Source organism: Aethalodelphis obliquidens, unplaced genomic scaffold (genome assembly GCF_003676395.1).
Source record: "Aethalodelphis obliquidens isolate GAN/ISIS:26980383/991018 unplaced genomic scaffold, ASM367639v1 scaffold111, whole genome shotgun sequence".
Lineage (NCBI taxonomy): Eukaryota > Metazoa > Chordata > Mammalia > Artiodactyla > Delphinidae > Aethalodelphis > Aethalodelphis obliquidens.
Genome location: NW_020838055.1, coordinates 1343277 through 1414365, shown reverse-complemented (window position 1 = coordinate 1414365; position 71089 = coordinate 1343277). Strand labels below are relative to the sequence as shown.

The 71089-nt window shown below is 44.8% G+C and overlaps 3 protein-coding genes across 4 annotated transcripts; 1 reads left to right on the top strand and 2 right to left on the bottom strand.

The window, feature by feature from the left end:
- Positions 1-12457: 12457 nt before the first annotated feature.
- CRIPTO (cripto, EGF-CFC family member) lies at positions 12458-14866 on the bottom strand (the record flags this gene model as incomplete). The annotated part of the gene is made up of 4 exons (XM_027096995.1): positions 12458-12753; positions 13952-14061; positions 14146-14260; positions 14719-14866. Coding segments are annotated over 4 exons (486 nt in total), but the record flags the coding sequence as incomplete, so codon positions are not given.
- A 3999-nt stretch (positions 14867-18865) lies between these two features.
- On the top strand, positions 18866-62338 carry LRRC2 (leucine rich repeat containing 2). Of its 2 annotated transcripts, XM_027096928.1 has the most exons (12): positions 18866-19166; positions 20876-21024; positions 21641-21704; positions 22590-22775; positions 36090-36233; positions 42138-42345; positions 47311-47467; positions 51995-52131; positions 53717-53862; positions 55434-55589; positions 57237-57367; positions 60152-62338. In XM_027096928.1, exons 5-12 carry the CDS (start codon positions 36109-36111, stop codon positions 60199-60201), a joined length of 1110 nt encoding a protein of 369 aa, XP_026952729.1. In that variant the 5' UTR covers positions 18866-19166; positions 20876-21024; positions 21641-21704; positions 22590-22775; positions 36090-36108; the 3' UTR covers positions 60202-62338. The 2 variants fall into 2 exon arrangements, with proteins under 2 accessions (XP_026952729.1, XP_026952730.1); XM_027096929.1 differs by lacking the exons at positions 21641-21704; positions 22590-22775 and having other exon boundaries at positions 18866-21024.
- A 3938-nt stretch (positions 62339-66276) lies between these two features.
- RTP3 (receptor transporter protein 3) lies at positions 66277-70383 on the bottom strand. Its single transcript, XM_027096930.1, has 2 exons — positions 69119-70383; positions 66277-67668 (listed from the first exon to the last, which is right to left on the bottom strand). Exons 1-2 carry the CDS (start codon positions 69406-69408, stop codon positions 66957-66959), a joined length of 1002 nt encoding a protein of 333 aa, XP_026952731.1. The 5' UTR covers positions 69409-70383; the 3' UTR covers positions 66277-66956.
- Between the last annotated feature and the right edge of the window lie 706 nt (positions 70384-71089).

Below are 71089 nucleotides of genomic sequence, written 5' to 3'. Positions count from 1 at the left end.
TAAAGATTATGGTCTGTCTTTTTTCGCTTTGTGAAATATGGTCACCATAAGCAAAGAGGTCTCTGTATGGCTGGGCCAAATCCAAGAGAAGTCTGGAGGTTGTGTTAGGAGTCTACTGCAGGGCTCTGTCCCTGACTCTGCCATCTCTGGGTGGCTTTAACCTTAAACCTGTGCTCCTTCACCAGGACCCATGGGTTGTTAAATAGGAAGCAGCTGAACATCTTTCATCTCCCTCTATCTTCTCTCAGCAATTCCTTTCTCAGGCCTGATTCCTTACTTCCAGGCTCCACTTGACTTCGTGGAGCGGTCAGGAGCCCTGAGTCATGATTGTGATCCTGCATAGCTAAGCATTTAATACTGGTTTTGTAGGACATTTTTTAATTCACAAAATGCTTTCAATCACATTGTCTAATGAGCTATCAACAAGGGTGAGAAGAAGTGATAAGAAGTGTGGCAAAGATGACAAAAGGCGTAAGATGAGCTTGGGAAGGGACCTAAATGATGCCGCTCCTCTGGTGAAGGAGGATAATGTTTGTGAGCCGGCCCCTGAGTGCCAGACAGCCTGGGCAGAAGCAGAACAGGACTTGACAATCACTGACCCATAGGTCAGTGATTTTCCAAGACCCTTGCCCACAGCAGACCCCAACTGATACAGAGCCGGGAACTGGAATTTCTCTAAGAGACATCCACGGCAAATGCTGACAGAAGCTTCCCTCTGAGGCCTCAAATGCCTTCACGTGGTCAGGACCACAGGCCCGCTTTGTGATGCATTTATCTGTCCTCCTGGAGGTTTACCTTTAAGAACCTCATTTAGAAACATGCCTTGCAGAAGGTAAGAGTTGTGAAATTGACAGGGCCTGGGCTTGTGTCTCTCTTGGCCTGACCTTTTCCACCCCTTTATGAATCTGATCCGTATTCCATTACCTTTGGAGAAGCTGTTCTTACTTGGCAGGTAGGGGGTGCCAGTGAGTGAGCTGCCTGGATTACACCAGCATTTTCGCCGGTCTTCCCTGTCGTCCTCTAAAGAAAAATGAGAGTAGGGGAAGATTTTCTGGCAGTGGCATGGGGAAGATTATTTTGGGCAAGGACTTTCTGAGGTCTTTCCAGACACTAAAAATTAGGCTGCTGAGTCCAGGCACCTCTGGCCAAGCACGTCCTTACTGTTTCAAGGGTACAGCTCGGGAAAGGGAGGCGGCCCGCAGAGCAGCAGCTCTCTGGCCAGCCCCTAGGCTGGCTTCATGGAGAGGGGGTCGGGCTGGTAACAGTGTGATGGAACTCCTCCTCCGATCCCCGCCCAGGATGTGGGTGAGTGAGAACATGTGTGCGGGGAGCGGCGTGCTGATGCCCTCTGTCAGGAGTGCAGCTGGTGATCCGTGAGCCAGCACCCAGCCAGGGCTGCCTCTGCACAGTGGTGATGCTAGCAGTTGGACCTGAGGACCTCTCTCCACCCACAGTCAGGACCCTGTGCTCTCCAGGATTTCCTGTCAATGGTCTGCTCACTGTATTGATGAGATGTGACCTGCTGCATAAAATGGGGCTTTATACCCCACAGAGCAATAATACTATTGTTTCAGATTTGAATGGTGAACTTGACTATTTCCAGTTGCTCCATACTCAGCACCACCTGCTCTGTGCTTTTTCCCTTTGTGTAGTTGTCTCTTCACACCCCAGGCTACGGGCACCATGGTCTGTGGGGGTTATGTCCTGTGTGTCCTGATGTGTTTGCCCCAGGCACCTAGGACAAAGCTTTGCATATAGTGAGCGTGTTTTTTTTCCCCCCTACTAAATGTTTTTAGCTTAAAGAAAATCAGTAACAGTAGATTTACTTTGATCCAAGCCCACATGTTTGGGATGAGAATGGGGCTGGGGATGAAGAGTTATAATGTAGTATGGGATTTAAGGACCTAGAATGTGGAATCAGTGTTGGAATCTATCTTCACCTACCAGCTGTGTGGTCTTGGGCAGGTTAGTCACCCTCTCTGAGTTTCAGTTTCTTTTTCTGTGAAATAGTTACCCAACACTATCGTTGAAAGCATCAAATGGGATCATATGTGTACAAGTTTTCTAGCAAAGTTCCTGGCAGAGTAAGCCCACAATAGATGGATGAGTATTAGAAGCAATTATGAGAACATTAAGAACCAGAGGGGTTAAATGAATTGCCCCAATGAGTAGTATTTGTTCTATTACACTACATTGTGGGGATAAAAAGCCAATAGAAAAGCAGCACAGGCCTGGAGGCTACATATACACAGACAGAAGGTTAATGTAAATCCTTAAGAGATAATCTAATACAAAATTAGGCAAAGGACATGAAGGAGAAATACGGGTAGTCAATAAACACACAAAAAGACGTTCAGCCTCATTTTCAAACAATGCTAATGACAGTAATAATGTAATATTAGGCTAAAGTATTTGCTGAAGATTAAAAGGGCTGATGCCCAATGTTGAGATGATGTGGGAAAACAGGCACTTTCAGAGTCATTTGGTGGAAAAGTAAGCTTAAAAACATACTGTTACATCAATTTATTAGGGTTAATGAGTTGCTTTATTTTTTTAATAAGTAATATATGCATGCTTTTTTTGTTTGTTTTTTGTTTTGTTGTGTTGGTATAAAATGTTGAAAGAACACAGAGATACCTAGAATTAGACATGAATGCCCCCCTTCACCACCACATCCTTTTGCCCCAACTCAATCCCGCTTTCCTTTTCAGGTACAACCACTCCTGAATTTGATGTGTCTCCTGATCCTTTTTCTAGGTATATGTACAAATATATGTAGAAATAAGACGTGTGGCTTTTTAAATATAAGTGCAATGTTATACACGCATGTTTTACCCTTAAGTTCTTTCCAAGTCTATACATATAGATTCATGCTCTCTGTTTAACCAGTACATGTTAAGGTGTATCATATACGTTGTTATGGATACACAATACCTGTTTAATCGTTCCCTTATTTATAAGCATTTAGGTTATTCCTAGAATTTTATACGTACATGTGCAATTATTTTGGGGGGGGATAAATTCAAAGTGTAGCCCATGTAAATTGGGGGCAATCCCGCCATGTTGTCCTAACAAAGGCTCTAGGAACTTATTTTCACCACAGACTTATAAGAAGGCCTTATTATTTTTATAAGCAAATAGGCCTTATTTTTTATAAGCAAAAAAATATTTTTAAGGATAATTTCGTAATTCGTGTCCAACTTTTACAATTCCACTAAAGCAATTACACGAGTGTACAAATATACAGGCATAAGGATGATCTTTGCAGAGACAGTGAAGAGCTGGAAACCAACCAAACACCCCACAAAAGATAAAAATTCTGGGAGCCTCTGTCCTGTGTGCAGGGTAAGGATGGTTAAATGTGTCAGGAGAGCCCCAGGTTAGGGAGGGGGTGTTTAAGCCCATGCACCTTACCCTCGCTGCACTCATCTTCACAGAATCCCAGCGCCTCTGGGTCTCTCCCTGAACACACCCAGCACCCTCTATGCTGAGATGGGGGCAGGGAACCAACCCATTGTAGATCCCACACCAGCCATCAGGGGCCACAGTTTGGTGACTTGTTGGGTGGGCTCAGGACTGGGCAGATGAAGCCTGGGCAGGGGTTCAAACCAGCTGTGGGAACTGTGGATTCGCAGAGCTGCAGAGGCCCCTGTGGTGTGTGAACAAACAGAGGGTCAGGCTCACCTGTGGTAGGAGCACCACCTGTCCTGTTTCCACGGTCCCTTCCTCGGGATTTGCTGCAGCAACACGGCAGGGGAAGTGGTGAAAGCACTCTGCAAACCCAAATCCACTAGGAGTAGAGTCCATGCAGCTTGTGGAAGCCTCCCCACTCTGCCTTACACGTCCTGCCTCGCGTACAACCATGCCCTGCAAATAGTGTTGGGCAGGCACAAGTTTTTTTGTAATTTTAAGAAAGAAGGGAAGTAGGAAAAATGCAGCAGGCACATAAAGAAAGCCCTGACCCTAAGAATAAATAAATGAAGAACACTCTCATTAGTTAGTCTATGAAGTTCTACCTTAAAATATCTGGGGAGAGAGGGTGTTAGGAACTTAAATAATTTGTCTTTATCTCCCATCACATTGCAAGGCCTAGAGGAGGAGCAAACCAGGACTTCCTCAGGTACCTGGGCCTCACCTGCCCCAGAGAATGAAGAGAGCAGTCTCACCGTGCAGTCTGGGCAAGACACCAGGGTGGTAAGGTAGGTGGGTGGTCAGTTTGCCCTGAAGAATGCAGACAGCAGCGCTGGATTCTGGGAAGATGGTGACACACATGTTTGTCCTGCCTTCCTTGTCCTCTCTGCACTTTTTTTGGGTAACACCGTTACCTCGAAGGCTATCTGAGCATCATGTTCTCCTGAGATGTACAGGGAAGGGAGTGGATCTGGGCTTCATTCTCTAAACTTCCAGATGAAGGCAGTTGACCAGAAGCCACGGGGGGTGGGCTTGCCTCTCCTCTAGGTGTGGGGCAAAGTCCAAGCTGGTCAGACCCTGTCTCTCCCTGACAGGAGACAAACTGTCTGCTGCCCAGAGGGGCCTTGGTGACCCTGGGGGACCTGGAGGGACCTGCGGGGCTGGACTGACTTGCTCCAGGACCTCACTGCTAGGACAGCAGCCCCTGGTCCTCACCCCCAGGGTGCTCCTTCTGGTCCTCCGGCAGAGGTCCCAGTTTCCCAGGCCATGTTCAGCAAACCTACAGGAAACTGACTGGGAGAACTACAGACCACAGAAGGAAAAGGAAACCACAAAACCCACTCGCCAGCTGATCCCCTTCTAGTTCATATTTTACGGCACATCTTAAAGGAGTCGGCATGAACCAGAGGCTCCTAGAATGTGGTTCAAACACCAGGTGCTTCAAGTGAGGAGCAGGCAAAGAGCTGAAACAGAATCTCAAGGGAAAGAACAGCATCTCGATCTCACTCTGAAAAAGGGGGGAAACGTGTAATGTGGATGGAAAACTCCAATGAGAGGAGTTGGGGCCATGAAGGTGCTAACATGAGAGTTTGGGAAAAGCACATCAAGTAGGAAAAGTGAGCAGCCAGAGAAGTCAGGAAGGAAACAGAAAAAAAGAAAAAGCCTTGGGAAGCAGTGAGAAAGCTTGTCAGGTTCAGGAACTTGGAGAGAAGGCAGAAAGGGGTCTGTGAAGGTCACTTGGGGTCACTTGGTGTTAGCTTTGGGCTCTTGAGTGACAAGTCAGAAACCATCTTGCACTTAGTTCCAAACACTTTGAGAAATGCAAAAAGTCAGAGATTTTGGAGCCCGTGTGTCAGCTGATCTCAACTCACTGGTAAGAAATTGAGAAGTGATGTGATGTGCCCTGGGGCCTCATGGCCAGGGAGGGACAGAGGGGTCGTGAACTGGTTTTTGGTTTTGAGTCACTTCCTCCCACCCCCATGTTTCTTGCATTGGAGGTGGATCCTGGTCATTGCTGGGCATGAAGTCCCTGCCCTGCACTGTCCTGAGTCCTGACTCTGAATGAGGCATTGTGTCCTTACTGGGTGCAGGACTCAGTCTAGTGGGGCCCCTGCCTGCTCTTGCTCTCACGTCATCCTCACAATAATCCTTTGATCGTGGATATCGGTATCATCTCCAGTATAGACACAAGGAAAGTGAGATCTAGAGAGTTAATGTCTGCCCACGGTCACGGAGCCACTGGGTTTTCTCCACAGCGAACCCATCACTGTTCAGAGTTTCTAGAGGTGGTTTGCCTTGTTAAGAAAGTTTCCATACAAGGCAGTACAGACTCGAAACCCTGATCAGTCACCACTGCCTGTCCCCTTGGTGACAGAATGCCTCCTTGGCTGTACGCCTGGTTATATATTTGTGATACCACACATTTTATCCATGGCATTTGCCTAATAAAGACTGGTTTTATGTGCAATGAAGATAAAGACAAGGACAGCTGGTTTACCGATGACCGATGGCAACCCCAGGCACTTTCCCTGCTGGGTACATCTTGTCTTCCCTCTGCAGGTGACAGCAGCAGCTCTGGCAGTTACCTTGATCCACGCAGCTCAGAAGCAGCGGGCAGTACCGAGCCCTGGAGGCCAGGCGGGCTCAGGATCTGGCCAACTTCTTTACTCCTCACCTGTGTCTGGTCCAGGCCTCTCCTGGGTCCCAGGGGACTTGGTGGATGCTCAGTCACTGCTGTACCGTTGTCATGACAGCAGCTGGAGGAAAGGTAACATGTGGCTCTGAGTATGACCTTAGGCCACCTGCCTTGCCCCTTCAGCTGGCTGAGGGCTCTAGTGGGGCCTAACAGTGTTTTATAAGGTAGCTGAATAAACAGCTGAAACCCTGATTAAAGAAGTAAGAGCCCCAAACACAAAACCTTCCAAGATAACAATATAGGACAGGACTCCTTCACTTACTCTTTTAAAGATTTGTTTGTCACCTACTGTCACTGAACCAAACTTGGGTCCACTTGCCCTTGCACGGTAAAGCCAATCTACTGACACTGGACTGTGATGAAGGAAAGTGCAGCATTTATCGCAGGGTGCCAAACAAGGAGTCCAGGCAGCTAGTGCTTAAAAAACCCAAACTCTCCAAAGGCTTTCAGGGAAAGGTTTTTAAAGATAGGGTGAGGGAGAGGGTTGAGGGGTGTGTGGTCAGCTCATGGACATTCTTCTGACTGGTTGGTGGTGAGGTAATTGGGAGTCAACATCATCAACCTTCTGGTTCCTACGGGTCTAGGGTCTATGTGCTGGTGGTCAGCATAGAGTTAACTTCTTCCCCCTGGTGAGATTTTCAGTGTCTGCAAAACAGCTCAAAGGACATGGCTCAGAATACTATATATAGCCCTTGAGAAGGAACTAAAGTTCCCTGACTGTTTAATGGCTAAACTATTATTATTTTGTCTTGCTTGACTGTTTTCCTTTGTTTCTGCATTTTCTCACTTCTCTGATTAAATTTATTCTTTGGAACTCAGGGAGGGCCTGGGAGCCTAAAGTTTTACTGCAAACAAGAGGCAGGTGGAGGATATGGGGGGGGTCTGTACTGGGAAGGCCCCATAATGTACTGCTTGGTTACATTACTATGTGCTAAGCATTTTTCTAGATACAGCAGTGAACAAAGCACAGGAGACCTCAGCCTCATGGAACTCAAATCCCTGTCCTTGTGGAGTGACACACAAGTAAGTATGATGGCAATGAACCAACACTAGGATGAGACAGACCTTGTGATGGAAGGTGTTGGGAGGGGTGACCTTAGAGAGGTCAGGGGTCTCTGAAAAGAAAACCTCTCAGTGGGGCCCCAAATGGTGAGGGTGAGCCCTCATTGAGGGGACCCCCATTCACGTCAAAATGGGGGAGCCCACGGTTGGGGTGCTGAATTCAGGGAGGAAATGACTGGGCTTTCAGACGCCGGGACACAGGGCTGCTATCCTGGTGGGACAGAGAGTGGAGTCCCAGGCAGCTGCTGTTCCTCCTGCCTCCAGCCTGGGAGCCAGGAGGTGGGCCTGGTCTTTGCCCTCACCTTGGGGAAGGATGAACCCCTCTACCTGCTGGGGCCACCACCTTGGGCAGGTGCAAACATTGTTTTCAGACAAGAGCAACAAAGAGTGAGCTACCCCTGACATATTCAGGGAAATCAGCTATTGGATTTTAATCCAAATGTCTCCCGAGGTGGAGGCGGGGCACAGAAAGGCTTGGGTGAGCCTGGCCACCTCCTGCCACGCCGCGTGTCTGGCTCAGGAGTGGAGCAGAAGGGCGCTGGGAGCTGAATGAGTTTTCCTGAGGTGTGAACTCAAGTTACTCAGCACTGTTCTGTGGGGGTTGAACTCAAATGTTTTGCCAAAACAACTGCAGAAGAATAAACAAAAGGAAGGAAAGTAGAAAGGGATACAACCCTCTTAATAATCCAATTAAAATGAGAACCTAATCTGCCTATTTTCTTTTTTTTTTGAATTTTTTTAATTTATTTTTTATATAGCAGGTTCTTACTAGTTATCCATTTTATACATATTAGTGTATATATGTCAATCCCAAACTCCCAGTTCATCCCACCACCACCCCCCTGCCACTTTCCCCCCTTTAATCTGCCTACTTTCTAAAGCCATTGCTTTAGAACCAGGCCACGTGCTCAGCACTGCCCTGTGGTTTGGCAAGGAGTGTTCAGCACACGCTGCAGCAAGGCAGCCCAGGGGAAATATTTGGAAGAGACTTATAGGAAAAGAGGTGATTAATGGGAAGCATGGTGGTAGGACCTCCCCCACTCCCTTCCAAAACATTTCTTGAGCACCGCTTACATGCTGGCACAAGTACCACGGGGACAACGATGAACAGACTGCCCGGGCCCTCATTCTGTCCACAGCACGTGGAGGCACAGGCCTTTAAGGCGACTTGCTAGCAATGGGCGGGGCTGAGACTTGCTTTTAGGCTGTCAGAGTCCAAACCCACTGTGTTGGGAAAAAGACCAAAGTTTGGATGGCCAGCTCTTGGCAGCCTGGAAAGGTGTGTCTGCGGTTTCCTGCTCTTCTCCATCCTGTATAAAGGCCCTTCTTTCTCACCACTCCTCCTCTTCCCAGCAGAGGCCCCACCCAAGAAGGAGGCTTTTCTCCCTGTGTGCCAGGAAAGGGCTCCCTTGATTTCTTCCAGGTCCAAAGGGGAAACTGGACCTTCAAAAAAATTGTCCGAGCCGCTACATGATCTCCAGGAGCACGCTTGAATGGGTGTATGTATGTATCTATCGAGCTACCTTTGGCTCTGAACCTCCTTTTGGCCATTTTTCAATGGGCTGTTGGAACAACTTGCTTCCCAGTGAGAGCACCTGCCCCAGTGATTGACAGACGCCAAGGGAAGGGCCACATCCATCTCAAAGAACATCAGTCAGGTCTGCCCACCTAGCAGTTTCAAGTTGGAAGGAGGCTGGGGACTGGTAACATGGCCATATGGGGAGAAGGTGCAGTCTTTCCAGCTCTGCACACTAGGTGTGCTTGCTTGCCCTGCAGGCCAGCGCACACCGGGCAGCTGTTATTCCCTCTCCTAAGAAGTGAGATGAGGCACAGCTGAATTCAGAACTAGCCCCAAAGAGCTCCTCTGAGTGACTCTAGCAGAGAAAAGAATAAGCTTCCATGCATTTCCCGGGCTGGAGGGCACATCACCAGTTGCAATCGCCTGATGCTTCTCACTTGGGGCTTTTAGGGGCTCATGGAGTTACAAAGCAGTTAGTCTTATCTCCCTTTGTGGACTTCCCTCCTCCTTCCCCTGCCCAGAGACGGAGGATTCTTGGACGTGGGGGTGACACTGACCTTTGGCTAGGCTGTGCCTGTGCTGACAGAGATGGAGCCAAGACTCAGCAACTGTGAGTGGAGAGAGAGCCGAAGCTTCAAGGCAAGGGTCTTATGCAAAGGATCTAACCATCTTTTGTCTGGTGGGACTGTTGACATTTCTGTTTATAACTGATGCATTTGTACAACCGGGACACACTTTAGAGGGGGAAACACCCTTTATCCAAATATCCAAGTACTATAGGAAAATGAACATCTTACTTTTCACAATACCAAACAAGATTTGATTTTCTTTTCATACACATGGGTTTTATTTTGATGGGCTAGTCTGGTAAATCCTATAATAATGTCAGTTTTTCTGATTGACATTGATTACATGATTTATCATGGCTTTTTTTTTTCTTTTTCCAAATAAAAGCAAACTGGAGTGATTTGGAATTACAATAGATAATCTCTCCCTTGTCTTTTTCTTTTTTTTTTTTTGCGTTACGCGGGCCTCTCACTGTTGTGGCCTCTCCCGTTGCGGAGCACAGGCTCCGGACGCGCAGGCTCAGCGGCCATGGCTCACGGGCCCAGCCGCTCTGCGGCATGTGGGATCTTCCCGGACCGGGGCACGAACCCATGTCCCGTGCATCGGCAGGTGGACTCCCAACCACTGCACCACGAGGGAAGCCCCTATAAGGCTTTTGAGGGTGGAATCTAGAGTCTTTTGCATCTCCTTGCACACCATTTCCCAAAATGTACCTCTGGTTCATGATTTTAGATGGCATACAGGTGAACGTTATTATTTTTTTTAATTTCAAGACTGGTATAAATTATCCAGGGCTTCACAAATGCTATTGTTTGGGACGAGTAAAAAGCACTTAAGTGGATCGATGTTCAACATCACCAGTCATTAGGGAAATGCAAATCAAAACCACGTAAGAGGGGCTTCCCTGGTGGCACAGTGGTTGGGAGTCCGCCTGCCGATGCAGGGGACACGGGTTCGTGCCCCGGTCCGGGAGGATCCCACATGCCGCGGAGCGGCTAGGCCCGTGAGCCATGGCCACTGAGCCTGCGCGTCCGGAGCCTGTGCTCCGCAACGGGAGAGGCTACAACAGTGAGGCCTGCGTACCACAAAAAAAAAAAAAAAAAAAAAGGAATGAAGTTCTGACACATGCTACAACATAGATGAACCTGAAAACAGTATGCTAAGTGAAATAGACCAGTCGCAAAAGGATATACACAACTCTACTTATGTGAAGTGTCTAGAATAAATTCATGGACCCAGAAAGTAGACTAGTGCTTGCCAGGGGTTGTGGGGAGGAGGAATGGGGAGTTAGTGTTTAATGAGTTTCAGTTTGAAAAGATGAAAAAGTTGTGGAAATGGATGGTGGTGATGGTTGCCCAACAATGTGAATATATGTAATGCCACTGAACTTTATACTTAAAAGTGGTTGAAACGATAAGTTTTATGTTATGTATATTTTACTGCAATACACAAATGAGTTGATGTAAAGAAAACAATTAAGCACAGGTGATGTGGCCCTTATAAGGTAGAGTGTGAATGCCCAACTTTGGAAAACACGGTCCAGCCTTGCCCACGGTGTGGTTAGGGATTACAGGAGTTGCATGCAAATGAGAAGCCTTCTTTCAATACTCTGTTTTTTTCTGTTTAAAGTTTTTTTTCTATTTCTGGGCTAAAAAATGTTTTACACTACTTTGTGGTCAATAGGAAGGTAGAAAGAGAAGAAATGTGACATTTGTTGAGAAACTTTTTGTGCTAGTGTTTTATTTTGTTCACTTCATTCTAACAACACTGTGGTGTAGGGACTAACCCGGTTCAAACTGGGAAACTGGGCCCCACTGCCAGTAAGTGAACAGAACAGCCCTCCCCACTGGGCGGCCCACCCTCACGCTCTGAGCTCTCTGGGGTATCCCTCACTGCTTCCCTGCCTATCCCATTTTCACCTTCTGTCATAGGACATTGAAAAAAAATTCCACTCATTTGGAATTTTCCGTGGATCCAGCAGTACATAAATAACGGAAGCAAATCTTGTCCCTCACAGCAGAACACACACACTAAAGCCAGAAACAAAACTGGGCACCACTCTGAGCTCTTGCCACTTCCAGATTCCTCAGTTTTAAGCCTGTTGTAGTCATCTCGTTCTATATGAAAACAAATATACGCCCTCACCGTGGAAAACAGAGAAGTGCAGAGGAAAAAATCCCACCACCTAGAAATAACCACAGTTCACACATTGGTCAACGTACTTCCCACTTTTACTGGGCAGACCAGATACATATTTTCAAAATGGGCTTTACAATGTATAGTTTTATCACCTGGCTTACAACTAAATATATTGTGAACATTTTCTCTTTTACCACTGTTAAAATAATTGCATAGTATGGAGAAATCATAATGTATTAAGCACTCTTAATAATACATTGGGGGAATTTAGATATAATTTTTTTTCAAGGACTTTATTCTCTTTCCAAATCCTTGAGAAAACAGGTGTCCTCGTCTTATACAGCTTCCTACTGATGATAGAAACTTGCCCTTCAACTTAAGCTTTTTAATCTGCTTCTCTGTACCATCTGATCAATCAAGTAATGCATTTTATTTTCTCAAATTTCTCATTTGCTCCCACTTTTCTACCTAGTCTCCCAGGGATACACACACATTTCCATTACTCCAGCATCCTGTCTCACCTCTGATGTCTGCCCCCTCCCTTCTCCTTTGCTCCCCTTACAAATGCTTCCTTTCCTTTCATTTTCAAGATACTTTTTAAAAAATTAATTTATTTTATTTTATTTTTGGCTGCATTGGGTCTTTGTTGCGGTGCGCAGGCCTCTCATTGCGGTGGCTTCTCTTGTTGCGGAGCCCGGGTACTAGGTGTGCGGGCTTCAGTACTTGTGGCACCTGGGCTCAGTAGTTGTGGCGCACAGGCTTAGTTGCTCTGCGGCACGTGGGATCTTCCAGGACCAGGGCTTGAACCCGTGTCGCCTGCATTGGCAGGTGGATTCTTAACCACTGCGCCACCAGGGAAGCCCTTAAGATACTATCTTAATTGATTCTGATCACAACTCTATTCAATGCTTTATGCTCAGTTCCACATTGGGAGTAACCTTTAATAATCTGTAGATAGAATTCAATTGTTTAAAAGAAACTATTAATAAGCCCTTGGTAGAGTTACATGTATCAAGAAACACAGGACTTGGGAACAAGATATGGCATTTTTTTTTTTTAAGTAGTTTTTTGGAGAGGGCAGGGAAAAGGAAAGTAGTTGGTACTTTAAGGAAATGTTAGGGACCATAGGGAAATCTATTCACCATTTCAAGACTACTAACAAATGATCATCTCTCAGTTGGGACATTGGAGAGACAGCCTTTAAAGGTCATGAAAGCTGCATGGCAAATGCTGCACACAAATGTGGGTTAATAATAACTTTGTATAGCAAGGCAGATGCCAGGTAGCATAAAAGCACATGCAGACAGCGCTAATTCTGGAGTCCCGGAAGCTGTGAGGTGCTCCTCCATCACATGGCCATCTGGAAGGTAGAGACACTTGGTCATTAAAGGAAATCCCTCGGGCACTTTATCCTGTTGGCAAACACGTGGCACATCTACACGAACCCAAAAGCAGTTAGGGCCCAAGATTTGATGAGTACAATGTGCTTATGGGATCAACAGTACCGATTATGTGCACTTAGACTCCCCTGAGAAAATATTGCGACAAACTGTTAACTTGATCTTCCCTGGATACATGCTCTCACACCTGGTAACCTACCCCAGCCGGTGACGCCTATAATTGCTGGCGTGTGGCAGAACTTGGTTAGGCTCTGATGCTAAGGAGACAGCACATTTTGCATCCCGAGTTCCAGGGAGAAAATATGGTCCCCACCTATCCAGCCATTCCACCCACACCTTCCAGTCACCTATCCTGGGCCTGATACCCAATGCAAAAGGAAAAGACAATCCCTGCCTGGATTGGGGTCCCATGTTGTACTCAAGGAAGCATTTGTTTTCATTTTCAATTTGTTGAACATTTTCAATTTCTGACACATGCAGGGTCAGAAGTAGGAGAGGTCTCTGAACTAAGGTGGCCCTAGAAATCTGGCTCAGGTTGGGGTAGGGAGCAAACCCTCTCCTCTTGTTCTCTTCTAGGTCCCTGCCCTTGTCATTGTTTTCCTCAAATCAGTAAAAATCAATGAGGTGAAAGGGTTATGAGACCAATCACCAGGGGGCGCCCTAGAGGGGCCTTTTAGGATCCCTGAAGAAGTTCCTAAGAAAGGAGAGTGCGGTCAGTTCCTCTGGTGGAATTTAAGGGCAATAATTGGAGTTGGGTGCCCCCAACCCTGCTGTGGGGTGGGCACTGAGCTGCCCCCCTGGAGCCTGTCTGGGTCTCCCTGCCCAAAGAAAGGAACGCCAGAGAGTGTCTCTTCGTGTTTAAGAGGCCAAGTCTTTTCTTGTTTATTTGCCTCTATAGAAGTTCACATACTGTAGAATGTCAAATAGACTTGAAATAACTCTCCACCTGAAAGGCAGCACGACTGGCCACATATTGAGGAAGTAAATATCAAGGACACCAGGGCGACCATCCCATCTGGAGTCCTTGATGCTTTTACAGGGAGAGCTCTGGCTGCCAGTCTTCAGCAAGCCATGAGGTAAGAGGAGAGACCCTGTTAATTAAGTGTCCACAGGCAACTAACTAACCTGAGAGGGCAAAAGGGGCAACCCTTTGCTTACCACAACCAGGTAGGAAAGGCTGAGGAAAGCAGCGGAACTGGCCGTGCCAGCATTTACACATGGAACACTTTCTGGGCAGCCAGGTGTCATGGGGCACAGATCCACAGTTCCTGAGGATGAACGGACATGCGGAGTTTAAATCCCCACCTCTCCTTCCCTCTCCTCTCCACCCCCAGCCCGTTTCAGTGGCTTACTCTTTGCGCATGTCATGCTCACAGTTCCGTCCATAGAAAGAGGGGGGGCAGGCACAAAAGGACCCCAGCATGCAGGTTCCCCCATTCAGACAGCAGGTTCTGTTTAGCTCCTTACCTGAAATGTAAGAAAAGTGGCTGAGAGGGTGGAAGGATTGAAAAACTGAATTCCCGTTAACCAAGGTTAATATGGCGGTAAGGACTTAATCTCCCCAAGTGTTGACAGATGTCTATAAACATTGTAAACCTAACAGAATAAGACTCTCCTTTTTAGTGTTCCTTTGGCCACCCGTGTTTTTGATCAGCGAAATCTTTTTTCATGCATAAGCCAGTGGTGGTACCTGGAGTCCCCAGCATGAAGTGGGATCAGGTGAGGGAAACTGCATTCTGCGGAGGTGAAGTACACAATGCCTCTCTGGCCCCCAGAATCAAAACCAGTCCAACTATTCATCTGCCCAGCTCCAGAACCAGGTACCCACTGCCTTAGGTGAAAGAGGGTCTAAAAGATACTCAGGAAACACGAGAAGGACCAGGATAGCAATACCGCACTGTAGATCTAAGGCAGGTACATCTTACTGTTCTGGATTCCCATGGATGGTACAAACTGGGAAGGCCGATGACGAATTGCAGGCTCCTCCTGGGACTGAAGGCCGTTGTCTCTGAAGGCCAGGTCTCCCTGTGATGGACGGGCAAGTTCACAGTGGCCCAATCCTGAATGACAAAATTAACTCCTTGCGTCTGTATTTCAGGCCACGTGAAAATTGCTAGTGATCAAAAAAGCAAAGTCTCTTACCAGTGACTAACCCCAGTTCAAATGCTCTGGAAAAGGCCAGGATCAAAATCATACTAGGAAGAGGAAATCAGACCTCCATTAGCAAAACAAAGCAAATAAAATCCCTTTGAATTAACACCTGGGTCTTCTCATCACAGGACCACAGACCGCTAGGGAGAAATTGTAGAGCACCACTTTCCTTTTTTTCTTTTTCCTTTCTTTTAAAATGGCTGATTAATTCACGTAACAACACAAAGAAAGATGATGAGAATAAAGTCCACCTAATCTCCAACTCTTTCCAATACGTGTTATTACTTCTTAGGCTGTGTCCTCATACGCACATAATTTTAAGTAGGTATAAATCTTTTATCTTCTATTTCACATGTTTTTTTCTCCTGCATATAGTTTTCATATAGGAATTTTAAATGCCTGGATGACATTCTATGTAATTTATGAATTCCATTTTACAAACTATTTCATTTAAACCAGTCATTTAAAAGATGTTCAAGGTTTAAAAAAATTTCCCATTATTCTTAACGGTTCCCAAATATTGAAAACCTGCCTATACCTTTAACCTTCTCAGAAGCAGATTCTTAATTTCGTTGTAATATTGACCTTTTCTAACAAGAGAGTAGGAAAACATTAGTCATTTCAGAGGCAGAGCCAGTGACCTGTTTGAAGATGTTAAAAGCCAATAGCAAAGGTGGATGCAACTTTAAGTTCCAGGTCTTTTGGAAAGACAGCGGCACTGTTGGCAGCTCTTTAAGGTTTGAACGAGATGAAGTCAAACAACAGAGAGGTGTAGGACATGTTTCCTAAGCTGGGAAACTAGTAATCAAAAGCTCACACTCAAGATTGGTTCATACCTGGAAGAAAAGCGCTCCATCTTTCTTTGGTCCATGGCTCCTAACAATTTAGAAAGAAAAAGATATTAGGCTGGCTTTAATTCACAGCCATTGCCAAAACACCCAAAGGAAAACGTTAATTTCTTGAAGTGAAAAATGGGCATTTAAGGAGAAAAATATCCCAGATGAGAAATATGGTCTCCCCAGAAGGTCTCAGAAGCAGGAGCCAGGATGCCGGAAGAAACTGGGGGGTTCCTCAGACAGGTCGGTCCTAATTAACGCTTTGAATAAAACCTTCAGGGAGATTCTCCTTCCTCAGCCACAAGCCCCCGGGTGGCGGGGACAGCCCTCCGGTGGGCGGGGAGGCGGAGGCCCGTGCGCATTACAATGCCGAAACACTCGGGGGTGGAGGTGAGAGGCGGTGAAGCCAAACAAAGAGAATGGAAAAGGCCATTATTGTAAAACTGTTGTTAATTAGCCCTACTGTCTCTATCATTAGTTTCGAGTTAAAAAGATCAGATTTACTCTTTGAAAGAAAGAAGAAAAAAAAAGCAAACCAATTACTCTTAACGGGGTGGTGATTCCAAGTTGGAGGAGTGGTGGAAAGTATTGCTGTAATCGGGAAAACCTGAACACCAGGTATGGGTCTCCCAAGGCGTTTGATATTTTATTGAAAAGTTTTATTTCCCGCAAATTTGCTTTCATCTTTGGTTTTCCAAGAACGGTGTGTTGAGCCCGTGCTCCGCCCCAGGCAGACTCAGGTGGTCGAGAAGGGTGCGTCTCAGCGGGGCGGGAGGGAAAGGCGAGGAAGCAGGTAGTCCAAACAGAAGTTCAGGGTCAGGAGGGGGGTTCCTGCCCTCGCAGGAGTGAGTGGGTGTAAATTCCAGGCGCACCTGAATTTGCAAGCGAGACTGGAAGGAAGCGGAGCCGGCGCCAGGGGTGGGGTGTGGGGCGAGGGGAGGCGGGCAGCGAGTGTGCGTCCAGGGCCTGCGCCTTCTCGGTGGCCTGCGCATCGGGGTGCCAGGCCTGCTCTAGGAAAATGTTCTGGAAACATGGCAGTCCGGCCTGGGAGGCCATTTCAGCCTTGCCACTGGGTTTCACTGCATTTTAACAGTCTCCCAGCGCCCACAGTGTGGCCTCTTCCATCCCTTCTCCGCCCTGCCCCCAACAACACGGGAATTAACCCCAGATTCAGCTGTGTCCCCTGTTACGCTGTAAGCCTTTATTTGGTGGTTCCCTGAAGCCCCAGACGCTGCTGCTGGAGAGGCATGTCACTTAGCCCATGGCCTCTAGAAACCAAGCAGGACCCTGAGGGGCCCTCCCAGGTACAAAAAGCCCCTCCATGTCCCTTGTCTCCTGTTGAGTCACAGAGGAGCAGGCTCAAGCAGCTAATGATTAGGACAATAGAGTCACAGAATCTTCAGTTCCTCCCTGAAGGACACAGTGTCTGATGCACATTCCTGAGCTGTGTTGCAGATACTATAACTGCCACCAGAGGGAAAAAGCTAACTGCATGATGACCAGACTGTAGCCATGACATGAGCTGCTCTGTCTTGAGCAGCACTGAATCTATGGCTAGCACAATTCCAAGAACTGGCCTCAAGAGAATGGGAAAAAACTGACCCTGGAGTTGAAGATTAACTGTGCTTAAAACAATCAAGATGACGGTGACACAACCTGGCTCCAACAGATCTTAGCCCACCATACTCCCCTATTTCAAGGTGGATGGGATTGGTTTATGAACCTATTTTCTTGGATTCCCTCTGGGATTAGGTCAATGCTTGAAGGAATCCTTAAATTGGGATTTTATCTTCTAGTCAAGGGATCATAATTGGCACGCCAGCTCTTTGCAAAACAGTTACTTAAAACGTTAGTAATGAGATGCCTCTTTTGGAATCTCAACAGGCATGTAAGGGAACCAAAGAATATTTCTTAACACCATGTCAGATCCTTCCACTCTAAGAATCCTTCGTCGCCCATGCTCAGCTTGAAGTTACAGAGACGTCTTCACCCCTTTTCCCTAGACATGGAAAGAAAATCCGGCAGTGGGGATTGTAACTGAGGAAATGAGACTGTAACTAGGGACTGTCAGCAACTCAGCATTGTTCCAAATCTATTTCTTTCTCCTTTTTTTGCCACACCACAAGGCTGGTGGGATCTTAGTTCCCCGACCAGGGATCAAACCCATGACCCCGACAGTGGAACCATGTAGTCCTAACCACTGGACTAACAGGGAATTCCCCCCAATATATTTCTTAATTATTACTATGCCTGACTTCTACCATTAGCTTAGCTTAGCTTGCCGCTGATGGAGAAACTGCTTGCTGCTTGATGTGTATGGAGATTGAGGATTAGTTTTTCTATAGACTTCACCCTTGTTCCTTATTCTCCAGGACTAAGTGACGAAAGATTTATGGGTCAGATAACGTTCCAACCACAATCGAGACCTGACGGCTACTTGGAACCACGTGATGGAGACAATCATCTCTGAAAATAGAAGACTGACCCCTCCCCTGCACGTAACCCTTTTCCCTCTTTTCCCAAGCAAAACCTGGGGGTTTGGGTCTTTGTGACATGAGTCTACCATCTCCCCAGGGTTGCTGGCTTCCTCAGTAAGGCTATCTTTCCTTTTACCCAACACTTGTCTTGCAGTACTGGACTCTTGAGCAAAGAGTCTCTTGGGAAAGAGACTCTTGGGGAAGAGGCAGGGATTTCCAGGAGTTGGGCCACTGCCCACATTTTGGCCTTTTATGGTCAGCCTTGGAACTGTCATGGCGCCTGTGGGTGTGTCATTTAGCATATGCTAATATATTACAATGAGTGCATAATGAGCTCAAGGTCTACCGGGAGTCAAATCTTCCACCATCTTGGGCCTGGTCAGCTCTAACCAGTTTTTTTTTTTTGTTTTTTTTTTAACATCTTTATTGGATTATAATTGCTTTACAATGTTGTGTTAGTTTCTGCTGTATAACAAAGTGAATCGGCTATACATATATCCCCATATCCCCTCCCTCTTGCATCTCCCTCCCACCCCTCTAGGTGGTCACCAAGCACTGAGCTGATCTCTCTGTGCTCTGCAGCTGCTTCCCACTAGCTATCTATTTTACATTTGGTAGTAGAGAGAGTCCATGCTACTCTCTCACTTCGTCCCAGCTTACCCTTCCCCCTCCCTGTGACCTCAAGTCCATTCTCTACATCTTTATCTAACCAGTGTTTGTCGTCTCCAGTTTTTCTCAACCACTGTGTTATTCTTGAAAGGTTGTGCCCTGCCCCCTTCCCTCCTGTTTCAGTTCTCTTGTCACCCATCTCTGTCCATTGGATTTACACCGTGGCAAAACGAATTGGCAGCAGCATCTGAAGCCATTTCAGCATCCGTGTCTACCTCTGTGAAGGCAACAGGTCCACAGGTGCTAAAGAAGAGCCGTTATTTGCTTCTACACCTGCATCTTGGGAGAATTAAACTTTAAATTATTTTAAGTGGGAGGTAGGTCCCCATCAAAGCAATGGTGGGATGCGATGCAGCCCATTTACTTATAGCTGGTAGCATTTTTACTCCACAGCAGCTCACTAATTCCTGCTGTGCTTCAACTCCCTGTGTGGCCTTTCAACTTGTTAAAAAGCTTCAAGTGTCATGCTGAGATTCAGAGAGAATGGGGCACTTGGCCGGCAGCTCTAGAAGCTGGATATGGGGAAGGCCAGTGCAGAGGAGAAAGCTAATCACCCAACCCCAGGAGTTGCACGAGGCTTAAAGAAAGTACAGTACATTCTTAGTACACTTTGTGCTTCACAGTCCTCAACAATCCGGTGTGCTGAGTAGATAACAGCATTGGCAATACTAGTCTCATTTTATGGATGAACCAAAGAATCCCATCTGTGGACTTAAATGTCTTTTTCCACAGAGGCTGGGCAGGTCTGTGGCAGAACTGGCAGCAGGACACCACCCCTGCATTGACACTTCCTTATTTAAAGGGGCTCTTGTGGAACTTCTGGACTTGAATTAGGATCCCTGGAAATCACCTCCCCACTTTCAGGAGGGAACCAAGGCCCCGAGTCTGCATGGCTGGTGTGTTCAGCCTGCAGCCCACTCAGAAGCTCTGTGTACCCAAAGACTGGAACTCACTGAAAAGATCTGCATTCCCCACGGGTACAGAGGGCAAAGAAAGTCAAGTGTATGCACTAGACAGAATCTGGGCAAAGTTTTGAGTTAGGAAGAAATGAGGGGGAGGGGAGGGCAGAGGTGCCTGAGCGGCCAGACATTTGCTATCGGGCTGGCGGCCCGCAGACTGTTCATTCAACAAGTATTTAATGAGTCTACTATGTTACCGGTCAAGGGCTAGGCTCTGGGGACACAGTGGTGAGAGGTGACCCCACTGCGTAGTAGCGGGGGGAAAGGACGATAATCAGTGATTGTAGTTGTGTGGCTGTGTCTGGGTGGGGAGTTGATTGGTGACCCTAGGACGGCCACTGGACACCTCTGCTCGGTCACTGCTGACTGGCAGATGCCACCTAGCATCTGGCCAGTGAGTACTGTGTTAGAGACCCACGGAGGGCCTGGGGATGAGGGACCCTGGAATGGGGGCCACCTCCTCCCTTATGGAGGGCACTGACAAACAAATGGTCTTGGTCTCAGGACGGTTCAGTATTGCCCTCTTGCTGTCAAACCCAAGTTTGTGTGCCAATGCACAAAGGGGCCAAACAGACCGAAACATGCATTGGGCACACGCACTTGGCTTCGACAACTCTGAGCTGTCCTGTGTTAAACACTGGGGCAAGAGAGACAGAGTTGTGTGTGTTTAAAATATACAAGTAAGAATTTGCCTTAAAACCATCCAACCAACCAAGAATAGTCGAAACAAAACATCGTAATCAAAAGAGAAACTTCCAGTGTCTGTCTCAAATTCAAGGAAGAAAACACATTTGGAGGTAGGATAGTTTTAAAAAGCCAATTCGAACATTTCAGGGGTCGAGACCATTTAGAATTAACCCCCAACTGAATAGTTAATAAACAGAGCAGCCATTTCTGCAGCACAATGAGGAGGTTTTAAGGTCAAAGCCTACTCTTATCATAGGATTCCTAGGGGCACGTTGTGTCTTACTTCTGTCATTTTCCCCTCAGGCCAGAAGATGGGGGAGAGCGGCAAGCCAGGCCGGGGAATTTCTCCAGCTGAGGAATGCGAGGCCTCTTATCCCACCAAGCTCAGCGCCCAACAGCTTCTGATAAAACTCAAGTAACTGTCAGAAGTGGAGCCCTCGCCCGTTCATCAAGTAAATGGCTTTCTGTTTTCACCATTTAACAAACAGCCACTGGAAACCTATTCTGTATTTGCTACAGACCTCTGTGTGGGGTTTAGAAGAATAGATTCTTGCTCTCAAAAATCTTCAAACTCAGTAGGGAAGACTGCTCAAACGAGCCATTTTAGAGCTATACTGTTACAGAAATTGGGTAAGAGGGACAGAGAAGGGCTTAAGAGGGGACTTCATTTGTGTATGTGTGTGCAGGGGGTGGGGACTGTATCATATGAATTTCTATGTAGACGTATCATAAACTGTCTTATCAGGAATCACTTGGTGTGTTTCTGTGTTCTGCAGTGAACTCCCTTATATGTATATCCTGGTGATTGCTTGGGAATATATCTAGCCGATAAACTTCTGGCACTGGAACTGCTTGGCTAAAGGGGGGACATTTCCAAATTATTTTCCAGGAAGGCAGCACCGTGTCCTGTCCCTCCCTTCTCCTCCCTTCCGCACAGATCCTGCAGGTCCTTACCAGCTGGCTGCAGCAAGCGTCTGAATTTTTGCCAATTCTATATGTGAAGATAGTATCCTGTTGTTGTTTGGATTTGCAGTTATGTTTATTGGATGCTTGTATTTCTTTTTCTAGGGACTGGCAGGTGGTTCTTAGAGGGAACTTGAACTGGAGTTTCCCTCATTTTGTCAACACTGTGGTAAATTGCTGGTTTTCTTGTCTTTCACCAGCCCCTCCCCCTATGCCTTATCCCTCAGACTAGGAGATCCAGAAACCTGGTCTTCTGGAAATCTCGCTTCCCCAGCCTCTGGTGCAGTGTTTGCCTGTGCTGGTTTCCTTTTGGCTAAATCTTGTACCATCTGCCACATTTGTGGCTGACTCAGCGTTACATTTCAGCCTTACTTTCTAAAAGGGAAGGTGAGGCGGGCGTGGACTAGGTCTTTGAGAAGCTCCAAAGGAAAACAAATTGCGCCTCCTAGCCTGAGCCAGGAAATACCACAAAGAACACTCCCTCCCCGCAACAGTAAAGGGGGAAAAAAGTCAATCCTAAGTACTCCAAGCAGTGCCACATTCTGGGCAACTTATTCAAGAGAGTTCACCGTATACAAGATGAGATAGTCCTGATGTATTTACTGGAAAGCATGGTAGGGTAGGGGATTCTGATTTAGACATTTAGACATGACTATAGTTTAGAATTCTCACCAAAATTTTTTTCCTTCCAATCTAATTCAACAAATATTTACTGACCAGCTATATGTGCTGAGCATATTGGGAGAGACAGTGATCTCCAAGATTGGGCTTCTGCTCCCTTTCCCCCTCCCCCTACATAAGATGAGCCCAGTAATCTATGCCAAGTGCCATTTTAGTGTTATGAAAAAACTGTTGATGGGGAAGGAGCAGTCACTTCCTGATCCCTGCTGACCAGGTCAAGGTCAGTGGCCCCTGACAGACAAATGGATGGGCAGACAGACTTCTTGGAGTGAGACTTGGGAAGGCAAGCTGGGGTCCCACTTGGTTTCACAAGACCTGGAGGATCTCATTTTAAAGTGCTTCTTAAGTGGATTTTGTATCTGATTGCATTCAGGCATTCTTCACAGCTCTTAATGGTTTTGAAATGGATGAAATGCAAGTGGAGGGATGAGGGAGGCCAAAGTGCAAAACCCAAGCTGTGTCAGAGATGGGTTAAGGTGCTCCAGGGAGAAGATTTCCTGTATGCAAATGACCCTGGGCCCTTTGAAGTGCACCCCACTCTGGAAACTCTGGAAACCAGGTATTTACTTGGAAGAAAGCTTCGTGGTGCATGTGACTCAATGTTCCAACAGGAATCCTAGACTCAGAGTGGCTGTGAGAAAGCATTCAGTCCCCTGTGGGTATCTGGGTGAGCTTGTGTGTGGAACCCCTTTGGATGTGAGGCAAACATATACACCTCCCCGTGGAGAAGCTGGAGCTGTGGTCTTTGGACTGCGTTTCATGAGTTTACAAGCCCAGCTGGAACTGAATTGCATAAGAAAGTGTTGAGCTCTAAGAAAGTGGCCAGGATTGGTAATAATAAGGCTGTTAGGAGTTGGGCTGCTTCCAGCTGTAAGGGGACACTGGGATGTGCAGACTGCAGGGCACAATCCTATCTGCTGCCCCTTGGGAGCTCAGAAACTGGAAGGTCTTTCTGGACACACTTAGCCCAGCGATACAACAATCTGCACAGAGTGAGTTTAATGCAATAATAATTCCTTGCATGAACATGGTACCTTTTGTATTTTAAAATATTTCCTGGTTCACATCCCTGCCTGTGAATCAGAAACAACAACTCCTGTGGAGCATGCTGAAAATATCGACCCCTGGACCCCTGTCCCAGACTTACTGAGTCAGAACTTCTGAGGGGCAGAGGGGTCTATCCAGGCCATGCCAGTGAGAAGCCAGTCCTCGGTATCACTGCACCAGACTATGCTAATTCTAGATCCTTGCCACTCACAATGTGGTCTCTGGACCAGCAACTTCCACATCACCTGGAACTTGTTAGAGATACAGACTCTCAGCCCTTCTCTGGCCTCTTGCAGCCAACTCAGCATTTTAGTAAGGTCCTGGGTGGTTTGGGTGGAGGGTTGCCATGTAAAATACAGGCCACTCACTTATATTTAAATTTCAGAGAAACAACAAATAATTTTTTAGTATGACTCATGTAGTATTTGAGACACATATTAAAAAATTATTTGCTATTTATCTGAAATTCAAATGTAACTGAAAGTTATTTTCATTTGCTAAATTTCTCGATCCTGTTGAGTGCACATCATTATAGTCTGATGACTATGGCCTGTTCCTCCAATCAGCATCATAAAGGCATCCCATTGTATTTTTTTAAAAATTTTATTTTTATTTATTTATTTTTGGCTGTGTTGGGTCTTCGTTGCTGCGCGCGGGCTTTCTCTAGTTGCGGTGAGCGGGGGCCACTCTTTGTTGCGGTGTGCAGGCTTCTCATTGTGTTGGCTTCTCTTGTTGCGGAGCACGGGCTCTAGTTGTGGCTTATGGGCTCAGTAGTTGTGGCTTGCGGGCTCTAGAGCGCAGGCTCAGTAGTTGTGGTGCACGGGCTTAGTTGCTCCAAGGCATGTGGGATCTTCCCGAACCAGGGCTCGAACCTGTGTTCCCTGCATTGGCAGGTGGATTCTTAACCACTGCACCACCAGGGAAGCCCAATCCCATTGTATTCTGAATGCATTTGTGGGAAAAAATTTTTTCCACTTAAATATGATTAAGCTTTTGAATGTTTCTCCCTCTTATAAATTGGAATGGTATTCAAGTAGAATGTGAACTGAAACTGCTTTTTCAATTTATATTCTTTAGTTGAGGATACCAGAAAAAAAAAGAAAACAAAATGCAAACTAAACATTAATTACTAACTAGGTAACTTACATTATTTATCAAAAGAGAAACATAATATGAAAATTCTATCCTAAGTAATAAAAAGCACATCTAACATTTTAGAGGTATGATTCAATATAGTCACAAAGATTAATTTGAGCCCCACTGACTTAGTATACAATTAAAAATGGTAATTTAATTAAAATGTCAACAAACAGAAAATGTTCCATTATGGAAATAGTCCTTCAGAAATCAAACTATTTTGTAATTAGAGTTATTATGTATATATTAGACAAAAGGTGTTTTTCTGTTGTAGGGTGAAGGTGTATGAGGAACTGTGGCCGTGAAGGGGCACCAAGGGGTTGTGTAGGCACGACTGCTGCTTGTTAACTGTCATGTTGTCCCACTGTTGGATATCAGGAAAACATATTCGCCGAAATAGTAAAATCTCTAAAGAGAACCTAAACTCACATATGTTTTAGGAAATTAATTTCTTAAATTAAATAAAATTAAGAAAAAAATGTAAGGATGAAATCAAGACCTTGGACATCTGCTTCAAATACTGAAAAAAAAAATACATTTCCTTGGTCATATGGCTTTCTCATCCTGCTTTCAGTTTGGTTTCCAGCTTAGCGGGCTAAGAATATGTCACCCTTTGCCTTCTCTGACCTGTTTTTTTTTTTAGCACACTTCAGGATGTCCAATGTTGAAAGGCCCCCCCGCCACCTGCAGGGAGGTGCAGATAATCCCGGGTTATATGGCTCAGATTGGCCGGCACATCGTTTACGCTGTGACAAGCCCTCCCCGCCCAAGTCTGTTTTGTCTCACGCTGGGCTGAGTCACATAGAATAGATAGATAGTTTATCAGCACATGTCCTACAGATCATATTATCAGCCTACAAACATAGCCCATTAGCACACAAGCCGGGAAGCTGGGGCAGTTGGAGCGCTTCTGGCCCCAGTGTGTCGCTGCTGCGGAGTAAACAGGCTCGGATTCCACTCGGCAGGCAGCGGCAGGGGCTCAGGGCTGCAGCCCATTCACGGGTAGGTGGGCGTGGGGGGTGAGTGCGCGGCTGCTCCTGAAACTGGGGGATTGTGGGGAAGGCGAGGGAAGGGGCATGGGGCACCTGTGGAGGGGGCGGGGGACAGTGCTTCCTTGTTTATGTCTGTCCCTGCGGTGCTGAGGCTTGACGGGGGTGAACCTCCCAAACGAACACGGATTGAGGATTATGCAGGGCCTGGAATTGAATGCGGAAGGAGAGCCTGTGAGTGGGCAGGTCTAGGTAGCCGGGCTGCTGCTGTGGCCGGGTCTCCACACTCCGGCTCTTGTTAGTGGGTTACTCTCAGCATCACCCTTGTTCCCAAGGCTGAGCTCAAAACTTTCTGGTCCACAGTGCTGTCCAGGGGTGATAAATCAACTCTGTTTGTGCTTCTTCAGTGCCCTGAAAGGGATGATTGACATCTGGCCGGGGAAGTCTGTCCTCCAGGAGAGGCGTGGGGGTGAGGGTGGGAGAGTGATTAGAACCCAGAAGAGAATTGTCTGGTTTTGTAAGCAGTTTGACTGTGCTGGTGGCTCTTCTTTTATACATACATACATACATATATATATATATTTTTTTGGGGGGGCTACGTTGGGTCTTCGTTGCTGCGCACGGGCTTTCTCTAGTTGCCACGAGCAGGTGCTACTCTTTTTTGCTGTGCACGGGCTCCTCATTGCGGTGGCTTCTCTTTGTTGCAGAGCACAGGCTCTAGACATGCGGGCTTCAGTAGTTGTGGTTCGTGGGCTCTAGAGCGCAGGCTTAGTAATTGTGACGCAAGGGCTTAGTTGCTCTGCCGCAGGCGGGATCTTCCCGGACCAGGGCTCGAATCCGTGTCCCCTGCATTGGCAGGTGGATTCTTAACCACTGCGTGGCGGCTCTTCTGATGGACCAAATCCTCTCCCATAACTTAGGAGCTGGGTGTTCTCCCATAGAACCTCTGTAACCATACCTGATAGAGAAAAATCCCCAGATGCTCATGTACCTTTTGTTCTTATCTTATATATAACTGGGAAAAATGTCTGTCTTAATTTCTTTTTTTTCTTTAAATAACTGACATTTTTTGAGGTTTACTAGGTGCCAGGTACTGTCTTAAGCACGTGACACAAATTATCACGTGTGATCCTTCCACTAATCCTATGAGCTCAGTGCTGCTGTCGCACCGTGTCCAGATGAGAACACCGAGGTTCAGAGAGGTTAGGTAGCCGTCTCAGGGACATGCAGCAGTAGGCGGGGGAGGCAGGACTCCAGCCCTGAGACTGTCCTGACCCTGAGACTGTCCTCTTAATCCTGTCTGGAGCCTCTGCCTCCCTTGGCCAGATTTTCTAGTTTAACAAATTACCGTAAAATAATGTGTGTCCCCAGGGGAACACTGATCAGGTGACATAAAATGTAATTTAATTTAGAATTTGGCAGAAATATTGTGACTACTGTGACTGACCTCACTTGAATATTTACCCTCTATTTCCCCCACTGTTTCTATCAGAAATCTCACTCTGTTCCAACTCTGGGGTCCAGGCAGTGGCCTTATGTGAGGATAGAAAGGAATTTGTGGGCCATTAAAGCCCCTGGTCTGTCATATTATTGCCTCCACTGTACCTTGGTGTCACCAGAAGTTCCCATTGGTTACAGTCATTCCCCTGGATCCAGCAAGGCTGGTGATAGGTGTCTTCTGCACCTGGCGGATACACCTGGAAAATGCTGTGGAAGGCCTGGAGCTGGTCAGTCCAAAGGGAAGACGGATCTGGGGGGCTCTAAGGGGCAGGTGGGGAGGAGGGGAGCCAGGCCTCTCTCCCCATGGCTGGTCCAGGTGACCCCCCGGCACCAGCTCCATGCCCTTCTCCCCTCACCCCCTCTGCTGCTGTCCCCCTCCCAGCCTCGCAGAGGGAGAACCAAGGATGGCTTGGCACCTGTATCGTGGACTTTGTTGAGTCTCCTCCCAGACTCTCCCAGGGCCTTCACACCTCAAATTCTCTGAGATATAAGCCCTGTACCCCACCCCCGCCCTCTTCCAGCCCAGCCTGTCATTTGACAAGAAGTGAGAGGACTAGGTGACCAGAAAGTCCCCCCTCCCACCTGGAACCCTGGCATATGATTCTAAGTGGAGACTAGTGTTCTGCTGCCAAAGGATGTGTTTTTCCAGTCATGTCCTCTGGCTCGGGATCGCAGCTGGTTCTGTAAAGTGATTCTGATATACCTGGCTTGGGGAGGGAGCATGGAGAACTATTCGATCAAACCCAGAAGAGTGGTCCTTTCGCCTTCCTCACAGTCCCGGCAGGACTCTCCCTGACCCCCTGCTCCCACCCCCATCACGCACGGGAGGGCATCTCTCCTCTTCTGGCTTGCACAGCAGCTCCTTCAGTCTCTGTTGTCGAATCCACATGCTGCATTGAAATGTATCCCTTTAAACATCTGTTCGTCCCTCCAGATTGAGAGCTCAGAGGCAAGGACATTCATCTTTCTGCATTTAATGAGTGTCCCCAGATGTCAGTTCTTTAGGGTTCCTGGGAATCAAAGAACAGAAATGCCTACCAAGTAAACTGGCTCCATACCCAGGATTTCTGGGTTGAGGCTCAGAAGTGGGAGCCTGGCGTCTGTTGCCGAGTGACCTAGTGTCGGTGGCTGACTTGAGGGGCCAGGCTCTGAGCCCAAGTCTGGGGCCCCTCAGGTGGTTGCTCCCGTCAGGAAACCGTGGTTCCGTCCATGGACAGATAAAGTATAATAAGACAAATGGTCAAATGATTCAACTTGTATTATGTGCTGTGAAGTAAGTAAGCAACAGTCTGAGAGAGAGAGTAGCAGGAGGCTCTGCCTTAGATGAAGAGACAGGGGAGGCCACGCTGAGGAGGGAACGCAGAAATTGAATTCAGGGGTGTCAGGGTGGGGAGAGTCGTGTGAATGGGGGGAACGTCTAGGCAGAGGGAGCAGCGTTTGCAGGGTCTGAGGTGGGAAGAAGCAGGTGGTGGACGGGCTCGGAGGAGGAGAGCAGTGGGGTGAGTGGGAGGGGCTGTCTGAGGGCAGGTCGTGCCAGGGTCTTACTGGGCCCTGTGAGGGGCTGGGATCTCCCTCTCATTCCAAAGGGAAGTCTCTGGAGGACTTGGGCCAGGTGGCAGCATGATCCAGTTCTCTTTGGTGATGGTGATGCTCACCGTCGTGTAGCAAATGGATTGGATGTGGGTGAGTGGGAAGTCAGGAGACCAGCTGAGAGGCTTTTGCACAACTGAGGCCAGATGTGGCAGAAATTGGTGGTGAGAAACACATGCCCCTACAGAATAAATTAGATGTGTGAATGAGTGTGTGTGTGTGTGTGTGTGTGTATGTGTGCATGCCATATATTGGGTGGTCAGGGTGAGGAAACAGAAAGCATAAAGGAGTGACCTCCAGATAAACATGGAGTCATTGTCAAGATGGGGAATTAAGGCAGACAGGGAGGGATAGATTCTAAATGAGTAAGTTTGGAGGGAATCATGTTTCTTTTGAGATATGTGTGAGATGTCCAAGTGGGTATGTCAAGGAAGCAGCTGGATATAGACACCAGATGTCACTGTAAATTAAGACTGATTTTTATAAGTGCCTCTTATTTTACTGTTCACTTTATTAGTTATTTATTGCTGCATAAAAATTACCCCAGCACTTAACATCTTCAAATGATAAACTCTTGTTATCCCACAGCTTCTAAGGGTCAGAAACCTGGTTTCTGGCTCAGGTCTTTCATGAGGTCTAGATTTTGGCCAGGGCTACAGTCATCTGAAGGCTTGACTGGGGCTTTAGGATCTGCTGTTAAGACAGCGTCCACCCACACGGCTGTTGGCAGGAGGCCGCAGTTTCTCTCCACAGGAAGCTTCTCCATAGAGCTGCTTGAGCATCCTCAGGACGTGGTGCCTGGCTTTCCCCAGAGTGAGTAATCCGAGAGAGAGAGCAATACCTTATGGGACTGAGTCTCAGAAGTCGCACACCATCACTTTCACCACATTATATTCCTTAGAAGTGAGGCACTAAGTCCAGCCCAAGCTCAAGGAGAGAGGAATTAAGCTCTACCTTTTTAGAGGGAAGAATGTCAAAGAATTTGTGCATATAATTTAAAGCCATCACATCCACCAAAGCTTTTCTTCCAGGAAAAAAAAAGGCATTTTCGGGAGCAGAGGAGAGGCAGATTCAGGGACAGGTGCAGTTGCCACTCACTTAGCACCTTGGGGGAATGAAAGCTGCGGCCATTTATTGTTCACGAAAGCTGGGATTAGCAAATGATCGCTCTCAGGCCTGGCACTGCCAGAGCAGGCTAGCACCGTGAGCCATGGAGACCCAACTGGAGTAACCCCCTCCGTCCCCATTCCCCCAGACTCTCAGCACCTGTCTACCTGGCCAGCTGTATCTCACTGCTGCCCAAGGCCCGCACTGGTTGCCATTCACATATTGGAGACTCTACGGTTGGCAACTGTCAGGCACCAAGCAGTCGAATCTCTGTGCAAGAGCTGGTGACTTACCAGCTGCCCAACTTGAGGTGAGTGGGAGGAGAGGACACACGGGCACCTGGGTGTCACTGGGGCAGAGAGTGAAGCTGACTGTAGCAGGTCCCCCCTTGCCTGCTCCGTGCTCATGGCCTGCCAGGCCTTTCCGTCTTGGACCAGTCGCTCTTGTCCTGAGAATGTCTCCGGTAGGCGGCAGCTGGGCAGAAGCGTGGACGCAGGGTCAGTGCTCAGGCAGGCCCACCCCAGGCAAGCAGAGAGGCCAAGAGTTTTCTCTTTTGTTATGTAAGTATTGTACTTACATAAAACATTTACTATCTTGCCCTTTACTAAAAAAGTTTGCTGACCCTTGCAATAAAGCAAACACTTTTTCCAGGAAAAAAATTTTTTTTTTCCTCTGTGAATCCAACCTTTGAGAGTCTCTGTTGACATTTCATTCAGAATCTGAAACACTCGGCACTGGAGGGGAATGAACCTGACCACACTCTGTGCCAGTGTCCTTTCTGTTGCAGTGAGGGACACCGCAGTTCCCTCCTTTCTCATAGCCCCAAGTGTTTTCTTCTCTGGAAGATGCTCTGTGGCTATGGGCAGTACAGCCAAATCTAGGGAGGCTTGTTCTCGTGATTCTGCACTCACCATGGGAAACCAGATCTCTAGCAAAGAACTGGAATGAGAGTCCTGGAACCGTGCATAGTTGCTGTCAAGTTCAGTGCAGGCCCAGTCTAAAGCTCTGCGTTCTTATGCTGCCTCAGAAGAGTCTCCTTGGTTGTAAACGTTTTCTCTGAGAGGTTATTGTTTTATTTGTGTTGAGGGCTTCCAGACTGGATCCTGGAGAGGGTAATTTTTCTCTCTTCTGCTTTGGTATAGCATACCATGGTGATATTTCTATAGCTCTGCAGAAAGTTAATGCTTAGAAAATTACATCTTATGTACTTGCTTGAAAGACTGGGTTGAATGGAGTTCATGCTCTGAAGAAGAGATTAGCTTTGTGAATTTGCCAGGGGAATCTCCTTCCCCCAAGCTGCTAAGTGACTGGCATCTGCATCTGTCCCCGAATCTGCCTCCTCTCTGCTCCCCAAAGGGGCTTTTTTTCCTGGATGGAATGACTCACGGGCTCTTGTCATAAAACCACTCTCCCAATCTCAGCACCCGCCCATGGGGCTACTACCTCCTGGGTTAAGGTCCATCCCGTCCCGTTGTCTAGGGAGGCCTGGACTCAGCCCTGTCCTGCACAGGATGCCAGCAGCTCGGCTGGACCCGGGATTTAGGAACTGGTATTTCTTACCTTCGCAGGATCTCTGGAGGTTACAATGTAGATCCCCAGCATACGTGGTCATCACTTACCATTCTTAGAGTCTCTAGTTTTCATTACACACATTTGTAAATAGAATATCTGATAGGCAAAACCCTGATTTAAATCCTAGCACTTTCAAAACCCCCTTAGTTGAAGGATAGTACCTCTTTCTCTGCTTGGCAAAAACACAGAGAAAATAGTGAACGTGGTTAGATGACAGACAGGATAGACTCTTTTCCACCAAAATACTGAGACTAATGTTGGTTTACAAATGTTTAAAAATAGAACACAAAGGCATCAAGAATAGACCATTTCTCTAATATAGGGACTTGAATTATATTTCTCTAAATTAATGCATAGAAATTATCGTACATAGTAATGTACAGATCTGGTTACTCTTCAAGGATTTGTTGGCCTGAGAAAATAAAGGAAACTCCACAAAAGAATCAGAGCCGTGACTGGCTGATCTAGAACACACACACCCTGGACAGCAGGTGGGTCTTCCAGCTTCAGGTACCCTTGGATGACTCACTGTCCACACTGCTCAAAAGCAGTTCATTTTACTTTGGCTTTTTGGTTTGCTTTTATGTGTAGACTTGGATTATGTGCAGAGATTTCCTCAAAGGAGCTAGGCTGCTTAATTCTTTCTCTTTAAAAAAATTTAGACCTTAAGACCTTTGCAGCTTAGGTGCTCCTGAGCTGAAGGTAACAGAGTAAGGAAAGTGGTAAAAGAAAAAATAAATGCAGAGATTTATGGTTTGGGGTAAGATGGAGTAGGCACACTTCACCTTGTCTCTCCCACTAAATGTAGCTATAAAACCTGGACTCATTACACAGAACAGCAATGTGAAGACCCTGAAAAGTAAGCAGTTGCAAGAGAAGAAGGGAAGGACACCCTAATTCAAAGTAGAACAGAACCTGTGGTCTGTTTCCCATTTTTCCCCTCCAGTATTCCCCAGCCTGGACTCAAGGCAGCCTGAAACCCAGAATTGAGCACAAAGCACCTAATTTTGTTCCAGGAGTGAGAAGCAGGCTCCTAATGCTCAGAGCGTGGGGGTAAATCCCTGTCTTTTTTCTTTTTCTTTGCTCCACCCTCTAATGCCTTAGGCCCCCGTAGGATTGTGTAGTAGTAGCAGCAGTGAGGGGCGACGGGGAGAAGGTTGGTAATGGAGGACCTCCGTCACCCATCCTTTGGGATAAGGGATCCTTCCTTTCTGAGCAGAGGAGCTGTGGTCCCCAGAGGGTGGAGGAAACTCTCATTGCTTTTTTCCTTGCACTGTCCTCCCACTGTGTGGCCCAACACAGTGCAGTTGTAGGACATGCACAGCAAAGCAGGGTAGCTAAAGCACCAGGTCTCTGGCCAGAGGACTGAAAAGCAAGCCCCAGGAATCTAGAAGGACCAGAGAGATCACCGAGAGGGAGAAGCTCTGGAGAACAACCCCAAAAGGTTGCTTATGAGCTCCTGGGCTCTTTCCCAAGCTGCACCTGCATGGATCTGACCCTAAGCAGCGTTGGCAGTCTGTTAGAACCCCTGTCCCAGATGGCCACTGGGTGGCGCCCACAGAACAGCTGAAGAGCACTGCAAAGTCAGAAGACTGATCTGACGTGGGAATCACAACCTCAGAGGGCAGGTTGGAATGTGAGGTCTGAACCCAACCAAATTGATCACTTACTGTGTTAGTTATCAACTTATTGCCTCTCAACCTGAATGCACTCTTCAGTGTGTGTATTCTGTGATATATAATGGAATTCCTTTAAGTATTCGTCCTTTGAAGTGAACACCATTGTTAACCTTTCTCAGTAAAGGACGCTGGAGTGACAGTGTAGTAGGAAGAGGTTTCCTGCATTTCCCAGGGGAGGATCAGCATTGTGGGACATCTGCTGGAGCCTGCCCCAGTCATGGGCACAGAATATGGTCCCTTTGCAACCTGGCAGCCTTGGCTAGCAATCACTTTCTGCAGCTCTCTTGACCCAGAAAACAGAGCCTTGTGTGGCCCATTTGCTCTGTGGGCCTCCTGCCCTCCTTCAGAAGGAAAATGGAGAATTTGCCAGCAGACCTCCTTTAAAAGAATTGTTAAGGGAAGTTTTTTAGACAGAAAGCAAATGATACCAGAGGGGAACTTGGAACAATAGGAATGAAGGAAGAACAACAGATACGGTAAATATCAGGGTAGATATGACAGGCTAGCTTCCTCCTCATGAGTTCTTTGAAATAAGTTTGATGATCTGAAGCCAAGAAATCTAACACTGACTGATATAATACACAGCACAACTACAACATAAAGGTGAGAGCATAAGGGGATCTATATGGCAATAAGGTTTCTTTTTTATTTTAATAAATTTATTTATTTTATTTATTTATTTTTGGCTGAGTTGGGTCTTCGTTGCTGCTCGTGGGCTTTCTCTAGTTACGGCGAGTGGGAGCTACTCTTCTTTGCGTTGCGCGGGCCCCTCACTGCGGTGGCTTCTCTTGTTGCGGAGCACGGGCTCTAGGCATGTGGGCTTCAGTAACTGTAGCACTCGGGCTCAGTAGTTGCGGCTCACGGGCTCTAGAGCACAGGCTCAGTAGTTGTGGCGCACGGGCTTAGTTGCTCCGCGGCATGTGGGATCTTCCTGGACCAGGGCTCGAACCCACATCCCCTGCATTGGTAGGCAGGCTCTCAACCACTGTGCCACCAGGGAAGCCCAGGTAATAAGCTTTCTATATCTCACTTGAAGTGGTTAAAATACTGTTTCTAAGTAGACCACGATAAGTTAAGCATGTATCTTATACTCCCTAGGGCAGCCGTGAAAAAGAAAAGATGAAGAAGCATAGTCAAAAACACAATAGAGAAAATAAGATGGAATAGTAAAAAATGTTCAGATAACAGAAAAGAAGGCAGGAAAATATAAAAGAGGAAAACAAAAGAGGGCTCAAACAGAAAATGAATAATAAAATGATAGACTTGAATGTAAATATATCCTTAATTGTACTAAATGTAAATTGCCTAACCATACCAATTAAAAGACAGAAATTGTCCAAATGAGTTAAATAAGCGAATCAACAAGATTCTGTCTATAAAATCTCATATAGATTATAACCATATATTTAGGTTAAAAGTAAAAGGATGGAATCAAGAAAGTGAAAAGACAGCTCACAAGATGGGAAGAAATTTTTGCAAATCATATATCTGGCAAAGGACCAGTATCTAGACTATATAAAGAACTATTACAACTCAACACTAAAAAGACAAATAGCCCAATTAAAAAATGGGCAAAGAATCTGAATAGACATTTCTCCCAAGAAGGTATACACATAAAAAGATGCTCAACACATAAAGCACATAAAAAGATGCTCAACATCATTAGCTATCAGGGAAATGCTAACAAAAGACAACCTTCACACTCACTGGGATGGCTACAATACGAAGAGAGATAATAACAAGTGTCAGCGGGGATGTGGAGTTACTGGAACCCTCATACACTGCAGGTGAGAATGTAAAATGGTGCAGCTGCTTTGTAAAACAGTCTGGCAGTTCCTGAAAAGGTTAAACATAGAGTTGACATATGACCCTCCAATTCTACTCATATGTATTTACCCAAGAGAATCAAAAACTTATGTCCACACAAAACTTGCACCATTTGCATCTTTGTCAAAAATCTCCTTTAGGTAAAAGAATTTTAAGGGAGACAAAAGACAGTCCCAGATGTCAGAAATTAAAGAAAAGAGGGAAATCAACTGGGGTCAGTGTTTTCAGCTCTTCAGACTAAACTTATTGACCTCAAATGTTCAGCTGCATAAACATAAGCCAGTTCTGCCACTCATATTGGCAAGCCATTTGTGGAGAGCACAAACTTGAGTCAGAAGATTTAAATATTTGGTTTTGTATCCCCACTGACTGCTATTTAGAAGTGTCTGGAATTGGAACAGAGAATATTCAACAGCCTTACTGTTTGCCAACTGACACTCCGTGTATCTGTGCACATCAGGAAATGGCTTTAGCCAGATTTTGATGCTGTAGGCAGGGGAAGTTTAAAACAATATATAGAAACTTATTTTACTTCGATAAGGGAGATAAGTATAGCTTAGTGGAATGAATGTTGAAATGCACTTTTCTGTCCTGATAATTTTTTTTTTTGGCAGTGAGCAAATAATGACTTAAAACAAATAGTAAATATGAGGTGGGAAAATGAAGAGAGAAAGTTCACTGAGTGGGCTGAGAGTGAAGCAACCTGGATGCAAATCTTTTACTCACTTTCATTCATTCATTTACTCACTTGTCTTTCAACAAATATTTATGGAGGGTCCACTATGTGCCACACACTGTGCTAGTTCTCACTAAGAGGTGATGACCAAGATGTACCTGAGTCTGACTTTCCTTGTGTTTGAGAAACCACATAAACAGAGATCAGCAGCTGTGAGGGTTCATGTCGCAGGAGAAACCTACAGGACAAGTGCCCAGGCTGTGTGGTCAGTCCCAGGAGGAAGAGTGCTCGGTGGGGTTTGGTACAATGCTTGGTGCGCTTAATGGAGGCTGGTGTTTGGCCTCAGATAACTGGTGTGTGTGTGTGTGTGTGTGTATCTTCTAAATAACTAATCAAACTTACCTCTGAGTGTGTTACAACCTACTGAGAAGATCAGATGCCAGTAAATTCGATAGAATGTGGAACCACAAAGCTTGAGGAATGCCCAGGGGGCTTTGGGAACCCACATGTCAGCTGAGGGGTAGAGAGACAAGTGTGACATTCTAGAGGAGAGGACCCCAGTTGAGTGCTGAACTCTGACTTACAAACAAGAGTACTCTCAGACCCTAAGAACATTAGCAACTGCCATCCTGGAAGAAACAAGGCATGAAATTGATTCACTCATATTTTATTTTAAAGTTCAAGTTAAAACTATTTTCTTCTGTGTGTGTATGAAGCTGACATATATATATATAATTTTTTTTAAATAGGTAATTTCATGCTCTTAAAATGGGGCATAAAGTGGTCGTATTCGACGTCTCTGTCATCAGAGCCTTGTGGGAAACTCGTGTCAAGAAGCACAAAGCCTGGCAGAAGCAGGAGGCAGAAAGGCTCGAGAAAAGCGCATTGGAAAAGTATGTGTTCTCTGTACTTGCTCTGTAGCTCTCTAGCGAATAAGACAGGCTGCATTTGTGTTGTGGAGGGGGATGCCTTTCCTCCGAGATTTCTTCCTGTCTGTAACACTTGCTCACTGGACTTCAGAATCTTCACGCTGTTGCCTACAATGAACATTCGATTCCTGTAACAGTAACACTCATAGCTATAAGGACCCCCATACATTCCAGGTACTGTGCCAGGCATGGAAAAGACAGCAATGACACGACAAATCCCTCTACAGGAAATTCTGAAAGACCACCTAGCTGCCCTCAGCAGGCTGATGCTGTCCACCCACGTGACAACATGAGGCTGCTCTATGTCCTGCACTCAGCTGTCACCCGTTGAGCTGAATGTTAGATAAGATTCATTGTGTTGATGCAATTTTTACTTGGATTGGAATGATGTGGTTTGACTACTGTCATACGCTCATGAAGTATGAGTAAAAGAGCGTTATTGTGTGTATGAAAACTAAGTTGAGGGCTTCGGAAGAACTATGTGTGTGATCAATATGAACCACCCAATTGAATTAACACTGTACAAGACGGATAAAAGTACAATCAGCTAGAAAGGTTGTACATTCAGGTGGCTTTGCACGTCTGTAATTCTTATGCCCTGTGAGGAAACCCAAACTGGAAATCTTGGATCATGTGTTATGGGTGTGGTTTATATAAGAAAGGCAGAGTGGGATTCTGATTGGCAGACCCATTCTCAAAGGCGGTCCATGACCCTACATCAAATTGGCAAATTGTGACATATGTCTAGGCTTTAGGTTAAAAACAAAATGTGTAGGATATGAATGTCTCTTTATTCTTGGTTCTTCACTTCTACGAATTATTTCGATCAAGCAAATACCTATTCTGATCATGCTTGATAATTAAGCTGCTACTGTAAGCATCACAGCTGTTCCAGGTGGTTATAATTATCCCCAGTCTGAAGACGAAGTTAGGACCTGAGTAACTTGCCCAAATTGACAGGGCTGGTAAATGGAGGATTTGGCCAAACCTTTCCCCCTATATGATGCTGTAATCACAGATAGCTGGACTGTCTTTTCACTTGCCACTAATATGAGATTATACACTATGACATGAATCTTAAATTTAAGAATTGGAACCCTCAGACCAGGCAACACCCATGGCAGAGGATCTTAGGGATCTACATGAGCATGAATTACACAAGGTCCCAGCGCCCTATGAGCCCAAAGTGGTTCTCAGCCCTGCTCCAGCTTCCTCCCACCCCCAGCATCTGGGGTTACTCTAGGGTGGGACAACTTGCTGAATGGGGACCCAAGCCCTGGGAGGTTTATGGAGGCGTCTATAGCTGAGGTAACCGCCTGTGGGTTCTGGGAACAGCAGCCACCTGCAGGAGCTTCGGTCTGAGAACCGTGCCCTGGAAGCCACTTTGCAGTCACGTTTGACTCTCGATCTCTGTCTTCCATCGTGGTGCCAAATGGCTTTGTGTCCACATTCACACGTCTCATGTACACAGGGTTGGTCCTGCATTAGGCTCAGTGCCATAGGGCTTGTGGTGTGCCTTATCTTAACCTAAGACAGAAAACTTCTTGGGAATTTGTTAGGATTTTCTAGCTCAAGATAAGAAAAACAGCCACCAAACTGGATGGGTGGTGAGGAGGAACTGGGAGGGTGGCTGGAGGAGTGTGATGTTCAGGAAGAAGCATTAATTTCCCAGGACCTGCAAACATGAATGTAGTGAATTTACCTTTTTCTGGCAGGTATTTTTGAAGTTTCATAATATAATTTATACTGTTGTTGTTAGGACTATTTGAAGGTTACCCTTTAGTTTCTCAAAATTTGTTTCCTGTGGGAAAGTTAATATATACATACATACATATATATTTTTTAATTAATTAATTTATTCGGTTGCACCGGGTCTTAGTCGTGGCAGGTGGGCTCCTTAGTTGCGGCATGTGAACTCTTAGTTGAAGCACGCATGTGGGATCTAGTTCCCTGACCAGGGATCGAAACTGGGCCCCCTGCATTGGGAGCACGGAGTCTTAACCACTGGACCACCAGGGAGGTCCTGAAAGTTAAGGTACTGATGACTGTTTTGTATAAAAGGCAGTTATCTGGTTAATTTAAATGTACTAAACCAGGCAAAACCGTTTAGTTTGTTCTGTTACCTCACTTCATGGTATTTCATTTTGTAATACTGTATTTGTTCCATGAGGTATATACTAACACTTAAAAGTTCTGAGTACGGAACATCACTCCACTTGAATGAAACTCAGTCATTTAGATGGAGAGATAGAGATGCTTTTGTTAGGCTCTAAGTGAGGAATTTTTCATCCAGTGAGCCTATTTGCCATCTAGACTAAGATTGTGGGCTCGTTTCCTAAGGAAAGAGTATTTTATTTGCACACTTACTGATTTAATGAATAGAGCTCTAATGGCATTGTTTTGTATGTTTATCTTGTATTTGAAATACTACGAAAATTGACTTAAGGGGACGAGTATTCAATTATATGGGCGATAAAGTATAAAGACAATGACATTTTATTTATGTTAATTACTCTCAAGGAAGAGAATGGATTTGTAAAAATAGTTTATATTCTCATTGTGACTTTCTCTAGGTTTCAAAGGGACTAAGACATCAAACATTTAAAACAGAAATCCAAAAAAGATTTGGTATTTAACTATTTTTAAGTAGCGCATCTAATTTCCTTTTTCCCTCCACTTACGTTGGCTGTACCAAGATATGTGAAATAGTTACATCAATTTGTAATTTGTGATATAGGAAAGATGTGTTGAGTAGGGGTTAACCGGTATCATTTCATTACCTTGCTAGACTCTACCTTTAGGTTCAGTCTAAGAAATGAAGAAAGAAAATTTAGAGACATTAATCTGAAAAGTGCTCATTGAGTACAAGAACTCGCTGCGGCTGTGCTGCTGGTTGTGAAAATTCTGGAAGGATTTCTTTTATTATTTCAATCAGTGCCTTGGATCTAGGGTCTGCCCTGTATCCCTGACTGCTACAGTCAGAACTAGAGCTACAGGTAGATATTTAAACTTATTTTTATCATATGGTATTAAAAATATTTAAATTACACAGAAGAGCTAATAATGAAAAGCAAATCACCCCAAGCCCCTGCTAGTATTTCCCAGAGGAGCTCACTTCTAACTCTTCCAGCACTTTCTCCTGGTATTAAATTCCTATTTCTCCATGTGCTGGTATTTTAAAATTTATCTGTCTTATTACATTATTTGTAGATTTCATGTGTAGATCCTGAAGCCCCAGGTAGTTGATTACCCAGTGCTTTTCCCCAGCTCAGCAACCTGTGACTAGGACCTGGGTAGGGTAGTAGCTGTGCTAGCCAATGCCGTCAGCAAGATAGTTTTTTTCAAGCGCTCCTGTTCTCCTAGATTAATGGCAAGCACGAAACTCCACTGATACCTGAAGTGGTGTCTGAAGAGCAAAAAGTCTGATTAAGGGGGAAACGTTTGCACATAGTCCTGGGGAACCAGCCCTGCAGAAATCTGGGATCAAGAACTCCAGGTAGACATAACAGCAAGTGCAAATACCCTGAGGCAGGGGTTTGCCTGGGTGGTTCAGGGAAGAACCAGGAGGCTAGAGTGACTGGGCCAGAAAAAGTGAGTGAGGGTGCAGTAGTGGATGAGGTCAGACAGGCAAGGGGAGCGCACAGATCCGCAGGGCCTTGTAGGCCATAGTGAGACATTTGCTTTTATTGGGTGAAATGAGAAACCAGTGAGAGGTATGGGCAGAGGCATGACATGGTGTGACTGACACTGTCACAAGCTCACTCAAAATGCTGGATGAGTTTAGACTGTAGGGCGGCAAGAGTGGTGCCTACATGAAGATGCTGGTGACTTGGACCAGGATGGGAGCAGTGAAGGTGGTGAGAAATGGTCAGATTCTGGTAGAAATGACCCTATTTGTTGATGGATTTGATGTGAGATATGAAAGAAAGCATAGAGTCAAAGATGACCCTGAGGTTTTTGACCAGAGCAACTGGCAGGCTTTTTCTAAGATGGAGGAAAAAGCAAGTTTTGCAGGTGAAGATCAGGAGTTTGGGTTGGAACATGTAAATTTGGGGGATGCCTTTTAGATATTCAGGTGGAGATGCTGGGAGGCAAGGAGGCTGGATTCATTGAGGACGTCTTGGCTGGAGATACATAATTGTGCGTCATCAGCATATAGATGTATTTAACACCAAGAGACAAGAATGTCTGTAGACAAGAATGATTTGTATTGCTGTCAATTGTCTACAAGTTAACTTCAATCTCTGCCGAGTTGTAAAATAGCTTAGTCAACGACAAAGGTGTGTACCCCTATAGGATCAGATAAAATCCACTAAGTCTCCAGTATTCCAGAAAAAGGATATCCACCAGTCTCTTGCTTTTATCAGCCTTATGTTTCTTCTTACAATTGACGGTGCCTGGTAGTCCAGGCCAGGACTTTCCACATGCCCAGTCCTCAAAGATGTTTCTGCCCCAGACTCTTTCCTCTGTTCCTGCCCCTCCTGACCACTTGGCTCCTGGGCTTTCCTGCGATTCTAGTGCACTTTTCCTTCGGGTACCACCTGAGAGTTTCCATACTAGGACTGACCCTCTACTACAGGGTTTTTTGTTTTGTTTTGTTTTATTCAGCATTTGTATTGCTTCAGGCCCTGTAGAGACCAGGGCTGCATCAGCAGCCTGTTTCTAAAAGAGCCCTCTTTTAGAAGCCTGGGATACTGCCTGTCACCAAGTCCCTGAGTTGGGCTGAGTAGGGCCCAGATGCCTTCCTGAGTGTGGAATGCACCAAGTTCCTATCCAAGGCAGGCTACCTTATTTTGAGACAATGTCTCTGTGTGATAGATTTGAAGGAAAACCACAACAAACCTTGTTTTTGTACCACATAGAATGTCAACCTGTTAAAGGCTCCAAGCAGATATCAAATCTCTACATGGAGAAAGGCCCCCAGGTGCAAAACACTGTTCTAATGACGGCGTGAGCATCTGGAGGGCAGCAAGACGTAGTCCATCATGATGGAGCTTATGACCAAGCTGGGGGGATAAGACAACTATAGAATAATATGTCAGAGAAGTAGCAACAAGAAGGTGCTGGGAGTGATGGGGAGGCTGAGGAGTCCTGGGCCAGCCACAGTGTCAGATTGGAACTGGAGTTTATGAATAACAGGTTCATCTGCAGGAGTGAAGTTTCCCAAGGTGGCTGATGGATGACCTTCTAAAGTCGAATTTTATAAACTGGGGCTGCCTGTATATTTCTATCCATATGCTCCTGAAAGGTCATCAGATTCCTGTGGCCTTGCTTTTTTTTTTTTTTTTTTTGCGGTACGTGGGCCTCTCACCATTGTGGCCTCTCCCGCTGCGGAGCACAGGCTCCGGACACGCAGGCTCAGCGGCCATGGCTCACGGGCCCAGCCGCTCCGCGGCATGTGGGATCTTCCTGGACGGGGGCACGAACCAGCGTCCCCTGCATCGGCAGGCGGACTCTCAACCACTGCGCCACCAGGGAAGCCCTGGCCTTGCATTTTTGAAAAATTTGGGTGTCACCTCATAATATCAAGGGATATTGTAATTAATCAAAGGCATAGGTAATTTTGGTAGAAATTTTAGCCATGTTAACTCACCTCCTCTACTTTTAAAGTCAGATTTGCTAATACTTCACAACTCTGAGGGTTTAAGCTTCCCCCACACCCCATATCCACCACAGCAGAGGAAACAAGAAAGAAGGGGCGGAGAGGGGGCGGAAGTGGAGGGGAGGGCTTGTCCTGCTGGGAAACTGCAGGTGATGAGAAGGACTGCGCTTGCGCTTGCGCTTGCGCCCAGGTGGCCCTCCTGACTTCTCCAGGCAGGTGATGGCGATTCCCCAGGAGATAACCAAGACCTCTGCTGCCCGCTTTAGGATAAAGGAGGAGTGGAACTTCGTGGCCGAGTGCAGAAGGAAGGGCATCCCCCAGGCTGCGTACTGCAAGAATGGCTTCATAGACACCAGCGTGAGGCTTCTGGACAAGATTGAAAGGAACTCCCTCGCAAGGCAGAGTGCAGTTTCCAAGGAGAGAGAGAAACGGAGCAGTGAGTTTGTGTTTGAACTTACGGGGCAGCACTGGAAGGTGAGTCCATGCGTTTCGGTCCCTACAGCACGCCGAGGCTCTTTGCAGCGCTGCGGCCGACGTCTGCTGCTAGGCTGAGCTCAGGCCGTTGACCTTGGCCCAGTGCACGCTGTTGCTGTTGTCTTTAGAGAGCTTTCCCCTGGATGCGGAGGAGCCATTGCCGGCGTCTTTTCCGCGGTGAAGGACTGTGCAGTCTTGAAAAGAGCAGCGGGATCCCCTTGGATCCTTACGACGCTGCGAGGGACTGGGACCCCAGCGGCTCCTCAGGATGGCAATGCTTGATTCTGGGAATTCCCTGGCGGTCCAGGGGTTGGGACTCCGCGCTTCCATTGCCGAGAACGCGGGTTCAATCCCTGGTAGGGGAGCTAAGATTCCGCCAAGCCACGGGGTGCGGCCAAAAAAAAAAAAAAAAAGTTCGATTCTGCCGCCTCCTCGCCACCCCTCCCCGCCCATTAAAAAGAACTTCTTGCCTTCTTATTTTTTTTTAATGCTCTGAGCACTTGACTTGCCTAACACCCCTCTGTGGGCGGTGACTTTGCTGACTTGTCACAGAGTGTAGAGCCGCAAAGGAATTTCGCAGACCCTTCAGCCAGTTTTCCTCCGAGTTTCTGAGGCCAGGACAAGCATGTGCCCTCTTTGGTGCCTCGGGTGTGTACGGTGCTTCCTGCTCGCACTCCCCCAGGTTGCTGCTGGCTTGGAGAGGCATCTCGGGGCTGCTTGTGCTCTGATGCTTCTTGTCTGAAGCAGCACGTGGTGTGTGTGCGCCGGGTGGCGGCACAAATGAGCTCGGGCTGTCTTCCGTTCAGTGGGACGGAGTTGCTGGGACCTGCTCTCCATCTCTTTTTATCCCACCATTTTGTGGCTGAAAGGACTCTGGACTGGGAGACCATATATTTTGGGTGACCCTTTATTGGCCGTGTGACCTGAGGCTGTTTGCTCCATTTGTACACATTTTATCTCCTTCCCTGTTCAGTGGTTCTAATGCTTGCCTTGACCCCCTCAGAGGGTTGTTGTGAGGATTAAACGAGCAGATATTCTGTGACACTGTCTTGTTAGCGACACAGCCCTATAAGACTGGGAGAGACTATGACTGACACCTCTGGTGGTCTTTCTCCTGCATCCGCATCATTGAGATCAGTGGGTACGCGGATACTGCCTTTTCTGGGGCAAGAAGGAGGGCCTGTCTGGATTTCTAATTAAATACCACTGGTAAATCATTCTCGTGTGCCGTGGTCAAACACGATCCCAGCCCGCTTGGGGAACCTGTTGAGTCCTCTCGGCTCACAGCAACTTTGGAAAACCACTTTAAAGGGCATTTAGTGAGTGCCTAGTGTGGTCGGGGGATAGGAAGAGGGTTGAGTCAGCAGGCTAGGGAGACCCCAGGGTGAACTATGTGGATGTTGTCTTCATTACTTACAGCCTTCTTGTCCCCTGCATTCGGTTCCCTGAGCTGGTACCTTATCCTCATGGGTACCCACCGAAGGCAAGACTCTGGGGCCTCAGGCATTCATTACTATGAATTTCAGTTGCTGTTTTCCTTCCCCAGAGAGATTTGTGTTTCAGTCTTGCCTCTGCTTAAGGAGTGAAAAGCTCCATTAAAGGATGTTCGCCATCTTAGAGTGCTCACGGCAACGAGGGAGCTCTGGCCTCTAACATCTCACCAGGCAGCAGGTCTGGCCTCTGCAGGAGGTCAGCAAGAGGTGGACAGGGCGGTGGAGCTTCTGGGGTCTTGGGAACTGGGTGGGGAGAGCTCCCCTGGGGTTCCTTGGAGCGGCTGTGGGGCTGTGACCTATGACTTGTGTACCCGATTAGGATGGGGGTGTCGGGGGTCAGGCATTCTTTGTGAGCTGGAAGACCCCAGGCCCTGGGCCCTGCTCTTTCAGGGAGATTCCTCTAATTTTACTGAACAACTTTTCAATAGAAAATTTCACTTCTACTGTCAAGTTTTTAATTTCCAAGAGCTGTCTCTTTGTTTTGTGAATGAATGAGTCCTGTAATGTGACTTTATATTTCTACTTTTATGCATGAGTCTTAAATTTTCCTTTAAAAATGTTGTCCTGTTTTCATTTCATGGGGGCTGTTCTTACTTATCTTGGGATTGATAGCTTTTTTTGGAGGAAGTTTCCATCTTTCAGAGTCTCCTTTTCCTTTTTGGGGTGTTTGTGTTGGTCTGGCATGTTGGGACTCTCTGGGAGGTCTGGAGACACAGGGTGTCGGGAGCACTGAGAAACTGGAAGCTCCAAGTGTGTGTCAGGTGAAGGCTTCGGTTTTTGGAGGGCGTTGCTATGGAGCCCCATGTCTCCAGCACGTTCCCCCCACCCCCCGCCCCAGGAGTGCATATTTATGATTTGTCTGCAGCTGGTGGGTGCCCACAGAGAGGATCCTCTCACATCCTGCAGGCAGGGACAGGCCTGGCAACCAGTGCTCTGGACAGAGAGGAAGGCTGGGTGGGGAAGTCTCAGCTTCCATCACTCATCCTGTGGTTGCTGCCTCCCTCCCTAGATGTGCCTGATGGTCCCCAATCCAGACACTCTGTTTAATCCCTCCAGTGGATAAGCCTCAGTCTTCTACAGGGGCAGTAGTTCTGTGACATGGATGGGGGGCAGACTTTGAACTTGACCTCCTCCTTTTAGCCCTGCCTTCCACTCTCACCTCCAGACATGCCCGGCTCTTCCACTTCCTGAGCCTCGGGAGCCTCTGGTGAGAAGTTCGGGTCGTGTCTCATTGTTCCTGCTGCTGCTGGTCTAAGGTTGAGCAGATCCAGGGAGGTGGGTTACCATCTTCCAGTTTTCCAGCTACCAGCATTTTCCTGCTGCTGCCTCCCTTCTCTTTCTCTTTGCCCTTTGTAAGGTTTATATCTTCAAAAAGGAATTCCTTTACTGTCATCTTTCATGGAATTTTAGAGAGGAGCAAAAGTGTCTGTGTTGTGTTCAATCTGCCATCTTTACCCCGTTCCTTTTATTTTTATTTAACACGCTATCTTAAGATTTTCCCATGTTATTAAAAATAGTTATGGATATAATTTTGGAAGGCATAATAACCTTTCCAAGTGTGCCATTATTGGAAGAGCAATATGAGAGAAGTTATTTATGAGACACTTGATAATTGAAGCTTCAAAAGAGAGAGTGTTTTCATGCCGTGGAGTGGCTGGGCCCGTGAGCCATGGCCGCTGAGCGTGCGTGTCCGGAGCCTGTGCTCCGCAACGGGAGACGCCACGACAGTGAGAGGCCCATGTACCGCAAAAAAAAAAAAAAAAAAAAAAGAGAGAGAGAGTGTTTTTATGACCTAGGGTCAGCTCCCTGATGCCCAGCTCGTCATCTTGTCTCAGCGACAGGAGGCAACCCTCTGATCTGGTGTGGGCTGCATTCAGATCAGGATGAGGAGGTGCCGAGATGGGTTTGCCAGGCCCGGGTGCTGGGGGCAGTCACACAGGGCCCTGTGCTGGGAGGGGCCCTGTGCTTGATGTAATGCTCTGCTGTCACCATCTTGAAATTCTTAATTTTTAGAAGGGGCCTGCATTTTCATTTTGTACTAGTTCCTGAAACTATGTAGCCTGTTCTTACTCTAAGTGACCCATTTAAATGTCTTTGGGTTTCAGTGTCCCTCTTTTAAGTGGGCCTTCATCATGCCCACTCTGCCTATCTTATGGTACTGTTACGTGAAAGCACATTTAAGGTGAAAGTACTTTTGCAAGTTAAAAGCTTAATCCACATATCCAATAGCAATGATCATAAAGCCCATTATAAGCACCAGATAGCAAGCAAGGGTCACTGTGGGCCTTCTGATTGCTACCTCCACCCCACCCGACCTCTCCCCTGTACATTCCTGCCCCACTTTGCAGCTGATGTGCTGTGGTCAGCTCCATGAGGTCAGGGGACATGCATGTCCCTCAGTGCTCAGCATACCTCATTGCAGTGGGGGCTCGTAATCCTGTGAACTGAATTTCTTCAACGGGACAAATAGCCCCCTCTAAAGCCTTAAGCACTTCTCAACACCTTTACAATTTTATCCCAGAACACTAGAGCCAGGGGAGGCCCTGGATACAGCCGAGTTCCTCTCTGTCACTTCAGAAGTGAGGGCCCAGGGAGGGGGTGCCCCTAGAACATGGCTCGGCGTCCAGGTCTCCACACTGTCCTTCTGGGCTCTTTCCCTGTTAAAGACTCATAAAAACATTTAGAAATTTGGCACAGCAAGTATTAGGTGTTTATCAAATATTTTAAAAAGTGATTAGTTTCAGAGTTGCCTGATTCCTTCTTGTATCTCTAGTGCCAAACATGAGTCTGCCTGGACATAACATGGCTCAAAAGATGTCTGCTGGATACAAACTACTATATATAAAACAGATAAACAACAAGGTCCTACTGTATAGCACAGGGAACTATATTAAATATCTTATAATAAACTATAATGGAAAGGAATATGAAAAGGAATATATATATTCTTTTATGTATATATGTATAACTGAATCACTTTGCCATACACCTGAAACTAACACAACATTGTAGATTAACTACACTTCAAAAAAAAAAAAAGATGTCTGCTGAAAGGAAAAAAAGCGATTAGTACAGAGGAAGGGAAATGCAGCACACATTTTAAAATCTAAGACGTGGCCAGATTTTATTTTTAGAAAATGTTAAATCCATATGTTGTAAATAAATAATACATGTGTAGCTTTGGGTGGGAGCCTGGTTGTCAGTGTTCACTCGGCATTTGACTTTAATAGAATCATGAATTCATGGCCCTTTTGAAATTTGGCTTATCTGCTAGTGTGAAATTAATGACATCAGCAGCATCTTGCTTTCTTTTTTGGAATGGCTATAGAGCTGGCAGGTAAGCTCTCACTCATGCTCTCTCCCCTCTTGTTTCTGAAATAAATGCACGTTTTCCTTGGCTCTGTGTGCTCTGCCTCTGAACTCCGACATACGGAGGAGCTAGTTCTGATCGATGGGATCCATTCTATTCCAGGAGCTCCCAGATTCCTTGAAGGAGCAGACGCACCTGAAAGAATGGCACATAAGCAATACCCTGATTCAGATCATTCCTAAGTATATCGAGCTGTTTCAAGCCATGAGGATTCTGGATCTGCCAAAAAACCAAATCTCCTGTCTTCCAGCTGAAATTGGTATGTTGCTTAGCTGGAGCCTTCCGGCCCCTTGTCTGGGAAGCAGGCAATACTGAGAATTCTTCCTCCTCCTGCTGCCGCAGGAAGTCGCTGGGCCGGGCTGTTTTGGGTGTTCCCAGAGCTGCTGGTTTGTGGCGTCCCCTCTGGATGTTGATGCCAGGGTCTCACCTGTGTAACTCAGCAGTACTGACATCTGCCAGTTTCTCAGAAACAAGTCTCATGAGTGAGCGGTGCTGTGTTTAGAAACTTTTTGTTTTTTCTTCCTTTTAGTTTTAGAAGTGCAAACACGCAATAATATATTTATTGTAAACATGAGACACAGTATATTGTTCCCACATATTAGTTTTAGAAATAAACATGCAATAATATATTTATTGTAAACATAAGATAACAGTATATTGTTCCCACATATTAGTCCATTGATTAGTTTATTGTACTAATTTGATCAAGGTTCTATTATTTTCAATCATTTTGTTGTTCACTTGCTTCACTGTAAGTGAAGTCCACGTGATCATCATCACTGTTTCTCTTTGTGTTGTGTGTGAGGCACATAGTTGTGCTGGACATATAGTTGTTATGATTCTTCTAAGACACTCAAGTCTTCTTGGAGACATATCATCCCCATAAACCTCAGTCATGAGCAGGGCAAAATATTTAAACGTTCTAGAAAGGAATAAAATGTAAAGTCAACTCTCTCAGTAAGGATTGTTAACAGTTTCCTGGGTATCAAAATCGTACACACAGGGCTTTCCTGGTGGCGCAGTGGTTGAGAGTCCGCCTGCCAATGCAGGGGACACGGGTTCGTGCCCCGGTCCGGGAAGATCCCACATGCCGTGGAGCAGCTGGGCCCGTGAGCCATGGCCGCTGAGCCTGCGCGTCCGGAGCCTGTGCTCCCAAACGGGAGAGGCCACAACAGTGAGAGGCCCACGTAACCTGAAAAAAAAAAAAAAAAAAAAAAATTGTACACACAACCCATGTGTTCTTCTAGATATCTACATTGTAGCCATATCTATTTATAAATATGTATTAAAATATATATGCATGTTAAAAATATTTATATACACATATGTTAAAATATATGCACGCTAAACATATTTACATACAAGGGCTTACAGCATGTTCTCCAGCCTAAGCCTTGTTTCCCCTTATCATACCATGAAGGTGGGGGTGGACTCTAGGGTCAGGCTGCCCCCAGGCAGCCTTTCACTTACTTACTTACCCCACTTACTTACCTTCACTTACTTACTTACCCCACTTACTTACCCCACTTTCACGTACTGGTAGGTCACCTTAGGCAGGTCACTCACTGGTTTTCAGTCTCCCTATCTGTAAAATGGGGATAATAATCGTACCTACTTCACAAGGCTATTGTAAGGATTAAATAGTTAATACAAAGAAAGCATTTAGAACAGATAAACCCCCAACACTTGCTAGCCACCTCCATCATCATCATCATCATTGTCTTTTTCTTAAGTTTTTTAAAAATTTTACTTAATTAATTTATTTATACAGCAGGTTCTGATTAGTTATCTGTTTTATACATATGAGTGTATATATGTCAATCCCAATCTCCCAATTCATCCCACCACCACTCTATTGTTGTCTTTACATAAATGTTATTTTTCAATATTAGAATATCCAAACTTTCGTCATTCTCCCTAATGGCTAAGTGATGATTATGGCATGATTTATTTAACTTGTTCTTCAAATATTTTAAATTTAAACTAAGTAATTGGATACTAGGTCTGAGACTCTGAAGGTACGATTCTAGTCTGACTTTGAGTAACTTGGGCAAATACTTTAAAAAAACTCAGCTACAGGATGAGATAGTCAAGAAAGAGGACCATGGGAATGAAGAGTTTTGAGCTCTTTTCTGTTGAATGGCTGTATTTTGTAAAGGAGGTGGAGTTGGATCTCTTACAGTGCTGCCTTAGAGAACTACTGAGCATTGGCTGAGCAGAGGGGGTGCGGGGAAAGTGGTCACCAAATGGGGTGTTCTTTTCCTCATTATCAGGACAATTATTTCTGACATTTGACATCAAGGAATTAAGCATGGCAGTGGGTGGTCCTCTTAACTCCTTTGTGGAACTCCTGAGAAAGTATCATTAAATGGGTTTAAAATAGCTAATTATTGAAATCATTTAAGAATGTTTACTCAAATAATTTAAAGTATGTACATTCCTTAAGGTATTCCTTGGGCTCTAGGAACAAGAAGCCTCTGGACAACCAATGGTGCCTCAGTTGGGTTATAGTCCCCTCTCTGGAAATTAGGTCTGAGGGCCTTGGGAGAATGGGCTATAAGTAGGGAGATTTCATTTCAGTTGGAAAAGATCCTGGAACATTCTAGGAAGGGATGGACTCATTAGCTATTTAGAAATATAACGTGCTGGAGCTATGACACCTGTCTTAGTCTGTTCAGTCTGCTTTAAAAAAAAAACCACAGACTGGGTGGTTCATAAACAAAATAAATTTATTGCTCGCAGTTCTGGAGTATGAGATCAGGGTGCCAGCATGGTGGGCTGAGGGCCTTTTTCTGGGTTGCAGACTTCTCGGTGAATCCTCACATGGTGGAAGGGGCCGGGGAGCTCTGTGGGATCTTTTTACAAGAGCATGAATCCCATCGTGGGGACTCCATCCTCATGACTTTATCCAAACCTGATTACCTCCCAGAGACCCCACCCTACTAACAACATCACCTTTGGGCATTAGGATTTCAACATACAAATTTTCAGACCATAGCAGTGCCTTAAACGTTTTATTTTAGTTTTTGTGTTGTGGGACCCTTGTCACACCGAAAGACTGTTTTCTCAAGAACCTCAAGCTCATGGTGCTTGAAGATAATGTTGTTCACCACGTCTGATGGAGACAATTGAGCCCATCTCAGATGAATAATGCCAAGTTCTTACCAGAATGTTGAGAAAGAAAAGGTAGTGTTTCTATAATGAGATCAGACATTGTGGAAATAAGTGGCATGGAGAACAACAATTTGAACACAAACATATATAATTTCTTATTGTCTATACATTATTAAAATGTTATATTTGAGACAGACTTTCTAAAGCTATTGCTTTTCCTTTGAGCTAGGAAAGTTACTTTTTCTTTGAGCTAGCTAGAAGGAGCTCATATACAGCTTTCTCTCCAGTTACTTCATCTTCTCTTTGCATCCCCTCATGATAAATGCACATACAGTTGGTATAAATGTGTCCCTAATGCAAATGCCTCCATCAACCAGATCAGGTAACTCTTTAATAGATAAGTTTACTCTCCTGTGTCTGGAAACTAGACAGCTTAGAACATTCACACCATCTATGCCAATCTTCTACTTTCCTTATTTACAGAAGGATTGTCCAATATACTGTCTTACAGAAGCTGGGGCTGTGGTGATCATTAGTCTGATCACATGCTCTCCAGTCCTCCCCAGAAAAGCAGTCTTTTCCTTATTTTTTTATCAGCCCCCATATCCATCCTGCTATTTTGACACCAATAGCTGACTGTAAGGTTGCAGTGTATACCAGGTGGGTAAGTTAGAGAGGCCACTGATTTCCACAGCATCACCGTTATCTTCTAACAGTGAGACCACCAAAGTGGACTCAGAAGTGGCCCTGTCTCCAATAGACTGTCTTTGTATGTTTCCCTTTCTCGTTTATAAAATGTCAGGAAATTTGTATTTTGAGTGCCTGCTCCGCAAAAGGAAACAATAATTTTGGTTTTCTAATTTTTAAAATTAGGTTAAGAATGTTAAGGTATTCAATGCCTTAGAACATGCGTGACATGATTTTTGGAATATTAAATATATTTATCCTTGTGCTAGTTTCTGGTTTGGAATTGGTCATGTATTTATTCAATCAAGACAGAATTGGGATTCAGTGTTTCTCCATCAATCCAGTTATTGCCTGATATTCTTAGTGTGTTCGCTTCCTGCCTGTGAAATGGACTTAGGCTTTTTTAAAGCATATTCTTTAGGAAGCACGATACATCATAATTAGTAAATGCAAATCTGAAGCCAAAGATAAGTGAATTACATGCAGCCTATAAACAATGACTCCTTGTTTGAGTCATTTAGCACGTACATAGAGGTTTGTGTGTATTTCAGTACCTAGCTCACTTCCCATTAGAGTCCACCGATAGGCCATAGCTTGTCACTGTGCTTCCTAGGAACTGGACCATTTCAAAGCCATTGCCTGTTACTTCATTCATCATGTGATTTCAAAGGGGTTTGCGCTCTGTGGGTGCTGGCCCCTGACCCAGTCTACATAGGGTACAAATCCCCCACACTCACCTAGCCTGTAGTTTCACAAAGGGTTAAACAGATAAAGAAAAAGGAAAAAATGCTCTGCAAGGACCAAAATGCTCAGGATAAAAGATGAGCAGACATTCAATCAGAGTGCTTAAAAAACAAACACAGAATTATGTTTAATGCCTTTCCCACCATCATTTATACAAATGTTTTACATCTTCGTTTTGCTTTTTGTCCTTAAAAGACCTTAATGGACCGACACCATGCATGTTGTTTTTTTCTGATGACAGGTCGTTTGAAGAACCTGAAGGAACTCAATGTGCGTTTCAACCGTCTGAAGAGCATTCCTCCAGAACTGGGAGACTGTGAAAATCTAGAGAAACTGGATTGTTCTGGAAATCTAGAATTAACTGAGCTCCCCTTTGAAGTAAGAAAGAAAATGTTTGCACTTTTATTTGGTTTATGACATGGAATGGTCTGTAACATGGGGAAGAATTTTAAAAGATGAAATTCATTTTTATTTATATGACTTTTCCTGACATTTTAATCACCCTAAACCAGCTATTATCAAGTCTTTAAAAATGTTCTTACAGTCGGCCACAACCTGAATTTAAGTTCAAAAAAGCTATCAGAGGAAAACTAGGCAAAAAAATCCTATTTTCATGCAATATATTTTTATTTAATGCCTATTTAATATACGATGCCTGTTGTCTGTAATGCAGATCCTGATTTATTTATCCATAATGGAGGAATAAATTGAAAACAGTTGGAAATAAATAAAGGGGATAAAATTTAAAAATGTATATACTCATAACAAAACTTATAGATAACTAAAGCAGTTCTACAGATAGGATTTGAGAACTTCATTAACTTAAAAATACCCATTAGTTTCTTTTTGTCTGTATTCATTGGGGAAATGATTTTAAATTACTTTTCTGATAAAACAGAACATATGAAAGTGAACAGTTTTTATTGCCAGATAAAACTAAACAGGTTCTTGTGCTTGAAGAGAGAGATGGATCTCACAAATTCTGCTGGTAATGAATAGGCTAAAAATAGTATCACTGGTGAGGCTCTGACAAGGCCGTGGCCACAGACTCTATCTAGTCCTAGAAGGCGTATTCTTTTCCTTTCCTGAAAACTTCCGGGTGGGAGGAAGAGGCCACTTCCACTCTTAGCACCCATGTCACCCAGGAAATGCTGGGCAGTGGTCCCGGTGAGGGTGCACAGCCAGGACTCAGGATTCCCCACACAAGCTGCTCGTTCCCCAGTCCTCCCCATCTGAGAGAGGGACCCAGTCCTCGCTCAGATGTGCAGGCTGGAAGCAAGCCAACTCACCCTTGACCTCTCTTGCTCCCATGCCCCATGTCCACTCCATGAGTAAGTCCTGTTGGGCACGCCGTTCAGAGTAACAGGGGAGATTTCTGATCATTTGCCACATCACTTTACCGGTTCACATGTGAGTCTTCTGAAGATTTGCCAAAACCCATTAAGACAGTCTTCCCCAGGTCATCCTACTCTTTGAGGCTTGCACTTTCTGTCTTCTCTGACTTTGCACATGCTGTTCCCCACCAGGAGTTTCCTCCCCTACCTTTCCATCTGTCAGGGAACCTCAGGACCCAATTCAAATACTCCATTCTCTGTGAAATCTTTCCTGACCTCTGACCCTCACCTCACTGTGATGCTGGGCAGATTAACCACTTCTTTCTTTGTGTTACTGAACATTGCAAATTGGAAACTTCACACTAGTTCTTACTACATAAAATTGCATTGCTTGTTTATGAAAGTATAAACTCCTCAAAGGCAGCCACTGTGTGCTTTTCATCCTAGCACCCCCAGCGTGTAGCACAGTGAATGACACCTAGTAGATGCTCAACGTACATACTATATTGATCTGGTTTGCATATGTTCATAGAAATGCCTTTGGGAAGAGACATCAATCTCAAAATTATTAGTTGAACTTAATTCCCACTCTTAAAAAGTAATTAGAATATTTTGTTATTCCTTCCTAGTTAAGTAATTTGAAGCAAGTTTCATTCGTAGATATCTCAGCAAACAAGTTTTCCAGTGTCCCGATCTGTGTCCTGCGGATGTCTAATTTGCAGTGGTTGGATATCAGCAACAATAACCTGAGTGACCTGCCACAAGACATAGACAGGTAGCTACTTGCATTCTGAAGGTGAGGTATATGAATTAGTCACTAACATTTTAAACATGCATAACACGTGAATGTTCTGTGAGATCAACTAATTTTCCAGAGTTTCTTGTTTCCAGGAAATCAGTTTGATTCTTTATAGAATAAGACAATTCCCAGTCTGCACCATACATATACATGTACAGTTGACTCTTGAACAACGAGGTGGTTAACCTGCATGTAATTTGTAGTCAGCCTCCGTACCTGGGGCTCCTCTGCATCTGTGAATTCAACCAACCATGGACCCATGCAGTACTGTAATGTGTGGACCCGCACAGTTCAGACCTGTGTTGGTCAATATATATATATGTGTGTGTGTGTGTATATGTATGTGTGTGTATATATGTATATATATATATATATATATATATATATATATATATATGTATGTATATAGTTTGAACACATCTTTAATTTACTTTAGTTCTCAATAGAATGGAACATTAACTTTCCTTTCCTCCCCAGAAGTAGAAAAGTAAATTTATTATGTACAGAATCAAAATATATTATTCTATTTGGGATATCAGGATAATTTTTATTAGTTTCATTTACTGCTTTGATTGATATACTTAGTAATGTCTTCAGATTATATCCTTACAGCTATTTCTTGTTTAAAAAGTAACTATTATACTAAATCATATACGATTCCTTCATTCATTCATTCTACCAATATTACTAGGCAGGCCCAGAGAGTGGGCTGGGTTCAAAGTGGTAAATGAAACAAACTGTCTGGCCTCCTGGAATCCACAGTCTTCGTTATAAAGTAGCATAAGTAAACTATTGGGACATAGGAACCGAAAATGGCTTGGTCCCAAGTGCTGTCTCATATGACCTTTCTCTACTCCTGGTACATATGATGTGTATGGATACTTCCCTGGTTTATGAGGCTAAGTGGGAATTGTTTTAGTTTGAAACATAAGGGGAACTTTGTGAAATATTTTGTGGGATCAGTCAAAATTTTGAAAATGAATGAAAGAAAAAACTAGAGAGAGGGGCACTGAGTTAGAACAAAATGGAAAACAGAGTAAAACATATTTGGAGCATGTTTTTCTCATTTCCTTTTCACTCTGCAGGTTTACTCCTGTTTTAAAGTCAAAATATGATGAGAGAAGAGTAACTGTGTTTTCAAGACATACAAAAGGAAATATGTTGCCAGAATTTGTTTATTCTCACTCCAACTCTAATATGATTTCTTTCCCATGACCTGTTAACCCTTGGGAATGCAGTAGACACTTGAATATACTGATTTTTTAAGTTCCATCTTGGCCTACTTTATATTGTGTAATTTGCTTATCCTGCTGCTATATCTCTGCCTTTAACTGTCAATTAAGTCAGTAAAAACTTAAAAAAGAAACCCAAATCATGTCACCCGGCATGACTTTATTCATTTAAATTGTAAAGTTAGTTTATTCTTATGAGTCACTTAAAAAATAAACTAATTAGGGATTTCCTACTAGAATTTATTTATAATTTACTTTGGTTTTCTTGCTATGAGGCTAAGTCCTTGTGTTCTAATCCCTTTTACATCTTCTTAGGCTACGAGAACTGCAGACCTTTCTCCTGTATAAGAACAAGCTGACCTATCTTCCCTTTGCCTTGCTTAACTTAAAGAAGCTCACCTTGTTAGTCGTCAGTGGGGACCACTTGGTGGAGCTCCCGACAGCCCTTAGTGACTCATCCACACCTTTAAAGTGAGTAGACAGAGAGCCCAGTAGAGACCCATTCAGACACAAGGGAAGAGCAAGAAGCACCTGGAGCCTGTGTGCCCGTCTCAGGAACCAGATTAGATGGTTCTCGTACTCTAAGAACAAGAAGTTCTGGTGCCTTCTTACAGGATTTTGTAGTTTTTGGCCAATGGCATGGGGAGGTAGAGCTCAGAGGATTTCTGGACAAATGCTACCTGCTGGTTGAAGGCACCAGGGCTCCCTGGTCGGATACTCAGCACTCCCATCACCGCTGGCCTGGATGGGTCAGTGGCTGTTGAATCTTTCAAAACTGTGAAGAAATTAGATCAAATGCCATTTTGGATTGTCTCCTTTAGCTTCATTTTTTGTCACAGTAGTCCATCTTTTTTTTTTTAACATCTTTATTGGGGTATAATTGCTTTACAATGGTGTGTCAGTTTCTGCTTTATAACAAAGTGAATCAGTTACATATACATATGTTCCCATATCTCTTCCCTCTTGCGTCTTCCTCCCTCCCACCCTCCCTATCCCACCCCTCCAGGCGGTCACAAAGCACCGAGCCGATATCCCTGTGCCATTCGGCTGCTTCCCACTAGCTATCTACCTTATGTTTGTTAGTGTATATATGTCCATGACTCTCTCTCGCCCTGTCACAGCTCACCCTTCCCCCTCCCCATATCCTCAAGTCCGTTTTCCAGTAGGTCTGTGTCTTTATTCCTGTCTTACCCCTAGGTTCTTCATAACATTTTTTTCCCTTAAATTCCATATATATGTGTTAGCATACGGTATTTGTCTTTTTCTTTCTGACTTACTTCACTCTGTAAGACAGACTCTAGGTCTATCCACCTCATTACAAATAGCTCGATTTCGTTTCTTTTTACGGCTGAGTAATATTCCATGGTATATATGTGCCACATCTTCTTTATCCATTCATCCGATGATGGGCACTTAGGTTGTTTCCATCTCCGGGCTATTGTAAATAGAGCTGCAATGAACATTTTGGTACATGACTCTTTTTGAATTTTGGTTTTCTCAGGGTATATGCCCAGTAATGGGATTGCTGGGTCATATGGTAGTTCTATTTGTAGTTTTTTAAGGAACCTCCATACTGTTCTCCATAGTGGCTGAACCAATTCACATTCCCACCAGCAGTGCAAGAGTGTTCCCTTTTCTCCACACCCTCTCCAGCATTTATTGTTTCTAGATTTTTTTTATGTAGTCCATCTTTTAAATACCTTCTTGGTGGTGATTTTATGAGTCCTTTTCAATGTAGCCACATCAGTTTAGAGTTTGATGTCACTAATTGGGAGTAATATCAAACAAACATACTAAGACTCGTATATGACGGGGACACTAAATGTTATCGTTCACCTCATGGCTTCCTGCCCGCTGTCCTCTGTCTGTGGCTAAGTAACTGTCATTTCCCCATCAAGCCTCTGTACAGTCTCTGCTGTAACCTGACTCTATAATCCTGTTGGATTATTGCACAGTAGAATTCCACTGGTGACACATATTATGTGGTTAGCTGTGACTTCTAAGAAGAAGTGAGAACTTGGGATTTAATGCCACAAAGTTTGACTTCTTCTGAGAGGATTTTTGCACAATACAAATACATAGGTGAAAATGTGATATTTTCCATACTCTCTTGAATAGATTTGTAAGTCTTATAGACAATCCTATTGAGAATACCCAGTGTCAAGATGAAACGATGGAAAGTGAACAAGATCGCCAACATTTTGATAAAGAATTTATGAAAGCCTATATTGAAGATCTTAAAGAAAGAGGTAGGTTACTCATATTCAAAATTATTTAAAATGAGTGTATAGTATTCCATTCACTCATGCAACACATTTATTGCTATAAGTCAAACTGACAAAAAGTTAATTGGGGGCTTCCCTGGTGGCACAGTGGTTGAGAGTCCGCCTGCCGATGCTGGGGACACGGGTTCATGCCCCGGTCCGGGAAGATCCCACATGCCGCAGAGCGGCTGGGCCCGTGAGCCATGGCCGCTGAGCCTGCACGTCCGGAGCCTGTGCTCCACAACGGGAGAAGCCACAACAGTGAAAGGCCCGCGTACCGCAAAAAAAAAAAAAAAAAAGTTAATTGGTTAGGGGCAAAAACAAAAAAAAAAAAAAATTTTTAAATTTTTTTTTTATTTACCAAAAAAAAAAAAAAAGATACATTGCCTTTCCTTAAATAATGAAATTTTCCTAGTGCATTAGCATGCTTAATACATCTACAACCATGTGACGGAGAGGCTGGGAAACAAGCACTTAAAATGTGAAGATTGTGTTACTAACTTTACATGGCTTTTCAATGAAATGATATTGATAAAACAGTATTCTAGTTAATGGGAAAAGAAGGTTCCATGTCAAAATCCATTTAAACTCAACTTTAAAAAATGTCATCTCGTATAAATCAAGGTACACCTACGTAAAAATCACAAAAGGAAGAAACAAGATGGCAGATTAGTAAGTAGATGCAATTAGTTTTGGTTTCCCATAGGGTGGTGAAGATACAGGGCGGTCACAGTACCTCAGGAAAGGGCTGAGAAAGAAGTGTTTTCCCCAGTGGCTATTTCCGAAGTGTTTCAGAAGCCTTAGAACCCCTTCCTTCTGTCACGTCTAGACACAGAAAAAGGCATAAATCAGCCTTTGTTCTTCTAATCCCCACCTCTTTTTTTTTTTAGAAAGTTTTTTTCTTTTAAATTTTATTTATTTATTTATTTATTTTTGGCTGTGTTGGGTCCTCGTTTCTGTGCAAGGGCTTTCTCCAGTTGCGGTGAGCGAGGGCCACTCTTCATCGCGGTGCGCGGGCCTCTCACTGTCGCGGCCTCTCTCGTTGCGGAGCACAGGCTCCAGACGCGCAGGCTCAGTAGTTGTGGCTCACGGGCCCAGTTGCTCCGCGGCATGTGGGATCTTCCCAGACCAGGGCTCGAACCCGTGTCCCCTGCATTGGCAGGCAGATTCTCAACCACTGCGCCACAAGGGAAGCCCTAATCCCCACCTCTTTTCTGGGTGTAGATGCCTGCAAGTTACCCCTTAATTTTTCAGGTCTCTTTTCCTGATAAGCCGGGTGCAGACCTGAAAGAAAGATGTCACGCATGTGGGTTTAGGGAGGAGGTAGCCCTGGCCCCCAAGACTTTGAAGACAAGCACCTGCGGGCAGGTTCCATCAGTCACACTCAGAAAACATGCATGTCTCATCACATTAATGAAAAATACCATTTATTGGCAAATTAAAAGTTTTTCAATTAGATTAAGAAAATTTCTATATAGTTACCTCTAATCTGTTTGTCCATCCCTAATTTTGCATGCTGAAATATTATGAAATAAATTAGAAATTTATGTTAAACATGAAACTGAAATAACAGAACCATTTATTTATCAAAATTTATCTTTGGGTCATATAACTTTCCTCTTGTGAAAAACCTTCTTGTATTTTATTCGTTTCTTCATAATTGTATTATAGTGCTATTATATAAAAATGCAAGAACAAATTAGAGAAAATAAGTATTAATCTTTCGATCTATGTGGCCAGCAATAAAATAATTTGATTTTCAAAGTTAACTTTAGTAATGATAGATTTTGATTCCATTCATTTATTTCTAAATAATTATCATAATTCTATACTTCACATATTCATAGTAGGTTGAACTAAATGATATTGCCAATATTCAGCTGGTTTTGACCTGCGAAAATGGTGATTTCTTAATAGTTCAACCTATGCTGGACATATGCTTTGAATTTTTTTAAGTTTGTTTCTTTTTTCTCCATCATGTTGTCTTCTCTCTTTTTCCTCCTTCCCTATAAGACTAATGTCTGAGTTAGAGAGTTCATCACTCTAAGGAAAAAAAGTAGATTTAGTGAGTCTACATGGACATCCAACCTGATATGATTCAAGAATGATGAGGAAGTGAAGCCCCTCGCTGGTTCTCAAACTTTAGTGCACATGAGAATCAGCGGCAGGCCCCACTCTCAGAGTTTTTGAGTCATCAGGTTTGGGTGGGACCTGAGAAAGTACATTTCTAGCAAGTTCCCAGGTGATACTGATGCCTTGAGTCTGAGAAACACACCTTGAGAACTATTGGTATAGACCATACCTTGACAAAAATTGGCTGTGAAGAGAGAGAGAGAGAGTGGGGAGTAACCAGTTGGAAGAGTAAGTATGATAAAAGGGTTATTAATAAGATGGTGCTTCATTTAGGAATAGCCCAAACTTCTCTTGTAAACCGTATTCCCTTCCACCTGGCATCCCCAGTCCCAAATCCTTGGCCATCTATTTTTGTTTTGTCAACTTTTATTATTTTAGGATCATACAGTTTCCAAGATGTTGATGTAGCTGTGTGAGTTGGTTGGAAAGATTGCAAAAGAATGAGAGTTAATAATAATGTATTCTTCTTAGATCTAAATATCTCTAACGCCAGACTATACATTTGCGGTAGTTGACTTAGTTCTAATAAATGCATTTATACTTGAAGTATGAAGTGGCAATAATTTGTGTTTTGACATAGTTACACTTCATAATAAAATGGGGAATGGTTGAGTATATATTTTCTTTTTGTTACAGAATCTGTTCCCAGCTATGCCACTAAAGTATCTTTCAGCCTTCAGCTTTGATGCCATCCATCAGAAGACTACAGAATTTTCCTGACTTGTGGAGCTGTAAATCTTCCTGTTGTGGGTCATGTCATAGAGGAATAATGGCTTGTGCTTAAAGACAAAGTCTAGAAACCATGGTCATAGTTGTTAGGAAAGATGATTTTCAAATTTCAAATATGTGAGTACCTCTCTCTGTGGACTGGAGAATTGATAAATGGGTTTATATATTGACATTTAAAGGTTCATTTGCATACACTTGTTTCCAAATCATGCACATTTAATATTTCAGAAAATGTGTTATTTTTTAACAATTATCACTTAAAGACCAAAATTTGAAGTTGATTGCATTGTTTTCAGGAATCTGGAGATAAAGGGATGGTGAGAAGAGTATTTATACTGGACTAGTCAGATGAGACTTTTTTATTTTGTTATTTTGAAAGAGTTTTAATGCATTATTTCTTTTACTGAGGACAGTTTTCCTTGGGTTTATACAAATGGCTATTTTCATGTTTTAAGTTATATTTTACAAGTGTAGGCTTTCAGGAAAGACTTTAGGTATAATCTGGACCTTGAGGGCAGAAAGAAGGGCTGGATTGTCTGCCCAGGCATGGGGCTTAGATGGTGTGCTGGTGTCCCTAGTGGAGCAAGTGTGGGCCTGGCTGGTCCTGGGAAGCGTTGCGTGGCCTGCATGGGTGGTCAGCCTGCCTTGAGTGGGCCCCTTGGGGATCTTGGGAAGCCTTGCGTGGCCTGCATGGGTGGTCAGCTTGCCTTGAGTGGGCCCCTTGGGGGTCCTGGGAAGCATTGCGTGGCCTGCATGGGTGGTCAGCTTGCCTTGAGTCGGCCCCTTGGGGGTCCTGGGAAGCCTTGCGTGGCCTGCGTGGGTGGTCAGCCTGCCTTGAGTGGGCCCCTTGGGGATCTTGGGAAACCTTGCGTGGCCTGCATGGGTGGTCAGCCTGCCTTGAGTGGGCCCCTTGGGGGTTCTGGGGCGCCTGCCAGAGCACAGAGCAGAGACCTTGCCTCCAGGGACCTGTCCTCCAAGGTGGCCATATAAGTAGTGGGAATGACTAGTCCACACTGATGAGGAGTCCCTAGCAAGGCTTCTCTGCAGGTACCACAGGAGAACTCTGCCTGTGGCCAAGACGCTGCGGTCCAGAGGGAGCTCAGGAGACTGGATTTACACTGGCAAAGAAGGTATTCATTACAGGGCTTTGAACTTTGATATCACATTGTAGGATTTGGAGAAATTGTACAAATATCTATTTTTATTCTATTATCTTGGACTAAAATAAACAGGATTGTGAATGTGTTGAAGCTAAGTTTAAACAAGTAGGTTTTGTGACTAAGATGGAAAAAATGCATATCTTCACATATATTTATATATGAATCGACTCCTATATGGTCTAGCCCAGTGGTGTCCAGTAGAACTTTATGCAGTGAAGGAAATGTTCTGCATCTGTGCTGTCTAATTTAGTAACCACCAGATGCATCTGCTTCTTGAGCTCTTGAACAGTGTCTGGTGTGACTGAAGAACTAAATTTTTAATTACATTTAAATTTAAATAGCCAAGTGTAGCTACCATATTGTATAACATGGTCGAGCCATTTGGGCTTTTCAGAAGTTAATCTGGGCTAGAAATGAAGAGTGATTTTTATTTTCTTATCTGAAGAACCAGTCTACCCCCAGAGGGGTTAATAGACACCCAATATTTTGTCTTAATGGGTTTAATCATAACTCTAAATATTTTATCCTCAACAGACATAAAGCAGGCAGAACAGTCTAAAGTCACATAGTAATGCTTCAGTAGAGTACTGCTTCAAGTTAAAGACAAACTCTGAGAAGTAGGTTAAGAGATGGAAAGAATAGGAAAATGAGAAATCACTTCAACCGAACCTCAAACAATTGTATTTTTCTTTATAACACTTTACAAATATAATGCAAATTTATTAGTTGTACTACGTGAATGATTTTGGAATTTTATTTCATGCTACAGTGTATGTTACATACAGCCAAATGGAAAATATATCTGAAAAGGGGGGAAATGAGGGCTTTCGCATAAATTGACTGTCCATAGCTCATGTAAAATTTATTTCAATAAAACCAGTCTTTTGTGCAAAAACCTTATCTCGATGTTACATAAAAATAACTGAAAAAGTACTACATTGATATGTAATTATTTCATGTTACATAACATCCCCAAAGAAATATATTTATTAAATATGAGGCTTGTAGAAATACTATTTACTTTATTCATATTAATGTAAAAATGCAGAAAGATTCTAAAGTAGAATAAGCATCTTAGTGGAGATAATAGAGATTTGAACATTTTGCATGATGCATATGGACTGATTCATAATTTGGAAAAGTAATTTGCATAGTAGAATATATGTATGAACATTAAAGCAATATGAATGAAAGAAAATATAATTCTTAGGAGAAAAATGTTCTGGTTCCAAAAGCTTATTATTATACCCATTTTTCATATGCTGGAAGTTAAGGGGCAAAGACACTTAGGTGAAATCATTGAGTAGAGCATTTTAATTAATAGCAAGACCTACACCAGATTTCTTGACTCTAGCTTTCTAGAATGACCATTTGGCATGCTTGCCAAACACCAGTTTAGGGTAACTCATGATGATTGTGAGCAGTAATCTCCGGAAATCAGTTACTGTCTTTCCCTTTCTGTCAATTACTGTCTTTCCCTTTCTGAGTGGGAAGGAAACTTAGATACTTTTAGTTATCTTTTTTTTTTTATTGGAGTATAGTCAATTTACAATGTTGTTTTAGTTTCAGGTGTACAGGAAAGTGATTCAGTTATACATATACATATATTCATTCTTTTTCAGATTCTTTACCCATATAGGTTATTACAGAGTATTGAGTAGAGTTCCCTGTGCTATATGGTCGGTCCTTGTTGGTTATCTATTTTATAGTGTGTGTATGTTAATCTCAAGATCCTAATTTATCCCTTCCCACAGCGTTTCCCCTTTGGTAACCATAAGTTTGTTTTTGAAATCTGTGAGTTTCTGTTTTGTAAATAAGTTCATTTGTATCATTTTTAAAAATTAGATTCCACACATGAGTGATATCATGTGATATTTATCTTTCTGTCTGACTTACGACTCTTAGTATGATCATCTCTAGGTCCATCCATGTTGCTGCAAATGGCATTATTTCATTCTTTTTTATGACTGAGTAATATTCCATTGTATATATGTACCATATCTTTATCCATCCCTCTGTCAATGGACATTTAGGTTGCTTCCATATCTTGGCTATTGTAAATAGTGCTGCAATGAACATTGGGGTGCATGTATCTTTTTGAAGTATGGTTTACTCCAGATATACGCCCAGGAGTGGGATTGCTGGGTCATATGGTAGTTCTATTTTTAGTTTTTCAAGGAACCTCCATACTATTCTCCATAGTGGTTGTACCAATTTACATTCTCCCTAGCAGTGTAGGATGGTTCCCTTTTCTCCATGCCCTCTCCAGCATTTATTGTTTGTAGACTTTTTGATGATGGCCATTGTGACCGGTATGAGGTGATACCTCATTGTAGTTTTGATTTGTATTTCTCTAATAATTAGTGATGTTGAGTATCTTTTCATGTGCTTTTGGTCATCTGTATGTTTTCTTAGTTATCGTTCTGTAGTGTATATAGGTGTAAATGCTTATTTTATGGTATGTGTATTGGATTTATTTCTAAAAATTAGGAAATTACATCTAAGCTTTAAAACTTGAAATGATGCCAAACTGCAGTGTTAATAGGCAGCTCAAATCTCTGCTTAGAGTCTCCAGCTGTTTCACCAGAGTGAAAAATTGAGATGCTTATGTCATTTTATTGCAGCATAATATAAATTACAGAGGAAGCAAATTATAGTTGAGTATTGGGCCTTAGCACCACTCATAATTCTTAGGAAAGAAAGCAGCTAAACACTGGTAATGGGACCAAAGAAGATATGATGTTAAATAGATGAACTTGCCTTGATTGTAAAATTCACCAGGGAGACAAAGAGGACCCAAGGCTGAGCTTGCACCAGTAGAGCTGTGGCTTTGAGGGAAGGATGGACACTGTCTGGGGCTAGGACTTCAGTCTTTAGTAATCAGCTGCTACACTAGAGTCTAATTTCAGTTGTGACTGGTCAACCCCAGGTAGCTCCTGTAACCCCAGGTATGGGCAATGAAGTGGTCCAAAACAAGATCTGGTTCTCACTTTTTTTTTTTTAATTCCATCATTGATTTTTAAAAAAAATTATTCATTTGTTTATTTATTTAACTGCACCAGGTCTTAGTTGCAGCACGCAGGATCTTCAACCTTCATTGTGGCACGTGAGGTCTTTAGTTGCAGCATGTGAGGTCTTTAGTTGCAGCACGCGAACTCTTGGTTGCGGCATGTGGGATCTAGTTCCCTAACCAGGGGTCGAACTTGGGCCGCCTGCATTGGGAGTGCAGAGCCTTAGCCACTGGACCACTGGGGAAGTCCCTGGTTCTCACTTAGAGCATGTTTATTTTTGTGACTTTCTGAACATATTTTGTAACCTCCTGAAGGGGCCGATAGTCAACATTGGAACTCGGAGCCAGGATTGCAAGGCCAGCGCTTTCACAAATGCACTGTATAATCCTGGGAAAAATCACTTCACTTTGGGTGAGGCTCATTTTCCCCACCTGTAAGAAATAGAGTTGGAGAAGACAATTTCTAAGGCTGATCCCCACTTTAATATTTTATGATTTGCTTTCCACTAAGAACCCCTTTTTATATTAATGACCCAGCATGCCTTCCCCACCTCACTGGTCACTCAGCTTCCAGCTATTTATGGGCTGCTGGGGCGCCCTCTTTTCTCTTAGATGTTTGTTTCTTAGGCATGTGTTTGTTCTGTCTTGTCCCACTATTACATTTTAAGTTCCTGGAGTTTGCCTAATACAGATATGTAGACTATGCTTCAACGTCTGAACATGAATAGCAAGTCTGTGAAGAATTTAGCTACACATTTCTGTTTTGTTCCCAATAGTTATCTCTGTGCTGAGTTGTACAAATATTATTCCTGATATTGCCTTGAAAGTGTAAACTTACATCATAAAAAATTGCATTTTCTAGAAATGCAAATCGAAGGCACTATGAGATATCACCTTACACCCATTGATATGACTATTATATAAAAAAAAAAACAGAAAATAAGTTGGTTAGAATGTGAGGAAATTGGAATCCTTATGGTGGGACTGTAAAATGGTACAGCTGCTGTAGAAAACATCATGGCAGTTCCTCAAAAAATTAAAGTAGAATTACCATATGATCTTGCAGTTCCACTTCTGAGTATATAGCCAAAAGAGTTGCAAGCAGAGTCTCAGGGAGATATTTGTACACCCATGTTCACAGCAGCACTACTCACAACAGCCAAAAGGTGGAAGCAACCCAAGCGTCTATCAATGGATGGCTGGATAAACAAAGTTTGGTACATACATACAGTGGAATATTGTTCAGCCCCCAAAAGGAAGGGAATCCTGTCACATGCTACAACATGGATGAACCTTGAGGACATTATGCTAAGTGAAATAAGCCAGTTACCAGAAGACGAATACTATATAATTCCACATGTATGAGGTATCTAAAGTAGGCAGGTTCATACAAACAGGAAGAAGAATGATAGTTAGCAGGGCCTAGGGGGAGGGAGAAAAGGGGAGTTGTTGTTTAATGGCTACAGAGTTTCAGTTTTGCAAAATGAAAAAGTTCTAGAGACTGTCCCAGCTTGAGCAGCCTGTGCTTTCAGGAACCACTGTCGTTGATGAGAGAGGCAGGCAGATGGAGAAGGAGACAAGGGCGAGTGAAAAGGAGCATTTGCTGTAAATGACTACTGCTTTCATTTTAGCTACATATACAGAAGGATTCCTATTTCTAGATAAAAAGGATGTGAGAATGAGTCTTAAAATTATTCTCATTAATCAGAATAGAAAACTTGTATAGAAAGCAACTTGGTTTCAGAATCCTGGTGAGAATCCACGGACAGACTTCCACCCTTGGTCCTTCAGAACAGGGTCCCCCGTAACAATGTTTTTGATTTTGCAACCCTGTCAATGAGAAACTGAACACCCACTCCAAATGGGTGTGTATTTATTTATCATATCACTATACCATTCTACTAATATATTAACATACATGATAAAACATGTGACAAGAAATAGTTAAGTACAAACAAAAATTAAATGGAGTTGTAAGGATATCTCCCCACCTGGGCAGATGGTCCTGCCTCAGCCCTCAGCTGCGTGTAGCTCCTCGGTGGAGACCACTGCTCTAGAACCCGGCTTTTCAGACTAATGCTTTGGACGGCAAACGCCTCCACAGATTGACATCAGAAGGTCTGTGCAAAGTCATCTGGGGAGAGGGCCCCCAGGTCTCCTAAGATTTCCAAACTGTTCTGTGAGCCATAAACGCCTCAGTCTCAGTTCTCTAGAGAATGAATGAAATTGCAGCATTCTTTTTTTTTTAAATTGAGGTGAAATTTATATTAAATTAACCATCTTAAAATGAACAGATAAATGGCATTTGGTGCATTCACAGTGTTGTGCAACCATCACCTCTAAAATACTTTCATCACCTCCCCAAAAAACCCATACAGATTAAATAGTTGCTCCCCACTTCCCCTCTCCCTCCAGTCCCTTGTTTGGCAGCCACAAATCTACTTGCCATCTCTAGATTTACCTATTCTGAATATTTTGCATCAATGGGATTATACAATAGATGACTGTGTGTCTGATAAACTCAACATCATGCTTTCCAGGCTCAGATAGTGGTTTTTACCACAATTACAATGATGATTATTAGCATGAGACAGCAGCAGCAGCTCATGCCTAAGCTCCTGGTACGCTGGGCTGTGTGGGAAGAGAAAGTGCAGTTGTTGAAGGAGTTCTGGTCTCTTCTCTCTGCCTGGAAGTTGGTGTTTGCTCTCGGGCTCCAGGAAATGGGGAGGCTCTCAGCTTGTGTGGTCTCAGGAAACGACTGTCTGGGTAATACCTTCTTTTTCTTCACTGCATCCCCTCCGGTGCTACTCCTCGTGGGAGAAGGTTTTTCGGTGGTGGTCCCGAGGATGGGGGAGCTTATTGTGGGAGGTAATTGGTGGTAATTGGATATTGGTGACCACATGGCCAGACCTAACTCACTCTGCACACAGAAGCCCTGCAGACATGCCTCGCAATTGTCACCGTCATGTGGCCCTTCAAGAGAGATTTCCTTGATCATAGGAATCTCCACCAACGTAAATCCTTCTCTATAGCATTTCTTCAGAATTTGCAACACCAGGTTGTTCAGGATCCTTGAGATGTTCTCTTCTGTAAACTTGGGAACCTCAAACGAAGGCTTGGAGCACTTCTGACATCTCTGGGCAAAGACCCTCATCTTCACCTGGCCCCTGGATTCCCCCTCACTCCAGTGCATGTGGAAAAGAACCTGAACTTGGGCAGAGGCCCAATTTCGAGAGCATGAGGAGCACTGGAACCTGTGGAGAAAGAAGACAAGACCCTCAGCTTGGCCCAGTATGGCCCAGTATGGCCCAGTTGTGGGCTGTGCTGGAGGGACACACAGAAACATGATTTGATCCGGGTCGTGGATTAGTGGGGAAGAAATCCCGAGCCCCTTCTCCATTGTGCCACCAGCATGCTCTGTGACCCACAGATATGTCTGCCATGAAAACAGCAAATCACAAGCCATCAGAGCTGGAAGGAATCTTGGGCAAATTCGAAGTCCGGTGTGATCATTTTAGAGATGAGGCACACGCTGGGAACTTGTCACGCCCAGAGACCCAGTGAGTGGAAGAGGCAGGACTGGAACTCCAGTCTCTTGACCCCAAATCAAGGCTTCTTCAAATGTAGATTTAAGTGGGTCAAAGGCTACAAGTGCAACAGCCCCAAGAACCCTGAACTGAAATCCAAAAATAGATACAAGTGGGTGTGGATAAGTGCTGTAGTCTGAATGTTTGTGTCCCCCCGCAAATTCCCATGTTGGGATCCTAACGTTGAAGGTGATGGTGTTAGAAAGTGGAGCCTTGGGGAGGTGATTAGGTTGTGAGGGTGGAGCCCTTGGGAATGGGATTAGTCCCCTTATAATAGCGATCCCACAGAGCGCCCTAGCTCCTTCTGCCATGTGAGGCCACAAGGAGAAGCCTGTGGCTCAGAAGAGCAGCTGGCACCTTGATCTTGGACTTCCAGCCTCCAGAACTGGGAGAAATGAGCTGAGACTCTGCTCCCATGCTCTTGGCCTGGGAAAACCACGCACCACCAGGAGAAGAGAGCTCTTCTTCCTCTGCCCGGACCCTCTCCTGGCGAGGGGTTGGTGGGCAGGCAATGAGCACGGCCCCAGTCCCGAGCTAGAGTCCCAGCCTCCCACCCTCAATCCTTGGGGCTCTGCTTTCCCAACTGGAAAAGAGGGTGAGACTCTGGATGACTTCTGAGGGTCCTATTTTAAAAAGACTCCATCAGCTTGGAGTAGAGAGGGGTAAGGTTGCTGTGTGTTGCTCAGCTCTCCCCGTCCTCTGCCCCCTCCCTGACGCTTCTCCTCAGCACACAGGGCCTCTCCCCACGGACTCTGTGTTGGACCCTAGGTCTCCCAATGCAGGGAGCATGAGCCCTGGGTCCCGCTCGTCCAACTCTCCTGCGGTTGAGGGAAATAGCCTCCACTCCTCCCCTTCTCTTTCCCTCACTGCTTCTCACCCTCACCCCTCGCAGCCTGTTTTCTCTGTATCTGGGCATTAGCCCAGTCCTGCTATGGTTTTGCGGTTCAGTGTAAAAAGGAAAAATTTTTAATGAAGCCAAAACGTCTTGGATCAAGGGCACCTTGCTTCCTGTAATCTTCAGTTTACAAGCGTGAGCACAACAAGACAAGTAACGAGTGTACACCGTAAGAAATAAGCAAGAATTTTCTGGAATATTGCTATCGCATTCCCTACTCACCTGGCACAGGTCCACTGCTGGTATTGTGTCCACCCTGGCTTCAGGATGTTAGGAAGAAGGCTTTTGTCTCGTGTCAGTTTCCACGTGTGCCATGGTTTCACCTCCCGGATTAATTCCTGGAACACCTGCTTCCACGCCTCCATGTCCTGACACATCGCTGCTGTCCCCGTGAGCTGGGTGCGACAGTGTCTCCCGGGCTCTGACGGATCTGGAGCAGGACATGAGGTTTCCCACTTTAGAGAGCAAGGGTTCAGACCCACTCTCCCTTTATGTCCCTGGACTGGGCTCATGGACCAGGTCTTTGCCCCAAGGACCAAAGGTCAGTTGATGCTGGCTCCAAGTTCTGAGAACAGCACTAGGCTCCACAGGGAATTTCGAAAGACACGGAATGCATGGCTTCATCCAGCAAAATATTACCAAAGGAGGGCCCTGGACTCCATGTCAGGACGGGTGGATCTCAGCCTGGCTCTGCTATTTGCCCACCTTTAACTGGGAACACACCTTTTTACCTCCGAAGCCCTACAGATGGTGGAGACAGGCTGCAGTTTTCCTTTCTAGAAGTAACATTTGAAAATCCCTGTCCATTGGGCTGCTGTGCTCACGATCCGGGAGGAGAGATGCAAAGAAGGACACGGCCATCCTGGGACCTTGCTCAAATTCCTGCATCCCTGCATCCTCGCCCTTGCTCTTTACTTCCTTGCTTGTGCCAAGTCTCTGTGGGACCGTGTTTCACAGGCACTCAGCTGTCCAAGGCAACTCCCAAGCCCACTCTTCCACCCATTGGAGACCAAAGCTGTTGTAGTTCCTTTGCCCCGGAGATGAGGCTACAAAGTCCCCACGTGGGTGGGAGGCCATGGCCACACTCCGAGGTGCTTCATCATCCCCTACTTCCTCCAGGACAGGCTAGGGAAGGAGGAAGGAGAGAGCAGCGGGGCTGACGCCAGGGTGGGTGCTAAAGCAGGAGAGGAAAGCCCTGCCCTCAGCGAGTCCTCCAGGCTGGCAGCTCCTACCTCAGCTCAGGCCCGCAGAACAGCCTCTGTCCTGGCCTGCCGGCGCCTCCAGGGCTGCCTGAGCCACTTTCCACACTGCAGCTGCGGGTCTTTCCAGAGGCGGAAACCCCCACCCACATGGGGCTGTAGCATGGCGTTCAGACCCCTCACAGGCCAGCCCTGCCTTTCTACCAGCCTTAGCCCTGCCAGGCTCATGCTCCCCCAAGGCCGTATCCGCGCCTCCACACTAAACCCCAGCCCTGCACTCCGGGCCATCCTCTGAACACTCCTGCCCTCCCTGCCCTCCTGCCTTGTGCGCAGATCCACCCCACCCAGAGCACCCACCTTCCCTCCCTCCCTCACCCACCTTCCCTCCCACCTTCAGGTTGTAGGGCCCACTCAGTACATGTTCCACTGTCCACTCCCTGGTCCTGCCTGGTGTTAACTAAAGAAATTCCTGTGCCCGCCTCCTAACTGCTGCTGAAGAAAGAGATCTCCTGAAGGGGAGAATGGCCTCCTCCTTTTCCCCTGCAGTTGAACAAATGCAAATACTCTTCTGCAGCGTAAAGCTCATTCAGATAACAAGGTGGTGACCAGAGAATATTTAAACAAAGGATCGGTCTGACTTTGTAGCCGGTATGAGATATTGTGTGAAAATGTCATATCCTGTTCTGTTTCATTAAAACCACCTTTGAAAATAATTATGTAAGGAGATCTTGAAAGATACCCAGATAGTGTTTCTGGGTCACGTAAAGATTACCTTTAGCCCCTTGCTCTGGTGAGAATATTCTAATTTGAAAACTCTGTGCGCTTAAATGATATAAATATTTGAACACAAGTATTAAAGGGTGTGAGAGTGTTTGTCGCAATTAAATTAACATAGGCTGAATGTCTTCTCTCTAACTACCATGAGTAACATCACTTACCTGTTTTTCCAGAGAATTCTGGGTTTCTGGGGTAGGGGTGGGGTATGCCAAGGCCT

Bases quoted from the DNA above. Each gene is read 5' to 3' on its own strand.
- LRRC2 (XM_027096928.1), top strand. From the start codon at position 36,109: ATGGGGCATAAAGTGGTCGTATTCGACGTCTCTGTCATCAGAGCCTTG. The intron at 36,234-42,137 runs GTATGTGTTCTC...TGCCCGCTTTAG, and splicing joins GAGAAAAGCGCATTGGAAAA to GATAAAGGAGGAGTGGAACT. The intron at 42,346-47,310 runs GTGAGTCCATGC...ATTCTATTCCAG, and splicing joins TTACGGGGCAGCACTGGAAG to GAGCTCCCAGATTCCTTGAA.
- RTP3 (XM_027096930.1), bottom strand. From the start codon at position 69,408: ATGAGCCCAGTCCAGGGACATAAAGGGAGAGTGGGTCTGAACCCTTGC. The intron at 67,669-69,118 runs GTGAGTAGGGAA...CTTTCTCCACAG, and splicing joins CAGCAGTGGACCTGTGCCAG to GTTCCAGTGCTCCTCATGCT.